The sequence below is a fragment of the Pongo abelii genome, chromosome 17 (genome assembly GCF_028885655.2).
Source record: "Pongo abelii isolate AG06213 chromosome 17, NHGRI_mPonAbe1-v2.0_pri, whole genome shotgun sequence".
Taxonomy (NCBI): domain Eukaryota; kingdom Metazoa; phylum Chordata; class Mammalia; order Primates; family Hominidae; genus Pongo; species Pongo abelii.
Genome location: NC_072002.2, coordinates 36,513,188 through 36,585,276, shown reverse-complemented (window position 1 = coordinate 36,585,276; position 72,089 = coordinate 36,513,188).

The following is a 72,089-nucleotide window of genomic DNA, read 5'->3' as shown; positions in this document are numbered from 1 at the left end:
TGTTGCCAATCTGCCAGTAAATTCCCACAGATAACAAGAGAGGAATGACCCAGTAAACAAATATTAATAGAAATTCATAAAATGTCAGTCGTATTTGGTTGATGTGTGTGTGCATGTCCATATTAATAATTTCATAATATGGTCATATTTCTTGCAATAACTTTTTCTGTTTATGCCTTGGAATTGAATATATTGGAACTCTGGTGTTCTGTGATGATTGTAGTGTTCTCTGAAAAGAGTATCATTGTTTCCAGAAGCCCCTTTGCTTACTCTGAGAACCAGTCTAAGAGATAACTTACCTTGACTTGAAATGGAATGATAAATATAACATTCAAACTTAACTTTAAAGCTTATTGTTATAGATGTGTTTACCATGCCAAAACATTTTGCCACGTAAATTATGCCCTCATATCAGTTAATGGAGAAACAGCTGACAGAGCAACCATGGGGAACACCAGCCAATGCAGACAACATTTGTTACTTAACAACAAAAAAATTATAAGCAAAAACATAACCTATACTTAAAACCTAATTGGAGACCGGGTGTGGTAGCTCACGCCTGTAATCCCAGCACTTTGGAAGGCTAAGGTGGGTGGATCACGTGAACCCAGGGATTTGAGACCAGGCTGGGCAACAAAGAAAGACCCTGTCTCTACTAAAAATACAAAAACTAACCAGGCGTGGTGGCACATGCTTGTAGTCCCAGGTACTTGAGAGGCTGAAGCATGAGAATTGCTTGAACTGGGGAGGCAGAGGTTGCAGTGAGCCAGGATCACACCACTGCACTCCAGCCTGGGTAACAGAGTGAGACTGTCTCAAAAAAAAAAAAAAACCCAATTGGAGATTGCACTTACATAGTTGTACCAGACACTATGTAAGTGTCATGCCTACCCCATGCTCTTTGAAACAGAAATATACTCTACACAGTCCCTCAGAAGGTCCTAGGATTGTGTCCAGTTGCCCACAGAGATATATTTTTATTGCCTTTTTTCTCTCTTCCCTGGTTCACTTCCTCACTGCATTTCCTGGGATCACCTTCCAAACAAACACTCTGCACATAAATCCTTGTCTCAGACTCTGCTTTCGAGAAATTCAAAGCAAGTTATTAGTATACCTAATAAATATCTCACTGATCCCTGGAGTAGTCCAAGGGAAAATAATAATAGTGAATATGTCCTTATTAAAATAATAATGGCCATCATTATTGAGTGCTTACTATGTGCCAGCCATTGTACTAAAACCTCTACTTAGAGTATCTCAGTTGATCCTCATAGTAATCATGTGAATTAGGTAATATTATTCCCATTTTACAAATAATAAAACTAAAGCATGGGGAGGTTTGGTCACTTGCTCAAGGTGACAAGTAAATGCCAGGGCTGGGGTTCAAACCCAAATCCTTTGTGCTTTTTTTTTTTTCACTAGCTCATGCAAGTGTGGTTTTGTCATTTATACCACAATTATGATAATATTTTTTAAATGATCAACCCACAAGAAACACCCATGTAGTAAGTATAGACATAGGAAGAGAAAGAACCCCCTTGTTCTCAACATGTGTCTTTTCAATCTCAGAGAAAATAAATGTAAAGCAGTTATGCAATATATATATATTTTTGAGACAAGATCTTGCTCTGTCACTTAAGCTGGAGTGCAGTGGCATGATCATGGTTCACTGCAGCCTCAACTTCCTAGGTTCAAGTGATCCTCCCTCCTCAGCCTCTCGAGTAGCTGGGACTATAGGCACATGCCACCACTCTCAGCTATGTTTTTGTATGCTTAGTAGAGACAGTTTTGCCATATTGCCTAGGCTGGTCTCAATTACGTGATTTTTTTTAAATCAAAATTAATCTGGTACAGGTTTTGTTTTTAATCCAAGCCATCTCCATTCTTCACTTTGGATCATAAAGATTAATCGTTACAGCATTTGCTTTCTTAAGCTTCCAAGTTCTAAAGAACAGGTCTGGAATCCAAGACATTTCTGCTTTGGCTCAGCCTCTGGGCTCATTGGGCCCCTTGCAGCTTTGCCACTGGTCACACTGGTGCATGTACCCAGCATCCCTAGGACTGAAGTGGAGAAATCAAGAGGGACAAGCGCTGGTCCCCAGCCAGCCATGGGAGCAGGAACACATAACCTGCTGGTGCTCCAGCTGCCTCGTTTCCTCATTCATAAAAAGGGAGTTTTATGAGCTCTAACTGTGCTAAACTTCTCTAGAGGTCCCTGAAGGGTTTTCCTTTTCCTTATTGCACAAGTAAGATAGGAACAAATTTTTGTTTGAAGCAATACACAAGTATACAGAATAAAGTATGACGAGTCCCCAGGCCATCAACCCACCACCTTTCCCACTCCCTTCAGCAGAGGTTTCTACTGTCGCTAGGGTGATGTGTATCATTCTAGTATTTTCCCATGCAAGGTGTCTTGCATGTTTTGGTGGCATGATGACAGAGAGCCCTCAGGACTGGCCGGGTTCCAGAGTATGACCAACATGCATATCTTCTCCACATTCAGGGGAAATGGAGCCTGTAGCAAAAGAGAAAGTGAATTACTAATTGGATTTATGGCCATTACTCCCAGAGCAGCCCTCTGCCCTCAGTCATCTCGATAGCAGTTCAGATATAATCTCTCTCTGCAAAAGATCCAGAAGACTCTGTAAGGAGAAAGCTGGTACATCTCCTGTTCACCCAATAAAAAGTCAGATTGTTATTAAACTGTCCCTGAAGCTACTGTGATTTACATTCATGTTAATGGTTCTCTTTGTAGAGCAGTCCCATTAATGGGGGATGCCCTCCGGTTCCTGTTAGTTGCATTTAAAATAAATATTACACCATCTCCAGCTGTCCAGCTCTCCTTGCATGCTTTGATTTGCCACTGAAAGTATAGAGACCAGATATTTTCCCCTGAGAAATGCTCACACATTCAAGGATCCCAACACATTATTGATGTAGTAAAGAGATAGAGGTTACCCAGTTGTCCATCACTGGGAGAATGTGGATGGATATTATGGAATAGGATATAACAATCGGAAGCAATGAACTAGATGGATATAAATAAATGTATGGAGAACTTAAAAGCACTGAGTAAAAAGCAAGAAATAGAATGAAGTGCATAGAACAACGCTATGTATATAATTCACATATGTATACATATGCAAATATACTCATGCCTATGTAAAATAATGTTATGTACATTTTTCAAGGACATATGTATACCCAAGGACATATACCAAACAGAATGGTGTTATATCTCTGGGGGAGAAAGAAATGAGGATAAAAGAAGAAAGAGAAAAATTATCAATGAACACTGAAGCAGCTCTTACAAGGAATGATGAACTGAAGACGATGATACGAAAACTTAATGCTTTGTTCCTGAAAGGCAGTGAACAAATACCAAATGAATAAAAGTACAAAGTCACCTTTTACTTTTCTTTCCCTTCAACTTAAATTTCATTACCAATAAGCATTTATAGACCGCTTTCTATGCATGTGACACGATCCCACCTTGAACAAGTCGCTTTACCTCGCTGAGACTCAGTTCCTTTAATGGTAAAAATAACAAAGGAAAGGAAACATGAATGACATTATTCCCACATCACAATGTTGTAAGTATAATTTCCAAGACTGAAGCAAGGCAACATCTGAGGCCTGGAACACAATGGGCACTGGGAAAACACATCATTTTATTTTTAAAGTTCTAGGGTACATGTGCAGAATGTGCAGAATGCATAGGTAAACGTATGTCATGGTGGTTTGCAGCACTTATCAACCCATCACCTAGGTGTTAAGCTAAGCATGCATTAGTTATTTATCCTAATGCCCTCCCTCCCTCCACCCCACCCCCCAACAGGCCCCAGTGTGTGTTGTTCCTCTCCCTGTGTCCGTGTGTTCCCATTATTCAGCATCCACTTACAAGCGAGAACATGTGGTGTTTGGCTTTCTGTTCCTGCATTAGTTTGCTGAGGATAATGGCTTCCTGCTCTATCCATGTCCCTGCAGAGGACATGACCTGGTTCCTTTTTATGGCTGCATAGTATTCCATGGTGTACACGTACCACATTTTCTTTATCCAGACTATTATTGATAGGCATTTGGGTTGATTCCACATCTTTGCTATTGTGAATAGTGCTGCAATGAACATATGCATGCATGTATCTTTGTATTAGAATGATTTATATTCCTTTGGGTATATACATAGTAATGGAATTGCTGGATCAAATGGTATTTCTGGTTCTAAAACTTTGAGGAATTGCCACACCATCTTCCACAATGGTTGAAGTAATTTATATTCCCACCAACAGTGTAAAAGGGTTACTATTTCTTTGCAACCAAGCCAGCATTGGTTGTCTCATGACCTTTTAATAATCACCATTGTGACTGGTGTGAGATGGTATCTCATTGTGGTTTTGATTTGCATTTCTCTAATGATCAGTGATGGTGAGCTTTTTTTAATCTTTGTTGGCAGCATGAATGTTTTCTTTTGAGAAGTGCCTGTTCATGTCCTTTGCCCACTTTTTAATGGGGTTGTTTGGTTTTTTCTTGTAAATTTGTTTAAGTTCCTTGTAGATTCTGGATATTAGACCTCTGTCAGATGGATACATTGCAAACATTTTCTCCCACTCCATAGGTTGCCTGTCACTCTGATGATAGTTTCTTTTGCTGAAGCACATCATTTTTTTCATCTATGGAGAATGGGAAAACAATCAGGTCCAAGCAGGGCAAAGTCAATTGCTCCTTGACATTTATTCCTAACTTACCTACAGGGCCACAGGAGGCAAACAACTGTGACTGCCACATGATGTTCAACTATCCTCTGCTCCTGTATGAGAGACGCTGAGATCTGGCTACAACCATCACCCCATTAATGACCAGCATCAATTTGGCATAACTAACACAGGTGCCCCCTTTCTCTTCCTCCCCTGCAAAGCTGACTTGCAGGTGACCTACCCAACCCGATGGGCCCATTCTGCAGACTATGAGATAGACTCTTCTAAGATTTGAGGTCCAAGGTCTAACACGTAAAATCAAAATCAAAGTAGCACTGTCACCCCCAAGGTTCCTGACCACCCCTACACCCAAATTCTCCTTATCCGCCCCATCCAAAGAATCCCTTAAAGCTTTGTTTTATGTGGCTGGAGAGGAAAGCCATGTGCCTCTGCCCTCTCTTTCTTAAACAGTCTATAAAAAGCCTGAGAAAATATTCCTGTTCACAGGCTGAGAAATCCAAGGTTTTCCTTGCAAACAAAAGCCAACCACCATGAAAACAAGCAAAGCAGGAAACTGGACTGGACAAAATGGTGGTCCAATCTCCTTGCTAACTCTGGGCAGATAAAGAGCAAGCGAGGGCTGAGCCTGGCCTCTTCAGAGGACAAGGGATTCTTGGGCAACTTCAGGGAAGGAGCACCTGAATGAAGGATGGAAATGAGCGGAGATCTCCCAGGAGGCTGCTTCCTGACAATGGCATTATCAGCATTAGCGCAAGAAACCCATAGAACTCTCTCCAGCATCAGGGTTGACTTTGTGCTAGTGAGTTTTAGGAATTCTCTTGAGTTGCACTTTAAGTCAAATAAAATTGCTATGGAAAAACTGAGAGGACATCAGAGAGAGAAAGAGAGAGCTCAATCACACTGTTTGATGTTCTTTCCCTCCTTAAAAGGGTAGTAATCCCAGAGTTTCAATGGACCACAAATGGCAAGTCTGCATGAACACAAGGTTTAATTTTTCACCGGAAAAAAAATGTATCACTGTGGCTGTCTGTAATCAGATGGCCTTCCATGACCAGTTTGACCAGTTAAGCCTGTGGTTCAAGCGAAAATCTTTGGTTTTTCATTTTACATATGTAGCGTACCCAGAAAGCATTAAGAGGAAAGCTGCCAATGACATTTAAAGTCAACCCAGGGTGAACAATTTCAAAAGAATAATGTTCCTGGCCTCCTTCCCCATGGGCATTTTGCACATACTTCCTGATTTGCACCCGAGTATGCAGATTTCAAAGTCATAATAAAGGTGCCACTTCTCTACCCTTTAAGAAAAATAAGGTCAAGTGCACTGGCCTAGATAAAGTCATTTTAGTTGGTCAATCCCCACCTGGCCTGGGCACCAATGTAGTTTGGAACCATTTTTTTTCTTTTAATTCATCATGTCCTCATGGTAGCCCCAAGCTTTTTTTTGGAAAATGGTTAACAGATGACGTGAGGCCTTGCTGGTCATACCCTGCCATCCGGAGAGGGAAGCAGAATAGAGGGTGTCAAGTTGAAAGAAACCAACATTTGTCAAGTGCCCATTATGTGCCAAGGAAGGGGGAAGGGAGGCTTTTTTTGAACTAGAAGAAAAGAAACTGGATCTTACGAGGCCCAGGATAGAACCAACTGGGCTCAGCTTTATCTGCTCATCACCTCCCTACCTACCAGGCTCTTGGGGGAATTTAGAATCAGGGGAAGGATAGAGATCATGGAGTGCTCACCATTGGCCAAGAGACACATTATTTCAGGGATATACATAATCCCAACATGCAAAAATGTCAAGAGGAAGGAATTGGAAGGATGAAGCCATTGAAGAATCCATTAGCAAGGGTCCGTAGAGCCTGGAAAGCACAAAGTTGTGTAAATATGAAACTCACGAGGCAACACGGAGGAGCAACAAGGTGGCTGGGCAAGCGGCCGTATCCCAGCACCTGTTACTCCAGCAGAGACACAGGAAAGACACAGCCAGAGAATTCCCATCACACAAGAGTTTTGTGTACCATTAATTAATTCATTAAATGTTTTTTGAGCATTTACTATGTCTTGGTCACTGTGCAAAGGTACAAAAGATATTTAAGATATAGTCCCTGCCCTTAAATGAGCTCATATTCTGATGGGGAACCGCCTATTTTAAAAGATAAAATGCAGTGCCAGCCGGGCACGGTGGCTCACACCTGTAATCCCAGCACTTTGGGAGGCCGAGGCGGGTGGATCACGAGGTCAGGAGATCGAGACCATCCTGGCTAACACGGTGAAACCTCGTCTGTACTAAAAAATACAAAAAATTAGCCGGGCATGGTGGCGGGTGCCTGTAGTCCCAGCTACTCGGGAGGCTGAGACAGGAGGATGGCGTGAACCCGGGAGGAGGAGCTTGCAGTGAGCCGAGTTCGCGCCACTGCACTCCAGCCTGGGCAACAGGGCGAGACTCCGTCTCAGAAAAAAAAAACAAAAAACAAAAAAACACACACACAAACACACGCAGTGCCAGGTGCTCATGTCTGTAATCTCAGCACTTTGGGAGGCCAAGGAGGGAGTATCACTCAAACCCAGAAGTCTGAGAGTGACTTGGACAACATAGTGAGACCCCGTCTCTACCAAAAAGAAAAAAAAATTAGCCAAGTGTTGTGGTGTGCATCTGTAGTCCCAGCTACTTGGGAGGCTGAGGTGGGAGGATTGTTTGAGCCTAGGAGTTTGAGGCTGTAGTCAACTATGATCATGCCACTACACTCTAGCCTGGAAGTCAGAATAAGATCCTGTCTCTAAAAACAAAACAAAACAAAATACAAACTAATTGCAAAAATAGAGTATTGCAATGTGTATTCAGGGTATAATCAGAGGCAGCAAAGCCAGGAAACTCCTCAAGTAGAATCCTTAGGAGTTTTTCTAAACCCAACTCTGATTTTCTTAGAATTTAGACATCTTACTTCCTGCTTCTGAAATTATAGTGACTGTTACCTTAAATTGTTAAATTGCTGAGAGTGTGAAGATTTTTCTGCATCTTCATGGGTATCTGGAACATGAAAATAAAAGGATTAAAAATATCTTCAGAAACAATAAACAAGCTAGAAATCCAAATGATATTTGGAAAGAAAAGTTGAGAGTCTCTTATTAGACATTAAAACCTCCTACAATGTTAATTAAAACATGTGGTATCAATTGAACAATGGATAGAAAATTCAGTGCACAATATATAGCATGCCCAAAAACATTCACAAATACATGTAGTAGTTTAGTATATGGAAAAGTTTTCAACTCAAATTAGTAATGAAAGTCTGGGTTATTCAATAAATAGTGGTAAGTGCCATTTGCAAAGATATCCATTTTATAATATAATGACACATCTTTCCCATCTATATCAAAATTAATTCCAGATGGACCAATAATTTAAATGTTTGTAAAATAAATCTTCAAGTTGCTAAAGTAAAATACGGGTGATGATTTATGAAACCCGAGCACAGAAGGATTTCCTAAGAATGACTAAGAATTAATCAGCATTAAAGGATAATGTTGATAGATTTTACTCCGTGTAAAGAAAGAATGTATGGTGTAACTGCCTCCCATTGACTTGAGGCAAAGGGTGAGAAAATGTCAGGGAGACACTCTGAGCAGACACATTGACATTGGGGGAGGGTGGGTTTGCTGTCTTCATTTTCCAACAATAATCATGTATTATTGTGTAATAAATAAAAGCATGTTATTTTTAACAGTAAATATCTGAGAACTCAATTTTCTTTTTCTTTTTTCTTGTTTTTATTTTTATTTATTTTTTTTTTGAGATGGAGTCTTGCTCTGTTGCCCAGGCTGGAGTGCAGTGATGTGATCTCTGCTCACTGCAACCTCTGGCTCCCGGGTTCAAGCGATTCTCCTGCCTCAGCCTCCTGAGTAGCTGGGATTACAGGCACCCACCACCACACCTAGCTAATTTTTTTATTTTTTATTTTTTATTTTAGTAGAGATAGGGTTTTACCTTGTTGGCCAGGCTGATCTCATACTCCTGACCTCAGGTGATCCACCCACCTTGGCCTCTCAAAGTGCTAGGATTACAGGCGTGAGCCACCAAGCCTGGCCTGAGAACTCAATTTTTGAAGTATTTTTCACTTGACTCACCTAAAAAACAAACAAAAACTAAAGGTGATATGTTCCCAGTTAATTATACTCTTTTTAAAAATTTCATTTATTTATTTATTTAGAGATGGAGTTTTGTTCTTGTTGCCCAGGCTGGAGTGCAGTGGCGCAATCTCGGCTCACTGCAACCTCTACCTCCCGAGTTCAAGCGATGTTCCTCCCTCAGCCTCCCAAGTGCTGGGATTACAGTTGCCTACCATCATGACCAGCTAATTTTTTTGTTTGTAGAGACGGGATTTCACCATGTTGGCCAGGCTGGTCTCAAACTCCTGATCTCAGGCGATCCACCTGCCTTGGCCTCCCAAAGTGCTGGGATTACAGGCATGAGCCACTGCACCCGGCCAATTATACTCTTTTGCATACATTAGGGTGCAATTTTTCAAAGTAACCCAATAAGGTAAATGATTTCATTTTATCTCTACCTTTGGTTAATGAAGATATTAGGACTCGGTAGTGTAGAGAGTTGTCCAACATCACACAGCTAACAAGAAGCAGAACTGTACAGCATCCTCAGGCTTCCTGCTCCATGAGCTGTACTAAGCCCCTACCGCCACTGCTGCTACTACTGCACAAACAATTTCTTCTTGCAGAGCTATCTTTAAAAAAAACACAAAAAACAAACAAACGAAAACCAGTCCTTTCAAAAATCAGTTCTTATTTTAATAGTATTCTTTCTATATATCCATATGCTCAGGCAAAATGTACTACTCCTATCAGTCTTCTCCCCAACATTTCCTAAATGATATGCAAAGAAAACACATAACCTTGAATAAATAATAATTTAAAGGGATAGGTCATTCAAATTCATACATGGAAAATTGTGCATTTCTGTAAGAAGTTACAAAGTCTAGAGCCATAACTCTGTATGCTAAAATACATATATATATTAATATATATTAATCAAAACACTTAATGTCTCAATTCAATATCTCCGCTGTTTCATTTATTTTTCCAAGAACCTGTGGGTGGAAATTAGCTTCACATTTATATAACTAAAGGACCGTGTGTTGGCTTTGCCAAATCTAAAGAACACAAGCTCTTAGGAGCTACATGAGAACTAGGAAAATGTCAGTTTTTCTTTTCTTTTCTTTTCTTTCTTTTTTTTTTTTTTTTTTTTTTGAGACGGAGCTTGCTCTGTTGCCCAAGCTGGAGTGCAATGGCACAATCTCGGCTCACTGCAACCTCCACCTCCCGGGTTCAAGTGATTCTTCTGCCTCAGCCTCCCTAATAGCTGGGATTATAGGTGTAAGCCACCATGCCCAGCTAATTTTTTGTATTTTTAGTAGAGATGGGGTTTCACCATGTTGGCCAGGCTGGTCTCAAACTCCTGGCCTCAAGTGCCAGGACTCTCTATCCGCCCATCTCAGCCTCCCAAAGTGCTGAGATTATAGGCGTAAGCCACTGCACCTGGTCCCTTGTTAGCTTTAAGTTACCGTTCTATCCTGAGCCTGTAGCATGGAAGGGACTCAACAAATATGAATGAAGATCTGGTTCACAGGGAGACAGGCCTCCTGTCCTTAGGAGGCCAAAATGTGCTTACAACTTTTATTTGGCATTATTTTCAGAAAGGGACCCTCTTCACATTACAGTGGCTAAAAATAGAAAACTACCTAAATGTTAAGTCACAGGAGATTCATTAAATATATTACAGTCTAGACATGTTCTACAATTAAAATAACATTACAGAAGTCAAGTTGATGTATCACTTAGAATGTTTTCAGTTTCAAGTAACATAAAACCCTGACTGAAATTGACTTTAAAATAATGACTTTTATTATTACCCATATCAGGAAGTCCAGAGATAGAAGTTTCAGGGTTGCTTGATTCCAAGTCTCAATAATGTCATCAAGGGCCAGGTTCTTTCCATCACCCTTGCTCCGCCACCCTCATGGGTCACATTTGTCCTCATGTGTATCTCTTTCTCAGTTTCAAGATGGCTACAAAGCTCCAGGCACCACATCCAACAAATGCAATGTCCAGAGGCCTCAAGGACTTTTTCTTCGGGTCTCTTGTCTAGGATCAGGGAAGCTTTTCTCAGAAGCCCCAGCAGACCTCTCATTATCTCTCAAAAGAGCCATGTACCCACCCCTAAGCTACTCACTGGAAAGAACAGCAGATGACAATTATTGCTGTAGACCAATTAGGATGAACCCCTATGATCATGGATGCAGTCACCCTCATTTGATGAGGAGGAGGAAGCCTCTGAACTAAAGTGATGAAGAGGTATCAGATGTATCCATCAGGATAGACTAGGCTATGCAGTAACAAACCACCTCGAGGTTCCAATGGTTTAAAATAACCAAAGTTGGGGCTGGGTGCAGTGCTCATGCCTGTAATCCTAGCACTTTGGGAGGCTGAGACAGGAGATCCTTTGAGCTCAGGAGTTTGAGACCAGCCTTGGCAACATAATGAGACCTCGTTTCTACAAAAAAAAATAAACAAAATTAGCCAGGTGTGGTGGTGTGCACCTATGTTCTCAGCTACTTAGGTGGCTGAGGTGGACAGATCACTAAAGCCCTGCTGGTCAAGGCTGCAGTGAGCTGTGATCACACCCTTGCACTCCAGCTTGGGCAACAGCAAGACCCTGTCTCAAAAAACATATATAAATAATAAAACAAATAAAATAACAAAAGTCTACTTCTCGTGTCACATGTACATCATATCAACAAGGTCCTCTTTTCACCATGGTCTCTCAGATATCTGGGCTGATGGAGGAGTTCCACCTCAAACGTTGATAATCACCTTACCATAAGGAAATAGAGAGCCCTGAAAGGGATCAGATCAGTAATTAAAAGGTCTCACCTAGAAGTTACACGTTCCTTACATTGTCAACTAGGCACAGGGCCCCACTCGTCACAGGGATGTCAGGAAGTGCAATCTTACGACATGCCTAGAAATGAGAAGAGCCAGAAATATTTGGCAAATAGCATCATATTAGGTAAGCAATTGAAAAATATTCATGAAACCCAATATTAACTTTAAAAAGCATGTGGAGAAATACTATCCACTGTTTTATCCCAAGTATCACTTGAAGGATGTGGGTATGTAATAAGCTGGAAATAATAATTATCTTAACAAATGGCAATAAAATTTCTCTTAGAGACTGTACTACATTTGCTTAGGAAGACACTTCATTAAACATCTTGGGGTGGAGGTATGAGCCTGAAAGCAAGGTCTACTGGAGGATGAGAACATAAGGAATAGGTAGCTTGCTCTGTATTAGAAATAAAGAGGAATTATGGATGAGGAAAAGCAACGAAGAAGGAACGTAGAAAGGAATTGGAGGGAATTGCCAAGCACCATCAAGTATGGCCCCAGGACTTCCAGATATCTTAAAGCAGAGTTTCTCAACAAAGACACATAGAGAGGATAACTCATTTGGGGATGGCTGTCCTGTGCCTTGCAGCATCCTTGGTCTCTACTAACTTAGATGACAGTAGCACTTGTAACAACCAAAAATGTTGTAACAACCAAAGGTGTCTCTAGTTGTTGCCAAATGTCCTCTGAGTGGCAAAATCACCCTCTGTTGAGAACCCTCCCTCCTCAAATGCCCTAAACTTTAAGTGGAGTCTACCAGATATGCAAACATTTTATATGAGTTGTTTCTCTTGGGATATGCAAGGAAGGGGCAAATTCTACAACTGGGGTCAGTGCAAGTCACAGAGTGGAGAGCAAGAGTCCAGCAGAAGGAGGAAGGAAGAGCCCAAACTGGCCACCTTCCCCTCACCTCCCAAACCCCAGAAACTCATGTAGCTTGCAGTGGGCATTGTGTGCTTATCCTGAATGTGAAAAGGGGAGGGAGGTGAACTAAATTTCCAAGATTTAAAGAGACAGGGAGAATATAAATAGATACATACATAGAGAAAGTAAGAAGGCATAGGATAATACACGTTAAGGCTTCCTCCCCAACGTCCATTCCTTCTCTTAACACCTCCACCATTGGATGAAGACATGGTGTTTGGGTGCATCCTCCCGCCCCTACCTCCCAAGGATCCAAGTTGTTTAAACAGGGTATTCTCGGGTCTCTTGTTTTAGTGATTAGTTCACAAGTGGGCCAATTCAAGTAGAGCTCAGGACTCTTGTGCAAAAGCTATGAGAAGTGGGGCTCTTCCTCCCTGTGAAGATGGATGTGAGAGCCTGAATCCTAGTCTTGTTGCCAGAAGGGAAGCCAGCCCAAGAATAAAGCCAATTAATATACAAGAGTCACTAGAGAACAATGAAGAAACTGAGCAGGAGATCGAATCAAGCCAGGCATGAAACCTACCCTGCCACTGAATGTTTCAAGCATATAAGCCAAAAAAATTCCATGTCTTGTTTAAGCAAGTGTGAACTGGGTTTTCTGTTACAGAAGGCCTTCTCACTGATTAACATACAGATAGATAGGATATATTAAATATATATATTTACACATATATGTAATTTAAAGATCTAGATCAAAAAGCATCAAAAATTAACAGTGATGTAGATTGTAGGAGTGTGGGCAACTTTAATTTCCCCTTTATGCTTATCTGAATTGTCTATAATAAATATTCATTAGTTTCACTAGCAGAAAGAAATCATTCATAATAATGTAGTATTTATGGGTGAAGTGGCATGGTTCTGGGATTTATTTTAAACTACCTTAGCAAAAAGAAAAGGTTGGAGGGAGATAAATTGAACAAATTTGGAAAGATATCAATATTGATATTGATGCTAGGTGACAGGGACATAAGGGTTCATTGTACTGTTCTAGCTTTTATAATTTTGAAAATTCACATAATAAAATGATGAAAGAAGGAAGGAAAGAGGGATGGAGGGAGGGGAGGAGGGAGGGAGAGAGAGAGGGAGGGGGAATCTGCAGAGGTGGTTCTAATTACCATTGCTGGCTTTGCACTGTGCTGCATCTGTCCCAATGGGTCCTGAGTGTGCCCATCCATTGCCTGGAGACTTCCTGTGGGTGAACACATCCTTCATTACTTCTCTGTCCTTCATCTGGATTGCACTGCTTTGGAGGTGGCCGTGAAACCTGTTGGACATCAACGCACTGCTCAGCAACCCCCCCACCCACCCCGCTCCATCACCACCAACAAAATGTGTATATTTATATTTGTATCAACTCTGCAAAAAAAAAAAAAAAAAATATATATATATATATATATATCTTCAATGTTGGACTTGTCTTATTTTACAGTAGCATTTGAAATAATGTCAGATGTCCCCACTGTGACGGGGAGCTTCCATGAATTAGATTAATTCCGTGACTTGGATAAAATAAATCCAGACGTTACTGAAATTAACTAATTTTCTTTATAAAGCATCTGACGACAGTGATGAAAATCTGGCATAATTTAACTGTGTGCAAAGTTATTTTCTTGCAAATGGAGACAATTCATTTAGAGTACAGCTTCATTTTCTTACATACAAAGAAAATTTAGAATGAAAAGGATTAAGTGGATTTAGAAAAACAGATAGGTAGTCAAAGTGAGAAATTATGCTTCACGGGGTAATATGTAACCTTCCCGCTGTAGGTTCATGTGTTGAATCATTGAGGCTACTTGTTATTTGTTTGTTTTCTAAGGTTGCGTAACCAATTGCTACAAACACGGTGGCTTAAAACAACAGAATTTATTCTTACAGTTCTGGAGGCCAGAAGTCCAAGATCAAGGTGTCCACAGGGCCACACTCCCGCTGAAGGCTCTGGGAGACAATCGCTCCTTGCTCCTTCCAGCTTCTGGTGGCTGTCAGCTTTCCCTGTGGCCACAGCACTCCATCTCCATCTTCATCTTCATATGGCCTTCTCCTCCATGTCTCTGTGTCTCCTCTTCTCTGTCTTATAATGCCACTTGTCATAGGATTTAGGGCTCACCTGGATCATCCAGAATGATTTCATCTCGAGATCCTTAATTACATCTGCAAAGACCTTTTTTTAAAAATTAGGTCACTTTCACAGGTTCTGAGTATACATACCTTTTGGGTGGACCACCATTCAACCCACCACACTACTTAACTACTAACTTGGAAGCAGATGTTAACATTTCTTTAGCAGTTTTGACAATGTTACCACTGTAGCACTTTGAATGCCAACCAATAGTTTGTGTCACTTAACCTTTCAACATCAACTTTCTTAAGAAATAGAAACTCAGCACTTAATTTTTTATTAATCATGCACTTAATTTTTGACCTCCTTGCTGCTGAAAGCATTTATTGTAAAATTTTAGGAAAATATTAACAAATAAAAATAAAGCAATGTTTGTGATGCCCCCCATACAGTAAGTAACAAGATTACTCTAACAAGAGCATCTGGACTATGCCCTACAGATTGACTGCTCAGATCCTATTTCCCCCACATTTTTTACACACACATAACCTAAAATCTGCTTTATTTCCATTGGATGGTGCAGACTAAAGGTCTACCAGCTTTGCACATCTCATAAACTGCAGCTGGAGCCATGGCACTAGATGGCACACCAAGTGACCAGCAGGGGCAGTCGCATCAAATACCTCCCTAGATCTGAAGGAATTAGCTGTTCTGAGCTGCTCATACCCCACTGCACTTAGTTTTATCACTGAATGCCCTGCATGCTATCCTTGAAAGGGAGATGCTAGTTATATTCCATCTAGAAAGAATGGGAAAAGAAACCCAGGAGAAGAGAGTGGGATTATTTCTGGTCCTTTTTCAAAATCACTAACATATGAAAGTGAGAATTCCAATCACTGCTATACAGCCTTGGAAGAAGTTCTTCTAATCAGCAGGTTTATCAAATACTTGGCTTCATTTAACTCAATTAATAATAAAAATACTTTATTTAAAATAAAAAATCAGTCTGGGCACAGTGGTGCTCACCTGTAATCCCAGCTACTTGGGAGGCTGAGCTGGAAGGATCACTTGAGGCTGGGAGTTTGAGACCAGCCTGGGCAACATAGTGAGACCCCATCTTTAAACAAACAAATAAATAAATAAAAATAAAAACATTAAAACTCAGGAAAATTGCAAACTACATGTAAAAGCAGGATAGTAGAGACAAGTTAGGACCATCCTAGGCAATCAGAGACTAGAACTCACATAGGTTTTCCATCTCTATAGTTTAACCTTTCCAGAAAGTCATACATGTGGAATCTTCCTTCTGAGTCTGGCTTCTTTAACGTGGCATAATGCATCTGAGATTCATTCATGTTGTTGCATGTATCAATAGTTGATTATTTTTATTGCTGAGTATGGATGTATCAAAACTTGTTTATCCATTCACCTGTTATAAGGCATTTGACTTGTTTTCAGTTTTTGGTGATTAAAGATAGTACTGCTATAAAGATTCATGTACGGGTTTTTGTGAAAACATAAGTTTTCATTTCTCTAGGTTAAACATTTAAGAGTAGAATTGCTGAGTCACATGGAAAATGTATATGTAATTTTATAAGAAATTGCCAAACTGTTTTTCAAAAATGGTGGCTGTTCTTTGGCAGTCCTACCTGCAATATATGAAAATTCCAGTTGCCCTGAATGCTCACCGGCACTTGGTACTGCCAGGCTTATTTGATTGTTTATTTTTTAACCACTCTAATAGGTATGCAGTGGTATCTTTTACGGTTTTCATTTGCATTTACCTAATGAATAATATTGAGCTTTCTTCCACATACTTATTTGTCACATATATGTCTTGTTTGGTGAAGTGTTAACATTTTTTGCCAATTATATAATTGAGTTTCTTTCTTTCTTATTGAGGTTTGAGAGCTCTTCATATATTCTGGACATAAGTTTCTTATCAGATATGTGATTTTCAAATATTTTCACTCAGTCTGCAGCTTGTCTTTTTATTCTTTTAGCAGTTATTTACTCAGAGCAAGAGATCTCAATTTTTATGAAGTTCACTTATCAATTTTTAATTGATCATATTTTTAGTATTATATCTGAGAGAAAGCTTTCAGTGAACTCAAGATCACAAAGATTTTCTTCCATTTTTTCTTTTAAAAATTTTATGTTTTTTTTATGTTTAGTTCTCTGACCCATTTTAATTTTTAAAAGGTATGAGGTTTAGGTCTAGGTTCTTATTTTGTAAATGGACGTCCTATTAGTCCAACACCATTTCTTGAAAAGACAATCCTTTCTCCATTGAATTGCTTTCCATCTTTGTCAAAATCAACTGATCATATTTATGTGGTTCTATTTCTGCACTCTCTATCTGTACCATTTATCTATGTGTTTATCTTTTTGCCCATACCACACTGTCTTGATGATTATGATGTTATAGTAAGTCTTCAGTTCAGGTAGTGTGAGTCCTCTAACTTTGTTCTTTTTCAAAACCATTCGGCTATTGTAACTCCTCTGCCTTTCCATAAAAATGTTAGGATCAGCTCATCATTTTTTATGGCTGCATAGTATTCCATGGTGTATATGTGCCACATTTTCTTAATCCAGTCTATCATTGTTGGACATTTGGGTTGGTTCCAAGCCTTTGCTATTGTGAATAGTGCCCTTTGTAGGGACATGGATGAAACTGGAAACCATCATTCTCAGTAAACTATCGCAAGGACAAAAAACCAAACACCGCATGTTCTCACTTATAGATGGGAATTGAACAGTGAGAACACATGGACACAGGAAGGGGAACATCACACTCTGGGGACTGTTGTGGGGTGGGGGGAGGGGGGAGGGATAGCATTAGGAGATATACCTAATGCTAAATGACGAGTTAATGGGTGCAGCACACCAGCATGGCACATGTATACGTATGTAACTAACCTGCACATTGTTCACATGTACCCTAAAACTTAAAGTATAATTAAAAAAATACAAAAAAAAAATGTTAGGATCAGCTATAAAAATCCTGTTATTTTACTTGGGATTGCAATGAATCTACATCAATATAGGGAGGATGGACATGTTAATAAGACTGAGTTTTTCAACCCATGAGCAGAGTATATTTTTGCATTTATTTCCATCTTTGTTGATTTTTTTCATTAGCATTTTGTCATCTTCAGCATACCAACCTACATGTACTTTGCTAGATTCACAACTATTTCATTTTTTTATTTTTTTGGAGCTATTGTAATTGATCCTTTCTTTGTAATTTCTATTTGATGTTGTTTATTGTTAGTACATACATATATGAGGTTTTTATATTTACCGTGTATCTTGCAACATTGCTAAACTCATTAATTCCAGTTTTCTAGAAGATTCATTGGGATTTTCTATGTAGACAATCATGCCATCTGTGAACGGAGGCAGTTTTATTTTTTTTCTTTCCATTGTAAATGCATTTTTCCCCTTACTATACTATGGCTGGGACTGCCAGCATGATATCGCCTTATTCCTGATCTTAGGGGGAAAGCATTCTGTCTTTCACTATTAAGTATGTTAGTTGCGGGGTTTTTGTTAATGCCATTCGTCAGATTAAAAAAATTCCTCTATTTCTAGTTTGTTGAAAGTTTAAAATACAAATAGGTGTTGAACTTTGTCAAATGCTTTTCTGCATCTATTAACATGATTATGTGTTTTTTCTTCTTTAGTAGGTTAATAGGGTATTTGCACCGATTGACTTTCAAATGTGAACCAGACTTCATTCCTGAAATAAACCCTACTTGGCCAAAAAGTTTTTATATGCATTACTAGATTTAACTTTTTAATATTTTGAGAATTTTTATATTTATGTTTATGAGGGATATTGGTCTGCAGCTGTCTCTCCTGCTGTATCATTGTCTGGTTTTGATATTAGAATAATTCTAGCCTCATAAGATGAGCATCCTCTTTTACTTTTCTGAAGACATTTTGTAGAACTGATATTATTTCTTTTTAAAATAATCAGCAGTGAAACCATAACATTTTCTTTGTTGGAAGGTTTTTAACTACAATTTCTTTAACAGATAAGTACTAGTGAGGTTATCTTTTTCTTCTTGAGTGAGCTTTGGTAGTTTGGGTCTTTCAGGGAATTGGTCCATTTCATCTATGTTGTTAAATTTATTTACATAAAGTTGTTCTTAATATTTTCTTGTAATGTTAACTTCTATAGGGTCAGTAGAAAGGCACCTCTTTCACTCCTGATTTTGGAAACTTGTAGTCTTCTCTTTTTCTTGATCAGTTTAGCTGAAAGTATTTCCTTTTTCGTTTAAAAATTTTTTTTGAGAAACAGCTTTGTTACTTTGGTTCTCTATTGTTTTTCCTTTTTCTGTTTCATTGATTTCGGCTTTAGTCTCTTATTTCCTTTCTTGTGCCTGCATTGGAGCAGTTTGCTCTTTCTTTTCTGGTTTCTTAAGGTGAAAACTCTGAATGGTTACTCTTTCATGGTGTATGTTTCTTCTATCCTCTTATTTTCAACCTATTTGTATCTTAGACCCTAATGTGTGTCTTTTATACACAGCATATAGTTAGATACGACTTTTTATCCAGTTTTTAAATCCACTGATTCTTTCTTCTGCCATCTCAATTCTGCTGTTGACCCCTTCTAATTAATTTTGCTTTCAGTTATTGTACTTCTCAATTCTGAATTTCCATTTAATTCATTTTTACAGTTTCTGTCTCATTGAAAGTCTCTATTTATTGAATCATTTTTGCCATATCTTCTTTTAATTCTTTAGTTTCCTTTAGCTCTTTGAACATATTATAATACCCACCTTGAAGTCTTTGCCCTCTAAATCCAACATTTGATACTAAGAGATAGACAGTTTCTAATGACTGCTTTTTCCCCCACTGAACATGGGCACACTTTTCATTTCTTTGAAGGTCTCATTTTTCATTGAAAACTGAATTTGTGTGTGTGTGAGAGAGACAGGGTCTGGCTCAGTCACCCAGGCTGGAGTGCAGTGGTGCAATCTCGATTCACTGCAGCCTCAGCTTCCCAGGCTCAAGCAATCCTCCCACCTCAGCCTCCTGAGTAGCTGGGACTACAGGCATGCACCACCACACCTGGCTAATTTTTGTGTTTTTTGTAGAGTTGGGGTTTCACCATGTTGCCCAGACTGGCCTCAAACTCCTGAGCTCAAGTGCTCTGCCTGCCTCAGCCTCCCAAGGTGCTGGGATTACAGGAATGAGCCACTGTGCCCAACCAAAAAAAAAAAACTGAATATTTTAGATAATATATCATAACAAAATCCAATATATCATTGGATTTTGCTTTTTCCGTGCTGGAGGTTGTAGTTGTTGTTACATTGGCTGGCTTTTTTGGTTTGCCTATTACTTTGCTGAGTAATTTACCTGTACTAAATCTGGGCAATCTGTTTGCCTTGAAGTGTTCAGCTGTTGATCTCTTTACATTCTTTTTGGTGGTGGTGGTTTTAAGCCTGGCTCCCTATGACATTCATCCCTGTCTGCATAGTGTAATGGTAAGGCAAAGACTAGAGAGAGGCTTTGCTCAACCACCTTGAGCCAGTAACCTTTCCATTCCTTGTCAATGGATCTGTGTGTGGGTAAAGGAGAATATTAAAAGATCAAGTATTCCCAGCCATTACTTTTCACTGAGCCCTTTTCCATCTGCTCTGTGTATGCACACAGCCTCAGTGCTGGCCAAAACGATGGCTGGCTTGAGCACTCTTCTGCCTTTCTGTGCATCCATGCAGCCTCAGCTAGTTTGCCCCAACCACCACTACAACCTCAGACCCAAACAATTGGCATGTTTACTCCACCAACAACATCACCGGGTGTGGGCATTGCCCACTACTCCAAATCCGAACCAAGTGGGCTCCCTTTGACTATGATAGAGAAGCTTCCAGTCCTCATCTGGCAAAACCTATCCCAGGCAGAACCTTAGTGTGAACTGAACTTGTGGAGTGTGGTGAGGTGGAAGAGGAACAGGAGCATCTGCAGGCCAGAACACTACAGATTCTCCTGTTTCTTATCTAATGTTTAGCAGTTTTTCAAGTACAAATGTTTCTCAGATTGTTGTGTGCCTTTGGCCAATTTCCAGGTGGTGAAAGGTTGTTGTTCTTTTTTCCAATTTGCTTATGTTTATAGTTGCTTTAATAAAACAGAATTTGCCACTCTCTTCACTCAGCCACAGCCAGAGTGAGCCACCAACTTACTTTTGAAAGATACAGAAAGAACTTGCAAAACCTTAAGTTCTTAATTATATCTCTATAAGTTATTCTATATTTAATGTCTACATGTATTTTATATGATTGTAAGTAGTGTGTACATACTGTTTTTAATTCTGTTTTTCTTTAATTGTTATTTTATATGTTCATTTTGATGCACTGGCATAAGTCACTCACAGAATGCCATCATGTTCACATTCCATGGACAACAGTGTACTTTTAAAAGTCTTCTAACACATGAGCCTTTCAATTTTGTATGTTGGCTTGGAAACCAACCTTGTTCTTCTCAGGTTGCTCAGAGAGCTATTCATAAGCTTTGTGAAACAAATACTCTCATCACCATCTCAATGGCTTCTTATAGAGTCAACGAGAGTAATCTCTCAAGAAATTCTAACATTCAGAACAGCTTGACAGGCCTTAAAACCCACAGGCTTACTATGCTGATGAGTAATTGCAAAGCTTATAAAGCCACATTATAAAATGTACCTGTGATTTATAATTCAGATACCAGGTATCTTAGTTCATTTTCTGCTGTTTAACAGAATATCACAGACTAGGTAATTTATAAAGAAAATAAGTTTGTTTGGCTCATGGTTCTGGGGACTGGAAAGTCCAAGGGCATGGTGTTGACATCTGACAAGGACCTTCATGCTGTGTCACATCATGGCAGAAGGGCAAGAAAGCACATGAGACAGAGAGAGGAAATTGGGCTGGATACATCTTTTTTATCAGGAACCCATTACCTCCATAAAGGCATTTATCTATTTATGAGGACAGAGACCTCAGGGCCTAATCCCCTCTTAAAGGCCTCATCTCTTAATACTCTTATAATGGCAATTAAATTTCAACAGGATTTTTGGAGGAGACATTCAAACCGTGGTACTAAGTATCTTATTCTGGATACAGATTTTCATAATATATCTCACTCTTTCTATAATTTTTACATGTCATCTATATCTAGCTTTATATCTATTCATCTCTATACAAAGTGAATTGAAGTCATTTATATTCATAGTCTATACTTTATGACAGTCCTAGAAATGGCTGGATACATGCTGGGTAACCAAATGTGGAAAATCAAATGTGATCACTACAGTATAACTGTTAACACTTCAACTTTTCAAGGTATGTTAATCCTATATTGGATAAAAATGCTTTAAACTAAAAAGCACTTTACAACCAGAATTCCGTATTTCCTAAAATTTTATGGAAGAGTGTATTCCAAAAGTATTAGCTCTCCATTACACACTTATTACTGCATATACTAAAGTCATTGTACCTTGCTTTCTATTTTCTACTCTGTTACAGCATAAATCAAATTGATTTGGTGTGGCCTAGTGTTAGCACACAATAATGTGCCAGAAAAAAAGTGTTTCAGGGGAGGCAAAAAGAAACATAAAGAGGTGACAGTTTTTCCTTTAAATCCATATGCAGTAATAAATAAATCAATGCTACCTATGGATTTTACAGAAATTTTTAAAAGTCTTTTTATAAAATGCATGTCTTAGTCCTCTAAACATATTTCATTATTGAACAGCTGTTTATGGTTAACCAAAATAAGTCCTTACTGTATTTTAATACATTGGTTTCCCCAAATCAGCACATTGCAGGCCTCATTTAGGTTTTCTTAAAAAATCAATAACACAAACATTGGATAGGAGACATGACCTATGTGCAGTACCTGTGAAACTGAAGAACTGGTCACAAATTCTGCAAGGGTCAGCCCACAATATTACTGCCACAAAAACCAACAATGTGGATGAAAATGCAGAGTCTGACCATAAAGGAATAGTCCTACTGGCTGCACACCAGCACCAAGCACATTGGGAAGACTGGGCTGAGTTCCAGGCACACGCTAGAGCCACACACAGGAGGCCAACTAAAATAAGAAGGAGAATTAAGTAAAGAAACTGAATGCATTTTAGCACTGAGGAGAGAAAATCAAGGAGATTTGAGAGCAATATTTGAATATCTGAAGTGTGGTTGTAGCAGGTTCTGTCCCCATAGCTCACCACCATCCAGCCTCTCCATCCTACTCACTTCCTCCATGCTAACCAGATTTGTTTAGATGGCCCCAGAGACCCCTGGATCTTAGTAAGAAAAGACCTTACCTAAGTGCCAGGCATAGAATCATGATGGGTCTAAACCAATCACAGTAATCTTCCTCGTGACCTGTAATTGATCTAAGGGTGACCATATCACCAAATTCTGGCTACAGAAGTCAGTTGAATCATGCCCTTGGAAAGATTTTTGCTCACCTTATAAGAAGGAAAGTTGGCGGGCATGCACTTCACTTGTGAGTTCTTTCTCTTTCTTGCTGCCTGAGGATACAGCAGTCAACTCATGACTAAGAGGTGCCAAACATAAGCACCAAAGCCATTACACTAAGAATGTCAATGCACTAAGATAGAGCGCACCTAAATCTTTGAGATCTGTACCAGCTGAACTGTCTGTCTGCAGATATTTTGCTTTATGAGGAAAAACAAGTTTCCATTTGTTTAACCACTATAGTAGGGTATTCTATTCATTGTAGCCAAACACACTCCTAAAAGATACTATCATCATGGGGAAAAAAAACACATTTGGTCCTCAGAGGTTCTAGAAAGCAAAACTGAAACCAAAGAGAGGGAGTTATAAGGAGGAAGATTTTGGGTCAATATCAGAAATCATTTTCTACCAAATAGAATTGGTAGAAAAAGAGGTTGACTTGGAGTCAATGATCCCTCATCACAAGCACATTCAAGAACGGGGCTGCCTGCCTGAAGAAGAAATTTCTGCATGAGTCAAGAGGTTCCAAAATCCCTTTCAACTCTAATTATTGTACCATACCTTTACATTTGAAAAAGCACTATAATATTTGCTAGTCATATACAAGAAAACTGGCTTTAAAAGAGTGACAGATGACCAATTATTCTTCTAGACTGCTCAGGATTAAAAACTATGCCTTCCTGACACCAAGTATCTCAATATTTGGAAATATGCAGATGTTGTTCCAAGTTTCTTTCACTTTGACATTTGTGTTGAACCAATCAGTGTCGGATTGCATTTGAATTAAAGACTGCTTGATTTAAGACTATTCCAGTCAAATTTTCATTTTGAGAACAATGCTTGGCTCTGAATGAGTCACCTCAATTCTGATTGCTGAATGCCAGAAGAGCTCATCTTCTGTTGTGTCAACTTCTCACAGCCCCAGATATACTGTACATTATGTCCTCTAAAGGGTTTATCAATTCTTCTTTTAATCATGCTCAAGGACACGCCATGAGAAGCTACCTCTATATATTATGACCTATTCTACATATGGTCAACAGGGTGGAGACAACATTTTAATCGTCACATTCTGGCTTCTTTCTGGAAATTCGCTAAGATGAACTGAACGTTAAGTTTGACTGACAGGATGTGACACTGAAGAAATTACTCATGAATTGGCACATGTGTACATATGTAACTTACCTGCACGTTGCACACATGTACCATAGAGCCTAAAGTATAATAACAAGAAGAAGAAGAAGAAGAAGAAGAAGAAGAAGAAGAAGAAGAAGAAGAAGAAGAAGAAGAAGAAGAAGAAGAAAGAAGAAAGAAGAAGAAGAAGAAGAAGAAGAAGAAGAAGAAGAAGAAGAAGAAGAAGAAGAAGAAGAAAAGAAAACTCTAACAATATAAAGTTCGAAACAAATCTTCAACAATTAGGGATTGGCTAAATAAATTATGGCAATCTATACATCACATTACACAACCATTAAATGATAGCAAAGATACATAATTGTGGAGAGGAAAATTTATTGACAATAAAGAAAAAAATTGCAATATAAAAAAAAAGAAATTACTCATGAATTTGTCATTTTAACTCCACACTCAGATCCCACAATATTTATTGAACATCAACCATGGAAATGGTAGTTTTTTGTACAGACTCACTGAAAGATGTAGAGACAACTAAAATACAAAGCATACCAGGATAAGCGAGATGACAGAGCAATGGTAATGATGCCTTTTATTTGTTCGCAACACTTTTCAGTTCGTATGTCAGGACAGACAGCATTGTTCCAATTTTAGAGATGAGGAAGCTGAAGCTCAGAAACATCCAGATTAACTATAAGCAGGCAGAATGAAACAGTGCTTTGCAGAGGTAGGAACAGCTCCATGATCCCTTATCTGAAACCCTTGGGAGCACTCGCATGTACAAAGTCTTCAGCCTCTAGGGAGACAATGTACTGCGTAATTGGTTATTAACACCCACATCAGAGCCCAAGCATCCCTCTGTCATTAATATATTTATGCAGCAAAATTATGTAAATATCCACACTTCATGAGATAAATAAAGATTGCAAAGGGCTTTGAGGTCAGGCAAGTGATGTAAATGCTTTCCACTTCCAGAGCTTTTGGGATTTCAGAAGTACAGAGAAGGAACCAGGGGCCCATTACAGCAGTAGAGAACTAGTCTATTTGGATTGGAGAATTGAATCGAGGAAGGTGTCAGAAAAAAAGTGACATCTTAGCTAGACTTTGAAAAACCAATAGGATTTCAAAAACCAGAGAAGTAGTATACATCTTCTGTAAAGGAAATTAAGTTGCTTAATTCCTTCGTGAGATAAAGTATTACTCTATTTCCCAGGCTGGTCCTGAACTCCTGGCCTCAAGTGATCCTTCTGCCTCAGCTTCCCACAGTGCTGGAATTATAGGCATGAGCCACTATGCCTGGCCCTAAAGGAAATTAAACAAAAACAAAACAGGAGACATGGTGCAGGGAAGGCATTTCAGGTTATCACAAATGGGCTCCACATGATGTTTGTCACATCCCCAAAGGCCCAGCAGTCCACTAGGGTGACCAACCATCTTGGCCTGCCCAGGACTCTCCTGGTTTTGGCATTTAAAGTCTTTAGCAGTTAAAGACCCCAGTCCCAGGTAACCTGGGAGAGTTGGTCACCTAATGGCCCCATGATCCATTTTCTTTGTTGATGAGTGTCTCATTCAGCAGATCTCCAAGTTGTGGTTTGGGTTTGTGCTGCCAATGAGAGCCTTCAACTGTGCCCAGCATTTCCCAGACACAGGCCTCATATGAGCTGGACTGAACCAAAGGCCATGGAGCCACTAAAAGGAGTCTACAGCCCAGCCTCTGGGAGTCATCTTGGTTGTGCACCTCTGGAGCCAGACATAGCCACAAATGAGCGTCACAGTGATTTCAGATGTAGAAAGTGGAAAGAGAGCATTTTAGCTCACTTTTTTTTTCTGTACAAATAAATTATTCTTGGTAAAGAGACTCTGAATTTGAACAACACCTTTATGGATTATTTGGGGATCATTTCGTTGATGGCTACTGTTCAAAAGTGTCAAGGAAGGTCAGCAAATCCATCCCAACAAATGAAACTTTCAGCTGAAAAACAGTGTTTGGGAATATCTAGATATTCATTCTACTTTTACTCCTAAATAACTTAGCTGGGTACTCATTGTAGATGAATTATTTTTTGCTTTCCACAATTTTGTCTTGTAGTCTCAGCCTCTATGTTGATCCTTTGGAATTAAGCTTAGAGTATGAGGCAATGTTCATACAGCATGTCACACACAAAAATGTAAAGCTGGATCTAATAGAAATGATAAAAGCGAAATCCAGACAACATTTTCTCCAGAAGAAGCAACATGTCAGAACAACTTGGCTAACACCTATTTTTAGTCATGAGGATTATATTAATTATCACCAAGTGCTGTTGTCCTTTGTTACTGGGACATTGCATAGTGTTTTCCCTGTCTCTGGTTTCCCAAGGATGGAACACAAACTGTCACTACATGTTACACAAACCTGCTTGAAACCTGGATCCGGGCAGCTTCACTGGTTTAAGTCTGGACAGGACAGAGCCCAGCCAGACACCTCCCTAATCTTAATGCCCTCATGGAAAGTGTTGATAGGAACTGTTTTAATTCCAGCGCTCACCAAGTTGTACATAGTCTCTAAGTGACACAACCATTATTTACAAATGAGGGTGTGTCTGCATTGAGATGTTTTTGTAGTTTTCAGAAATAATCATAACCACAATCTTGGGCAACATAAATGAGAAACACTGAAAGAAGATACAATATACACTCACCAAGCAGGCTTTACAAAATCTGATGTATTTGGCATCATTTTGTTTTCAAGAAGAGAACTAGAGTCACGGAGCCAATTGAATGAGAAGGGGAGGAAATTAGGAAATAAAGACCTAACATATTACAAAATAACCAAGGTATTCATAATAGCTGGAATAAGAAATAAAATAAAATTGATACCTAAATATGGTCCAAATTCAAGGAAAGAACACACTCCCCCCAGCTCCCACCACACACACAGACACACACTGGTAAAATAGTAAATGTCAAAGGGTAACTTGTTATCTTGTCCATTCATTTATATATTTATTCATGTTCATTTAACAAATATTTATTCAGAACCTAATAGGTGTCAGACATTAGGGGAGACTGTTAAAAAGATATGATTCTTGCCCCTAAAAAGTTGACACTCTACCAGAAAAAACAATCAGATAAAGATATTCAAGGAATAACATGGTGAGGAATGTGACTTCAATAAATAACAGTCCTTCCCATTCAGAAAGAATTTTATACTTTACAAGATTCTTTCACATCTTGTGGTGTCCTTCTGAGTCATTGTGTCTAAGGTACGTCTCTTAAAAACAGAATATGGTTGAGTATATTCTCCAACACAATCTGAGATTTCCTGTCTTTTAAATGAATAATTTGCTTACTGATATTTCAACTTATTTCTACCTTCTAATTTTGTGGGTATTTTATTGCTACATTGCTTGTTTCTTCTTCTCCACATTCTTTCCTCCATGGGATCAAGCTTTCTTTAATCTATTTGTTTCCTTCTCCTGACTTGAAGTTATACATTATATTTCTATTCTTCTAGTACATTACCACTTAAACGTTTAACATGAGCAAATAATAAAGTCAAAAATTACCAATGGCTCTCTCCTCCTATTGGACAAGAACAAGGTGGGGGCCATTCATGCTTTCTTGCTTCCCTATTATTAGATAGTGTTTTAATTTCACTTCATTTTTCCCCTTTCCCCTTACTCAATATTATTGTTACCTTTTTTGTTTTCTTTAAATATCAGTGCTTATTTGTTTTACTAATATGTTTAGCAATTTCTTTGTTCTCCATTGGTTTCGATTCCCTTCTTACTGAAAGACAGCCATACCCTGATAACCGATACTTAGATTAACATTTCCCTGTTTTTAATTCCCAAACTTCATAAAACTTACGTACTTCTAAGCACAATGTTTTGTGACTGATACATTTATAGAAAAAGTTCATGTACATCTCCACATTTCATCAATATTTTAAACAAAACAAGATGCAAGAAGAGTCATGGGTTTTATTTCAAATACAATTGGTACGATGTCAGAATCATGGGAAGCCATGTTGAAAAGCCTGCTGAGAGTCAGCAAAGTGTGTATCTCATATGTTGGTGATGCTAAAGAGAAGCATCATGACATTACTCCAGACAAGTGTTTAATAGCCATGTTCACTGTGTTCTGCTCAGGAAGTGATGCGTTAAGCATTTATTTATTTAAACATTTGATGGTTGTTGCTTATTGTGTTAATATTTTACTGTATTGGTTTGCATTTTAGGAAATGGTTAGTGGTTTGGGGTTATCATGTAATGAATTATAATTTTTCCTATTTGAAATAATAAAAAATAGGCTTGGTAATATTTTCATTTAGAATGTCTGATTTTGGGGGAGGAATTACTGGAGTTAAATGGGCAATACACGTACATTTTTAAGTAACTCTTTCATGGATTCCAATTTATTATTGGCAATTACTTCATTCTACTTTTACTCCTAAATAACTTAGCTGGGTACTCATTGTAGGTGAATTATTTTTTGCTTTCTACAATTTAATGATATCCCACCATCTTTTGGTACTGTTTTTGAGAATTCTATTCTCAATCTAATCATCATTCCTTTTTCTATAATCTGTCTTTCTTCTCTGGATTCTTTTAGTATTTTAGTTCTCAATATTTGCAAACTATCCGTCTGACAAAGGATTAATAATCTATATACATAAGGAACTCAAACAACTCAATAGCAAAAAACAAAACAAAACAAATAATCCAGTTTTAAAATGAGCAAAAGACCCGAATAGAAATTTCTCAAAAGAAGACATACAAATGGCCAACAGGTACATGAAAAAATGCTCAACATCACTAATCATCAAGGAAATGCAAATCAAAACCACAATGAGATATCATCTCACCCCAGTTAGAATGGCTATAATCAAAAAGACAAAAAATAACAAATGCTGGCAAGGATGCAGAGACAGAGGAACACTTGTACACCATTAGTAGAAATGTAAAGTAGTACAGCCATTATGAAAGATTCCTCAAAAAACTAAAAATAGAACTACCATACGATCCAGCAATCCCACTACTAGGTATATATCCAAAAGAAAGGAAGTCAGTACATCTAAGAGATATCTGAACTATCACATTTATTGCAGCACTATTAATAATAGTCAAGGTGATGAATGGATAAAGAAAATGTGATATATATACATACATTTCTTTATATATGTATAGGAATTTCTTTATATATATATAGGAATATTATTCAGTCATTAAAAAATGAAATCCTGGCATTTGCAGCAACATGTATGAAACTGGAGGTTATTATATTCAGTGAGATAAGCCAGGCACAGAAAGGCAAATATTGCATGTTCTCATGCCTATGTGGGAACTGAAAAAGTGGATCTCTTGGAGGTAGAGAGTAGAATGATGGGCCGGGTGTAGTGGCTCATGCCTGTAATCCCAACACTTTGAGAAGCCAAGGTGGGCAGATGGCTTGAACCTAGGAGTTCGATACCAGCCGAGCAACATGGCAAAAAAAAAAAAATCTCTACAAAAAAATAAAAAAATTAACCAGGCAAAGTGGCGCACATCTGTAATCCCAGCTACTTAGGAAGCTGAGGTGGGAGGATCGTTTGAACCCAGGGTGCCAAGGCTACAGTGAGCTATGATCATACCACTGCACTCCAACCTGGGTGACCGAGTAAGTCTTTGTCAAAAAAAAAAAAAAAAAAGAGAGAGTAGAATGGTGGTTACCAGAGGAAAGCGGGTAGAGAGGATGAAGAGAAATTGGTTAATGCATGCAAAAATACAGTTCAATAGAAGCAATAAGTTCTAGTATTCAATGGTGCAGTTGAGAAATTATAGTGAATAATACCTTATTGCATATTTATAAATTGATAGAAGAATTGTAATGTTTCCAACATAAAAAGAAGAGAAATATTTGAGGTGATTGATATCCCAATCACCCTCATTTTATCACTGCATGCTATATACATGTATCAAAATATCACATGTATCCCCCAAATAAGTACAACTATGATATATCAATAAAAATACATATAAATAAAATATAGTTCTGCATGTTCTGCAGTTTTCATTCTGATGTGGCGAGGTGTGGATTTGGATTTATATTTACAGTAAGCCCTTGAATAATGTGGGGGTTGGGACACTGGCTCCCCAACCCCCTGCAGTTGAAAATATGCCTATGACTTTTGACTCCTCAAAAACGTAACTACTAATAGCCTACTGTTGACCAGAAGCCTTACCAATAACATATACAGCTGAACACATGTTTTGTATATGTGTTACATACTGTATTCTTACAATAAAGTAAGCTACAGAAAAAAGTTATTAAAAATCATAAGGAAGAGAAAATATATTTACTATTCATTAAGTGGAAGTGGATCTCATAAAGGTCTTCATTTTTATCATCTTTATTTTGAGTAGCAGAAGAGGAGGAAGAGGACGGGTTGGTCTTGCTGTATCGGGGTGGCAGAGGCGGAAGAGGAGGAGGAGGTGGAAGGGGAGGCAGGCACACTTAGTGTAAGTTTTATTGAGAGAAATCTGCATGTAAGTGGACCTACACAGTTCAAACCTATGTTGTTCAAGGGTCAACTGTATATTCTGCTTGAAACTCATTCATTCACTCGATATATACTTATTGTGCCCCTACTACTTGCTAGATCCAGGCACTAGGGATCAGCAGAGAGCAAATCAGACAAAGTCCCTGTGTTCATGCAGCTTACCTTCTGGTGGGAGGAAATGGAAATTAACTAACAGTCTCATGCAAACACATTATGTCTGATAATGATAAGAGCTACGGAAAAAAATAATTTAGGACATGAGGGTAGTGGGTGCTGGGAGAGTACTATGTATAAGGTGGTCAGGAGGTCTTTTTTGATAAGCTGATATTTGAGCAGATACCTGAAGAAAATGAGGACACCAACTATCTAAATACCTGGGGAAAGAGCATTGCGGCAGAGGATACAGCACAAGCACAAGCCTGGAGGTCAGAGAATGCCTGCTGTGCTCAAGGAAGAGCACAGAAGCCAATGTGTCTGGACAGGAGTAGTGAGAGGGAGAATGGATCAGGTCAGACACGTGGAGGGGTGAGTAATGCACATGGATCCTCCAGTCCATTGCAAAGACTTTGGAAAGGCTCTGGGAAGCCACTAAACAGTCTTAAATAATAGAGTATGACATTTGTCTAAAAGGCTCACTGTGACTGTTGTGCAGAGAACAGATATTTTATTGTGTAGGGATGCAAGTAAGACAGCAGAATGACCAGTTGTAGACTACTGCAGTGGTCCAGAGGAAAGATGATGGAGAAAAGATGACGGACCACGGCAGTAGTGATGGAGGCATTGAGAAATGGTCAAATTCTGGGTATCTTTTCAGGATAGAACTCGTGACTTTTGCTGAATTGGATGTGGGGTATGAGATAGAGAAGATACAAGCATCATATGAAATTCTTTGAACCAAATAACTGAAAGAATGAAAAAATCTTTTTGTGACATGGGCAATTGTTAAGAACAGTTTAGGTGGAGGGAGAGATGCAATGTCAGGGGTTTTCCTTTGAAAACAGTGAGTTTGAGATGTCTGTCAGATGGTAAAATGGAGCTGTGGTATAGGAGGCTGGATATGGGTATTTGAATTTCAGAGAAGAGGTCCAGGCTGGAGAGAGCAATGTGGGAGTTGTTAGCAGTAGGACTCACAGCCACAGGACTGGGAGGAGATTGCCTTAGAGAGTAAGGAAGGAGCCTACATCCTCAAAAACTTCATGTTTAAGGTGCAGAGGTGAAAAGGAACCAACAAGGAAACTGAAAAGGAACAACCAGAACAGTATGAGGAGAACCCAGAGAAAGTGGTCCCTAGAAGCCAAGTGAAGAAAATGTTTCCAAGAGGAGAAAGCACACAACTCTGTCCAATGCTGCTGGTTGCGCATCATGAAGATGGAGAATCAGCCACTGGATTTGGCAATGTGGGCATCCTCAGTAACCTTAATAACTGTTCCTGTGCGGTGACCAGGACAGAATCCTGATTACAGGGGTTTTGAGAAAGAATAAGAGCAGAGAAAGAATATATGGGGACTTTAGGCAACTCTGAATGAGTGTTGCTGTAAAAGGGAGCAGAGGAATGGAGTAGTATCTGGAGCAGAGTAACAGACAAGGGAAGCTTGTTTTATTTTACTATGATAAGTTGTTGCAATATCTTTTCTTGCTGATGGTAATAACATAATTGAGAGGAAAAAACTGATTGAGAGAAGGAGAGAGGCTGCAATTGCTGGCGTGTGCTTCTTTATTCTGGGGACTCAAATTTTTCTTCGTTTCTAGGAAATTATCAGCCTCCTAGTCTTCCAATATTACATTTCCCCAATTCTCTGAATATCTTCATTCCAGAACTCTCATTTAGATTTGTATTGGGTCTCTTTAGAATATCAGGCAAATCACAAAAACTCCCTTCAAATTTCCATTTCCTTATCTCTCTGTACTATATTCTGGGTGATTTCTTCGGCTCTACCTTTTGATTCAATAATTCTGCCTTCGACTATGACTAGTTTGTTCTTTGACCCATCTATTGAATTCTAAATGTCAACATTTTTCCTTTTCACAGTTTCTATTTTGTTCTTTTTCAAATCTGCTTATTCTTTTATTAGAAGGTCATTTGCTTGTCATATAATTTCTATCATTTATTTCTATTCATTTTCAGCATTTCTATTTTATGTCTCTTTTGGATCGTTCTGTTTTCTCACAGTCTTTGTTACCATGTTCCCATTTATTGCATCTGCTGACTCTACACCACAGTGGGCTTGTCCCTCATGTAGTTTACAATTTATTTTAGCTCATCTTCAGCAAAAGGTGTTTTTCAGTAGGAGTCCCATGTACCCTTAGTTGTGGAAAGATCTCTTCAGATACATTTTTATCTTTGCTTCTATTAAATCCCAAGTTTTTGGTCTGACCCAAAGATACTTGTTTGTATAGTTCCTTTACAAAGACCGGTAGCCCTTTGAGTATCTTGAATTGAGGGTCTGAGTCCCAGCCCTCAAGCCATGCCTTGTCATGATTAAGCATTAAACTCCCAGCCCGCAGCTCCTGAGACCTAAGCCCACGGCATACCTCAGCATCAACTGTAGCTCTCCCTTCTAAGTTGCAGTTTTCTTTTTGTTTGTGAAACCCACAACTTTCCCTTTCTTGCTTGCTTGAGTATATACTTTAAAATGTTTTCTTGACACTCTTTACATTTAACATGTTTACGTATTTGCAATAGGAAAAATGTCCACATAAGGTCAGTCTATCAAATATGGTAATCTCCAAAGTTCAGCATGATGTACTAGTCCCAGAACACTTTGACCGAACTCAAAATTGAAGCTGGCCTCAAAATCCTTCTCAACCTAAGAAACAAATACCATTGTGTCAGAGTTGGCATGGGAAATGAAAACTTTTCCCATCCCTGTGATGCTACACCAAAAACAGTTACTATTTTGTCTTTGGGCAATTAAGAAAAGATTCATTAGCAGATCTCCATCAATTCATAGAGAGAATTCCTGATATCCAACCCTTGGGTATATTTCCTAAAACTAGAGGAGTCTCTAAAAGAGGATCAAAATAACAGTGGAGTGACATTCCCTGAGTGCAGACAGATGCCCCATCAACCAAGCTGCTTGCTTCCTCCAGTGAGCTTGCACTTTGTGGAAATGCAAACCTAATCTTGTCTTCAGAGTATCAGTAAGGAAGATGTTTGAGTTTTGCCTTGGAAGAAGCTCTGCAGTTTTTGTTTGTTTGTTTTTGTTTCTGTTTTGAGACGGAGTCTCACTCTGTAGCCCAGGCTGGAGTGCAGTGGCGCGATCTCGGCTCACAGCAACCTCCGCCTCCCGGGTTCCCAAGTCTGCAGTTTTTAAACATTGGAGCATAAGAAGTTATTGATGTTTTTGTGGATTTTATTACTTTTTTAATTTTTTGTTTCTAATCTGAACACTTTTTTCTACCCCTGAATACTTTTAATTTTGAATAGATGGCCCTTTATGTACTGAAAATTTTTATTTTAGGTTAAGAGATTATAATACAGAAACATTTTAATATATGCCTAATATATTTTTACCATCCCTAGTAAAATAGAGAACTCACAATTATCCCACGAATCCTCTGTTTATAGAGTTGATTTTTAAAAATCCAGAACAGAAATTCTACTTTACAATATGGATAATCTCATTCTATTACTTTTATTATATTTCCAAGTCTACTTACAACTTGGATTTTACTGAAAGTGAAAATATCATTAGGAGATAAATTATGTTGAATTGGGCAATAATCGACATGCAAAACAGAAACATTATTTAATGTTTTAAATATAATTACCTCAAACTCCTCCTGTTCATGGATTTTCCAGGTTCCTTCATCTTATAGCTGCATCTACCACTTCCAGTCTTTCTTGGGGCATTGACTTAACCGAAGTATCTGAAAATCCTCAAAGCAATACAAAAACCCATAGGATGAGCAGCACAGAGCTCATCTTCCCTCCTGCCATCTAGAACCCAAACAAGAGAAAAGTGAAACCACTGCCCAGACACAGAATAAAATACAAAGCTTCTCCATCCCACTCACACCACTCCACTCTCTATACACACATGCGTGTGTATATCAAAGATAATAGTATTTATAATATATATAATAATATATAATGTTCTATATATACATACATTATATTCTATATGGACATATGTAAATATATAGAGAGACATATATATACACATATATAACTTTATGTCATTTGACCAACAGTTAGGCCTTAGGGACATGTATCTAATTTTAAAAAATAAGTCGGTTGTAAATTATTATTTAATTCAAGAAAATTAACTCTATCCATGATATTTCAAGAAAGCATTAATTTCATGTATGGAAAATTGTTCATTTCATAGAAAGACACTAAAAGATCATTTAGAAAGGTGAGTGAGCACACAGGCTTTGGTGTCAGCCACTCTGATTCCAAATCTGACTTTACCACTCACAAGCTGTATAACCTTAGATAAATATTAATCTTTCTGGGTTTTCCTGTAAAATGGAGCAAATAATAATACCTCTCAGAACTGCGACAATTAAGATAATATATGTAAAGCAATCAGCCATATATCCTGGAATGTAGTAAAAACTAGGAAAGTTAGTCATCATCCTTATCATTTTTAGGAGAGACACACTCTTTAACAAACTATTTTATTTTACTCCAGGCACAAATATCATAATGCTTTTAAAGCAGTACTGAAAATGTAAAGCAAAATCATTGACTAATAATAACATTACTTGTGTACATTCAAAATAAATGTCTCCTTTAACCCTTTTTTGTTTTGTTTTGCTCTGTTTTGTTTTTCTGAGACAGGATCTCTCTCTGTTGCCCAGGCTGGAGTGCAGTGGTACGATCTTGACTCTGCCTCCCAGACTCACACACCCTCTCAGCTCAGCCTCCTGAGTAGCTGGGACTACAGGTGTGTGCCACCACACAAAGTTTTTTTTTGTATTTTTTGGTAGAGATGGGGTTTCTACCAAAAATACAAAATTGTATGTATTGCCATATTGTCCAGGCAGGTCTCGAACTCCTGCGCTCAAGGGATCCACCCACCCTGGCCTCCTAAAGTGCTGGGATTACAGGCAAGAGCTACCACGCCTGGCCAAACCTTTGTATTCTAAAGGAATGTCTTTGGACCACATATTTACAATGCTTGTTATCATGAGGTATTAGAGGTGGGTAATGATTTCTGCTCCAAAGAAACAGGTAAGTATCATTCGAATATCACTATCCCAGTTACGTGAAAAAATAAAATTTGTGACTAGGATGTGAATATATCTGTGCTTTCATTTGGGTCATCTATATTTTACAGTTTTGTTTTTGTTTTAGTTTGTTTTTATCTTGTCTATTTTCCAGAAATGGAATTATACTATACATTCTGCACAATGGCTTGCATTTTGTCTCACTTACCAATACTTTATGGAAATCCCTTCAATTCAACTGGTATAACTCCATTTCATTCTCATTAATGGCTACATAATATTCTATTACTGGACAACCACTTTGTCACCAGGTTTTTATTATTTTGCTCTGGGGTTTTGTTTTTCTGTTTGCTACTATGAATAATTTCTCAATATGTTTTCCAGCTATCCAATCTCTGGAAATAAAAATTTTTAAAAAGGAGACTTCTTGGTCAAAGAGCATATACATTTTAAATTTTAATACATTCTACCAGCTAGCCTTCCAAAAGAATCTAAAATTATTCACATTTCTATCAACAGAAAAATGCTGAAAAGATTTGGAAAGGATCTAGAAGGAACACCAACCTTGACCACTGTTGGGAGGTGGGGAGAAAATTAAAATTAAAAAAAATAATAATTAAGCTTGCTATGGTTATTCAACTAACAAAACATGAATTGCATTAAAGGTTGTAAATATGAAGACTACACAAATACATGAAAAAGAGAAAAATCTGAAATAAGATCATAAAAACATCCAAAAATGTCTTTTGCATGTAGCAATGTGCTATGCTAGTGTAAAGCATTATTACAGAATGAAAGAGTAGTGCTTAAAATTACATTTCCTCACCATTGCAATCACATAAAACCTATGTTTGGCCTGGCACGGTGGCTCACGCCTGTAATCCAGCACTTTGGGAGGCCGAGGCAGGTAGATCACCCGAGGTCGAGAGTTCGAGACCAGACTGACCGACATGGAGAAACCCCATCTTTACTAAAAATACAAAATTAGCCGGGCATGGTGGCACATACTTGAAATCCCAGCTACTCTGGAGGCTGAAGTAGGAGAATCACTTGAACCTGGAGGTTGCGGTGAGCCGAGATCACGCCATTGCACTCCAGCCTGGGCAATAAGAGCAAAACTCCGTCTCAAAAAAACAAACAAAGAAACAAACAAACAAAACTCTAAGTATAAATAGAAATATAGTTTATTTGGTGATGGGATTATAAAACATTTTAAATAAAATTATTTTAATAATTAAAATTCTTATATAAGAAATAGATCAAAATGGTATGGTGGTTCTCAATGGGTTTTAATTTTTGACTTACCTGCTTTTTGTGTATTTTCTTTCAAGAGCTGTAGTATTTGAAAAATTTTTTTCAATTTAAAATTGCCTACTTGCAGTAGAGGACATCTGTACCATTTGGGGGCTTATTCAAAGCAAGTGGTTCATCTTTACATATTGTTGTTGTCCTGTGTGTCCTGATATTGCTTCTGTGACTCATGGCCAAACACAGCTCTGTTAGAAAGAGACTTCATCTACCTGCTAGCTAGCAAGCACACCGCCAGCTCTTCTCCAAACCTGGCTCCTGCTTTCCTGGTGCACAGATAGATGCTTCCCAGTGCCCACCACAGGAGGTGTGAATCTTGACTAAATTCTAGTACATGGGATGTGAGCAGGAGTCACCCATGCCATTCCCAGAGAAGTCCACAGTAGCCTCTCCATGTGCAATGCTGCAGGCTCTTTTCACTTCTGCCGGCTTAGTGAAGGTGAGCACCGTGATCCAGGAAGCCTCCCTCATGTTGATGGGGAGCCCAGATGCTACAGAGCCCAAGTATGGACAGCCTGTGCCCTATTGCTGCTTGGAGGAGAGCCACCTGCTGATCAGAAATACTCATCTTTGATCTGATGTCAGCAAGACATTACCTCTGAAGCTATTGATACTTGGGTATTTGCAAAAAGGAAGGAAGGAAAGAAAGAAGAAAGGAAGGAAGGAGGGAGGGAGGGAGGGAAGGAGGGAGGGAGGGAGGGAGAGAAGGAAAGAAAGAACTCAAAGAAAGGGAAAGAATGGAGATATGGAATGACAGCAAATTTGGTTTCAAAGTACTATAAAAGTCAACTTTGAATAATTGGTTTTCTACAGCTATTCAGCATCAGTGGTGTTTATATAAGAGTAGTTTCCTCCACAGACTTTAGCAACTCATGAATCACCGACCTTACCCTCGCTTAGAGACAGCTATGGGGACAAAAAAAATGAACATGCCATGGGAGTGAACAGACCTGAACTCCCCTCCTGACTTGTTCAAGGACTCCTGCGGGCCAAGTGCTCACGGTTCGACCTTTACCTCGCCATGAGAGCTTCTGGGAGCCAGCAGAATATCATTTCCAGGTGTGAGGGTGCTACTCACTATCTTTACTTCCCCCCAATATTCAGATATTACCAAGATCCCCATCATTCTCAGACACATTTTACATTAACTGTACTGACAAATTTGAACAGAATGCGTAGCGCATGTTGGAGAATGTTGTGCATGTTGGAGACGTATGAACCAGGCAGTGGGAAGGCCTGGGTTCCAGGCCCAGCTCTCTAAATAAACAACTCTGAAGCCTGAACAGAGCTCCTCAATCTCCCTATGACTATTTTTCATCTCTAAAATAAACATTAAGGATATTACAGGCTACCTACCTCATGGGGTTGTTATGAAAGGTGAAGTGAAATCACAGGATTAAAGTAAGATGCAAGGTATTGTATTTATTTCTAGAACTGGCAGAAATACAACACTTACTGACTTCCCAGCATTGAGGAAGTTGCTTGAATACTGTTTCAGATGACTTTTATCTCAAGGATTTAGGAGATCCCTCGAACTGTTCCTTGCTTTGCCTAAATGAGCCTGCCTATGGTCCATCTCTTCAGCTAATGAGGCGTTGATATAAATCTGGGACCACAACTCTAAACCGCTATAAATTCCTATTCTCATCTTGACTACTAATCCACCAACACATTGGATCAGAATACTCAATAGTTACTATGTGAATAGGTCTTCTGCAAACCATTTCCTATTCTTGTTGAATGTCCAGGAAACTTCACGCACTTATCAGAGGACATTTTCAACATTAGAATGGCACATCCCTTTCCCTGGATCATCTTGTAGCTGCTTAATGTCATTTTTCTCTATCATGTTTTTTTGGCCTCTACTCTAACACAATGTCCCTAAATCCTAAAAATGTTCAACTCACCAACGTCACTGAGAGGCCAGATTTGGAAGGATGCTTGCAAGGGAATGCAGGAAGTTCAAATTTGGCTGTGCTATTAAGTGTATTTAGAGGAACACCGGTTCATGGTCACATTCCGTACATCTGCTTGATGTATTAACTTGCATTTGGGAGTCCAAAATTTCATCTGTAGCTGCTTCCTGTTTCCATTTTTTAAGGAACCACTCAGATCTCTCTACAACTGCACTATCAGCTTGAGGTGGTGAAACTGGCTGGTAACTCTCTCCATTTCTTGAAAATTAGAAGAGGGCACTTATTCACCCTAAGCTTCTGCAAGATTCTGACTGATGGACAGGAAAGCAGACGAGTTCCGAGTGTGGCAAAGCTCCCCTTACGGTTTCATGTCCCGGATAGGACGCTTAGAACACTGAATGTGGGGCTCATTCTCACAAACACTTTGTCAGTAAAAATAGCTTCATAACGGTCAGGCCTGGAGTTGCATGATGCTCTCTATGGGAATTTCAAAAGGACATAGTTGGATGCCTGAACTTGGTGCTATTCCATGATGATTAAGAGTAAGAAGAATTAAAAATTCTAAGAAAGCTGAAAGACAAGAGATAGGGAGTGGGAGAGAGATAGAAAAAGGGCAGCAGGGAGAGTCAGCACATCTTAAAACTCCTTGAGGCTAGAAGTTTTGACGTTTCCTTGTCTGATCTGAAGGTCTGAATTACACACATCAAAGAGGTGTCGTGTGAGGCTTGGATGCAGTTGGAGCAACGTGCAGCTACTTTTTAAAAGTGGTAAGTAAATGGTGAAGAGCACAGGCACTGAAGCCAGACTGCCTGAGTTTCAGTCAAACTCAGTCCCAAATTCACAGAGTGACTTTAGCAGATTACTTAAGTTCTGTGCCTCAGTTTTCTTCCCTGTAAGGTGAGGATCATCAGCATGCTTATTTTGTAGAAGTTTAAACTAATTAATGCATATAAAATGCTTAGAACAGTGGCTGACACACACAAAGAGAGCTATGCGCATGTTTACACCTCTTTCCATCATCACTTTAATACCACACTGAGATGCCATCTTACATCAGTCAGGATGGCTCTTATTAAAAAGTTGAAAAAATAACAGATGTTGGTGAGGATGTGGTGAAAAGGGAATGCTTACACATTATTGGTGCAAATATAAATTAGTAAACCTCTAAGGAAAAGAATATGGAGATTTCTCAAAGAGATAAAAATAGAACTACCATTCAATCCAGCAGTCCCACTATTCGGTATCTACCCAAAGGAATAGAAGTCATTCTACGAAAAAGACACCTGCACCCGTATGATTATTCACAATAGCAAAGATATAGAATCAACCTAAGTACTGAACAATAGATGATTAAAGAAAATGTGGTATATATATACCATGGAATACTACTTAGCTATAAAAAAAGAATGAAATAATGTATTTTACAGTAACATGGATGGAACTGGAGGCCATCATCTTAAATGAAATGACTCAGAAACAGAAGGTCAAAAACTGCATCTTCTCACTTATAAGTGGGAACTAAACAATGGCTACACACAGACATAGAGTGAGAAAACAATAAACACTGAAGACTCAGAAAGGTAGGAGGGTGGGAGGGGGTTAAAGATGAGACGTGACCTAATTGACACAATGTACACTATTCAGGTGATGGTTACATTAAAAGCCTAGGCTTAGCCACTATGCAATATAACCATGTAGCAAAACTGCACTTGTTTTAAATCTATAAAAATTAAACTAAACTAAAATAAAAATGTCTGCTACCTAAAGCAATCAACAGATTCAATGAAATCCCTATCAAAATACCAATGACGTTCTTCACAGAAATAGAAAAAACAATTCTAAAATTTGTATGGAATCACAAAAGACACTGAATATACAAAGCAATCTTAAGCAAAAAAGAACAAAGCTGAAGGCATCACACTACCTGACTTCAAAATATACAAAGCTATAATAACCAAAACAGCAAGATCCTGACATACAGACAAATAGACCACTGGAACAGAATAGAGAGCCCCAAAATAAATCCACACGTCTACAGACAACTGATTTTTGACAAAGGGGCCAAGAACACACATTGGGGAAAGGGCAACCTCTTCAATCAATGGTGCTGGGGAAAATGAATATCCACCTGCAGAAGAATTAAACTAGAACCCTATCTCCCACCATACAAAAGAAACAACTCAAAATGAGTAAAGGCTTAAATGTAAGACCCAAAACTATAAAACTTCTAGAAGAAAACTCAGGGGAATCACTCTATGACATTGGTCTAGGCAAGGATTTTTTTGGATAAGACCTCAAAAGCACAGGCAACAAAAGCAAAAATAGACAAATGGGGTTACATCAAACTACGAAGCCTCCTGACAGCAAAGAAAACAATCGACAGAGTGAAGAGAAACCTACAGAATGGGAGAAAATATTTGCAAACCAGACATCTGACAAGGAGTCAATAACCAGAATATAAAAGGAACAAGAACAATTCAATAGCAAAAATAATAATAATAATCCATTTTAAAAGTGGGAAAAAGATCTGAATAGACATTTTTCAAAAGCAGACATACAAATGTCAAGGAGGTATATAAAAAAATGTTCAACATTAATCATCAGAGAAATGCAAACAGAAAAACCTCAGTAAGATAGTATCTCATTCCAGTTAGAATAGCTATGATCAAAAAGACAAAAAAATAACAAGTGTTGGCAATGATATGGAGAAAAGTGAACCCCTGCACGCTTTTGGTGGGAATGTAAATTAGTACAGCCATTATGGAAAACTGTATGGAGGTTCCTCAAAAAATTAAAAATAGAACTATCATGTGATTCAGCAATCCCGTTACTGGATACACATCCAGAGGAAATTGAATCAGTATGTGGAAGAGGTGACTACATTCCCATGTTTACTGTGGCACTATTCACAATAGCAGAGATATATAATCAGCCTAAGTGTTCATTACCAGACAGATGAAGGAATAAAGAAAATGTGGTATATATACACACATGGAATACTATTTAGCCATAAAAAAGAATAAAATCCTGTCATTTGAGACAACATGTATGAGCCTGAAGATACTATGTTCAGTGAAATAAGCCAGGCACAGAAAGACCAATACTGCATGATCTCACTCAGACGTGGACTCTAAGATAGTTGGTCTCATAGAAGAAGAGAGCAGAAAAGTGGTTACCAGAGGCTGGGAAAGGTAGAGGGGAGGAGGAGGTGGAAAGAGGCTGGTACAAAGTTATAGTTAGATAAGAGGAGTAAGTTCTGGTATCCTATTGCACAGTAGAGTAACTACAGTTAACAATAATGTACTGTACATTTCAAAATAGCTAGAAGAGAGGATTCTGAATGTTCTTACCACAAAGAAATGATAAATGTTGGAGGTGATGAATTTGCTAATTACCCTGATTTGATCATTACACAATGTATACATCTATCGAAACATCACATTTTACCCCACAAATACATACAATTATTATGTGTCAGTTAAAATAAAACCTTTTTTAAAAAAAGTCTTGTTTGTGGCAAGGAACTGATGAATCCAAGACAAGCAGGCAAAGAAGAGTGAAGGAGGCTAGGCTCAGAGCAGTGATGCGAGAGGAGTGAGGGAGGCAGTGGGGGTCGTCTCAGGCTGTGTGCAGAGGTTCAGCTGATTTATCTCAGTTCTCTTCACCTTGACATTTACTCAGCATTAACTTGCCACACATTGTGCTAGACACAAGTTAGGAGTCAATAATGAAGAGGATGTGATGCCAGGCTCAGCTATAAGCCTTGAACCAAATCCCAGGTCAGCCAAACTCTTCTGTCACTGCCCTGCCCGTTTCTACCTCGAGCTCTTTGCAAAGCTGGTGCCCCTTCATCTCCCACCACCCAAACCTGACTTGCCCTTTAAGGGCAATCCCCAGAGCTCCTGTCTCCTGAAACTTTTCCCAAACACATGAAGGTTCTTTAAGCCTCACTTTGTTTGGTGCCGTTGCTTTTGCTCAACCATAAAAATAATGATAGTGATGGCAGGGCGTGGTGGCTCACGCCTGTAATCCAGCACTTTGGGAGGCTGAGGCGGGCAGATCACAAGGTCAGGAGATCGACACCATCGTGGCTAACACGGTGAAACCCCATCTCTACTAAAAATACAAAAATTTAGCCAGGGGTGGTGGCGGGCACCTGTTGTCTCAGCTACTCAGGAGGCTGAGGCAGGAGAATCGCTTGAACCTGGGAGGCGGAGGTTGCAGTGAGCCGAGATCGTGCCACTGCACTCCAGCCTGCGCAACAGAGGAGACTGTCTCAAAATAAATAAATAATAAAATAAAATAAATCATAGAGATAATAATAGTAACTACTAACATTTGCCAAATGTTTACAATGTGCCAAGCCCTGTGCTACAGTCACTGTGCCCTTCCTAATTTCTCTATTGTCAGGGCCACCAGAGCAATTACAGTCACTTGATAGGATTTGAAGGAGGGCTACAGATTATTGGAGAAAAAGGCTTCTTTCTTGCTGCTCAGCCTAGGTGGACTTCTCCATCTCCCTTCCCCCAACACGCACGCGCGCGCACACACACACACACACACACACACACAGAGCGAATGAGCCAGGGAGCAGAGGATACCATATACGGCAGCAAGGTTAAAAGTCCAGGCTCAGGAGTGAAGAGATCTGGGTTCAAACACCAGCTCTGCCACCACATGACCTTCAGAAAGTCATTCAGCTTGTTCAAGCCTTTGGTGTGCCCTCCTCAAACTGGGGATGACACTACAAAACTACCTTGAGGAGCAGCTCATACTAAGTGCCCCATTAATGGTTAATAGTAACTATTTTCAGAATCCAACGTTTAATAGAGCTGATTTCATTTCTTGATTGATTTTGCCAATGGCTTTTCAGCACGAAATCACGTAGGAGGCAGAAGAGTACAGGGGCTAAAAGTAGTACTTTAAGTTCACTTCTGTTTCCTTGCAGTGTGACCTTCGGCAAGTTACATAAGCTCTTTCTGACTTCATTTCCTTACCTATAAAATTGGGATAAAAGGGACCCACCTCACTGAAGTTCTGTGAGAATTAAATAAGATCATGTATGCAAGGGCTTAGCACAGGGCTCAGTACATCATAAATATTTGGCAAATGTTAGCAGTTACCATTATTATCACTATCATTATTATTATGGTTGAGCAAAAGCAAAAGCACTAAACAGAGTGAGGCTTAAAGAACCTTCGTGTGTTTGGGAAAATCCTCATTTTCTTTTTATTTCTTACCTTGTATAATCCCCACCACTGTCAGGTAGGCAGGCAGAATCATCTGCTTACTTCTACCTTGTGGACCATTTATTCCATGGAGCACTTATTCCGCGTGTAACTTGATCTCCTTCCTTTTGTAGAACATCAAGAGGAAAATAATGTATGGTGTATGTAATAATATTATTTCTTTCTAAATCTGACAGAGCAGGAAGATAACACAACGTTTAATGCAGGCTTGTTGTGTAGCTGTCTGAGTAGAGGGTTCCAGGCCATAAAACCAACACCATTTACCCATTTCCTTTGAAGCAAAGTAACTGTTCAACGTAAAACGGAAAGAATCTTTGGGACAAGTTTATCGCTATGATCAGCCTATTAGTCTAACATGCTGTCATCCTTCCCGCACTATTTACTCAGGCACACTAAGTGCTTCTTGGTTAACCCTGCCCAGTACTGATCATGTCCAGTGGCGGGGGGCTACATGTTTTTTGTAGGTTGTTCTTATATAGAATGTGAAGGATACACGATCACCTTGTGCAAGGGACAAAAAGAACATAGCGGTGTCGGTTCCAACAGCTTTTCCCATGTTTTCATTCCCAGCAAATACCATGTTCTTCCATCTTTCAGCAGCTCATGTAGGGGAATGAACAAAATGTTCTGCCACGAACTTGTTTCAAAATTTCTACTAGGGCAGCAGTTTGAGGGATTTACCAGGAGAAGCGAGGGGTGTGTTATTCTGGTCATGCGTAAGAAACTTGGAAAACAGAATCAGAAAATGAGGGCGGTGGGGAGTGGTGGCAGAGATAACTTGGCAGTAAAACAAAAGTGAACCAACAAAAACAACACAACCTAAAAGGGAGTTGAGGAGACCAGTAGAGAAAGAGGGCATCACATTGACAACTTGGCCAGAAATCTGGACACTGTAAGGGAGGATTTAGTGCTGGGTCGTGCCCTGGGCTGAATTTATCGCTGCTTGCCTTGTTAACTCGCCTCATGTTTAAAGTCAAAACTGCCATAGGCTCTGAGGGATTTCCATCTTTGTCATTTGTATGATCTGCCTCAAAATACAACCTCCCAAGTAAGGAGAATGATTCCCCTCCTGCCAGGAAGAAGAAAGCAGAGAACTGAGGGATGCCGAAATCGATTTTTAAAGGGTTTGGGTTTGGGTTTGGGGCGGTTCCGGATGAGGCTCCGTGCTTAAGTGAGCGAGACGGGAAGGTGGGAAAGGACTGAGCGCTATGGAAAGGTGGTGGGGACGCAGGTGAGGGCGACGCGGGGAAGCGCATGGTCCTGGGGCCCGCAGACTGGACGGAGCAGCCAGCGCCGCTTATCCGGGCTTGTGGTTGCGAACATGGAGTGGAAAGAGGATTCTGCGCTCTGCTCCCTCCCCGGGAGATTAAGAGTCAACCCTACCATGCAGCCACGTTTTGCCAGTTCCAGGTAAGTAGGAAAGACTGACTCCCAAGCACAGATAGTGTTACAAATGAGGTGCGCTGCGAAGCCAGGAAGCACAGCACCCTTTCGTGTCTAGGCAGCCGGGAGCCCAGGAATGCACCCGAAAGGCGGGGAGTCAAGGTCCCCCACCGCTTCTCCAGCGCCAGGAGGCCGCAATTTGTAAGGCGAAATTAAAAATGCACCACGTGTCGGCCCGGAGGCTAACGATGTTTATACAGACATACCACACCGAGGGAACCGGCCCAACATTCCGCACTGGGCGCGGAGAAGAGGGGGTGAGGGCGCGGCCGGCCCGCCCCTCCCCCGCCGCCTTCCTGCGCCGCAACCTGGACTTGACCCCCGCGAGCCTGGCTCTGCGCGGCCGGGGCCGCCCAGCCGGAGCCGGGCGCTGAGACCGGCGGCCCGGGCCGGCGTCGCCGCGCGCCTGCAGACCCGGGCGGCCAGACGCGCCCACCGCCCCGCCGCGCGCGCAGACCCGACCCCGCAGCGCGGCCGGACGCGGGCGCTCCCGGCGGGGAAACGTTTCCAATGCCTGGAGCTTTTGTTTGATAGCGAGGGAGGTGGGTACGGCGCTTGGTGGGGGTGAAGGGAGCAGAGAGAGAGAGAGTTTGGTCCCCGAGTATTGAGGTGTGAAAGAGCAGGGGCAACTCCAGGGCCAGCACTCAGAGTGGAGAATTAGAGCTGCGCACGCCCCAGGTCGGATGCGACTCCGAGGTCCCCGGGCCTCAGCAGCTGGGTGACACTGGGCAAGTCTCAGCAGCTCTGGGGGCCTCAACGTCTCAACTGTAAACTCTGGGCACGCGGCTAGCGCCAGGTCCTCTCCAGCCCTAACATTCTGTGATTCTAAACTTGTCTGATTTGTCTCATATGTTGCAAGGCTCGTAGCAAAAAGAAAAAATACTCCATAACTATTTAATAGGAATTAGCTAAAGCACAGCTCTAGAGAGACACACACACACACACGTTTCAAATAACCCGGAACACTAGAACCTAGTGAATTTTACCTTTACTAAACTTTAGCGATTATTTGTTTATTTCTTTCGTAACAAAGGTTATTGATTAGATTTAGTGCTGAAAAAAAACAACAACGTGGGCTTCGGTCATTTGTCTTATGGAGGAAACATAAATCTATAAATCTTCCTCCTGTCTCTAAGAAATAAAACTCTTCATTTCCAAAGTATGCAGATCTTCCAAAGGCGTATTCTTTCTTCTTTCTAAATCTTTGCTCTTAGCCTCCTAAAACCAGTGGCTTTCTTTTCTTAAAATTTATGTGATCTTTAAATAAAGGGAGATAGAAAAAAGCCCCATTCTGCAGTTGCAGTCTGAAAAAAGCTATGTCCAGGAAGAGATATTTAGATTTTATTTTGAGAGAGTTTTTAATCTGAAACAAAATGATTTCTCATCTCCTAAAAATGTATGCAAAATAATTTATAAAATGTTACACAAATTTACAGTATGATTCTTCAAGTATCTCTGGAAAGAGGAACATACAGTCTTCTAATTACCCCAAGGAATGTACCACATGTGGGTGGGTGATTCAGAGGCTGGCTAATCTCACTTCCCCGCATCCCCCAAAACAGTAAAAACAAGGATTAGATTTCTGACATCTGTCGTTTCAAAAATAATGAGTGGAAAGGTGATTGATTTGAACTCTTAATTATTACCAAAACAAGGTAACAAGGTGTTCTCTGATTATGTAATGTTCCAAGTGCAAAAGCTCATTTCAGTGAACGGCCTCCTAGGTGATCTGCCTAGCTCAGGGTCACCTCCTCCACCTCACTCCTGCCCTCCAGAATTGCTCCCTCTCTAATCAGCGCAGTCCCATTCTGGCCTCGGACAGGCAGGAGTCAAGGGAGACACGGAAGCATGCAGGCTCCTCCCCCAGCTTCCCAGGGACAATCCTTGCAGCGGGAGAGTTTGTTGTGCTGACCTTGTGCGCGAGTGACCCACAGAGAAGGACACTGTGTGCGGTCACTGAAGTTTTCTGACCTCATTTGTCCACGTCGGTATCAATAAGTTGGCCAGGGGGAGGGGAGAGAGGAAATGGAAAAAGACGATTATGAGGACATACAGGACAAGGGACTGTGTGCAGCTGCTCTGCTGACAAGGAATAGTTGGAGCTGTGTTTCCTTGAAGGAATTGTTTTAAATTGAAGGTTGGCCTGGTGTTCACAGCACTCCCACCAGCCTTTCTGCTCACTTTCCCACCATGATCTCAGCCTCCTATCTCCTCGGAAAGTTCCTATGCCAGGACAGTGTGTTATGCCCAGGACACAGACTCCAGGGCCAGATGACTTGGGTTTGAATCCAGTTTCATCACCTGCAAAATGGAAATGATAGTAGTTCCAGCTCATAAGAGTGTGTGAAGTTGAACTAAGTTATCACATCCTTAGAAGTGTGCCTAGCACTGCATAAAGCCTTCTAGATACTTCCTTCCATGGTTTTGTTCAGGTTTCCTCTCTCAGCTGGAGGGCTGCCAGCTTTACTCACTCACTGCTGCTTCAAGCTGCTCTGAGCAAGGATCAAACCTTGGCTTCTCCAGGAAGCAAAGATGTGTTATCAGATTTGCCTTTGAAAAGATCTCATGGGGAATCTAAGGTGTAGAAGACTCCCAAATGATCCTTACTGGGAAGGCTATCACTTATTGAACCCAACTCAATAAATGCCAATTTGTACACTATTCCATTTAAACTTTACAACAGCCCCAAAGGAAGTATTTTTATTCCGTTTTATAAGGAAGAAACAAGGACAAAAGGAGGTTAATGGCATTCCCCTGATTGCACAACTAGGATCAGAGCACAACAATAATAAATAACATTAACTAAATAGCTGACATGTGCAAGGTATTGAACACCTTGCCACGTCTTCATTCATTTAACCCTCACAGCAACCCTGGGAGCCAAATACTATTGTTGTCCCTACTTTGCAGCTGAGGAACTGAGGCAGAGAGGCCTTATTAGCAAACCCCACAAGTAGAAAGTGGTAGAACTGCATTTGAGTGCAGGCCTGCTGGCTCCCAGCCCATAGATCCAGCCCCAGTACATGCTCCCTGTGCTCCTCTGCCCACCAGTGACCGGAAAGCCCCAGCCACGCCGACCTCATTGCCCCTGGCTGTAGTCACCATCCAGAAAGTCCTTGAGAACTGCAGATCTCAGTTCTGTGAGAAACAAAAACTACCATATGTCATTGCCTTGTGCCTACTTGAATTTTTGAGACAGAGTGAATGTTGTTCTGTTTTTTGTTGTGGTTTCCGGGAATCATAATATCATGTCTATGTATTGAGAAAGGATGGCTTTTTCCTGTCATTTGCAAGGGATTTTTTTTTTTCTCCTCCTGAATATTTAGGAATAGGTGGCCCTCAAAACTTTCCACCCAGCCGGAGCTGGCTCAGATGTGTAAGTGCTGGGACCACGATGAATCTTCTACAAGGCTCCAGAAAAAGAAGTTCCTGTGACCAGCTGGCCAGGGGGAAGGGAGAGGCAGAGCCCCTCCTGAGCAGGCAGAAATCTAGCACCCACCCCTTAAGCTACAAGCTCAGCCTCAGCTCCAGTTCCTCACTAGCCCTTCTGCACCTTGACCTTAAACTCTCTGAAGTGCATGTAAAACCTTGCCAACCAGAGCTTCCTGTTGTTCTTTTGCAAAGTGAGACATTCACATGTTTTTTCCCTTTTCACCAAACAGGCTTGTGTTTAGAAGTTATTTGAAGCATAAAAAGTAAAAGTTCAACCCTTTCACCCTCCCAAAGGTATTTTTCCAGAGTTGAAATAATTTTGGTAACAGTTTGGTGAAGTAAAATGCATTTCCTTTGGAATTGGTCAATAAGTGTGATTTTCTGTCTTTTCATTTTATTATTAATATGTTGGAAAGTTGAGAAGCCCTTGGTTTATGCATGCAGCCACTCTCTGTACCCACAGGAAACACTGCTGCATGAGATGACAGTAACCCCTGTTAGAGGCTGTCCTGTCAACAGTGAGTGACACTGTCAACCACTAGATAAAGAGATCAGGATCTGACCCTAGAGCTTAACCTAATTCAGTTAACATATAATGAGATTCGTTGGTGCTAGTTCAGCTGCGGATAGGTGAGATGAAATAATAATAATAATAATAGTTAACACAGACATGTGCTGGGTTACCTTACATATATTAACTCATCCTCAAGCAACCCTAAGAATTATTATTATTATACTTATGTTACAGATGAAGCACTGAGAAGTTAAGTAACGTGCCCAAAGTGACACAGCTGCTAAGTGATGGAGCTGAGATGTAAACTCAGGCATTCTATAACCATAGTCCATATTCTTAACCACGACAGAATGCTGTGTTTCTCATGGTATTTTGAGTTTCAGTAGGTAATTAATATCTCAGTAGGAGTGAAACAGAAAACACAGGCAGTGCAAAGGAGTCTTAAGAGAAAAGTTTCTGATGCCAGGCTGCCTGGTCCGGTCCTGACTCTGTGCTTGTTAAATGTGCAGCCTGTCTTGGTTTCTTTATCTTTCTGTGTGTCACCCACTGTCAAATGGAAAAGCTAAAGGAACCTTCCCATAGGGCTATGTGGGGATTAAATGGCCTAAAACATGAGTGTGCGTCATGAAGACTAGCCATTGTTATGGGTACATGGTCACTTTCTGAAATGCAAGGGTCAGAGTGTGTTTGGAATTCAGACTCTTTCCAATTTTAGAACAATAGATCAGTGCATACCTTGTTTCATCTAACACCCCAGTAGGGTCTGGGAGTCTTAGGTGTCATCCTATAAACAAACATATTAATAATCCTGCAGCAACATGTTTGGCTCTTTAAGTGGGCAAATGAAGGTTATAATAGCTTCATGGGAGTTCAGGTTTGGGCACCAAATGTGTTATTTAAAAAAAAAAAAAAAGAACAAAAACAAACAACAACAACAAAAACCTTGCAGTGTTCAGGGCTTCGTGGGTTTCAGATGTGGAAAGGGACTGAGGGCTGTATCTGTATTGTATCAACTGTGAGGTCCAGAGCATTTGGGGCCACAGCTGATTTGAGTGGAGACAGTGGTGCTAAGGAAGGAAAGCACAGCAGGTGCTTTATATCCCCCTCATGGGGGATCTCTAATGAAAAAAAATATGTTTAATTTTTCACATTCAAGAAGGAGCCCGCCACCAACCCCATGAATTCAAACCCTGGTGCTTGTGTTTGTCATCTTGTGGCCTCACTGCACACTGGGAGGAAGAAAACCACACGCAGGCAAGACCTAAGAGGCGGCCATGGGGGAGAACAAACATCAGGGGCCCCGGGAGGGAGACTCTTATCATTATGGGGGCAGAACTGACTCTAAAAAGCCAGAGTGAAGGGCAGCAATGTCAGCTCAGCCCAAAAACAACAGCGATGAGTTGGGGGAGCTAGACCAGCGCTCCACCTGCAACACCCCTTGTAATCCTGGAGCAAATGAACACTTATTGGGGGGTTAATGGCAAAGGCACCTACCAAAAGGTGGATGGGGAAAGCAGAGGGGCTTCCCTTTCCCAGCAAAGCACTCTTGCCTTCCCCGCTCAGAAAAGAGGGATTTTGTGAACCTTTTCACATATATCACTGGTTGGTCTGTTAAGCCCTTGAGGAATACCTGGCATCAGCTGGTGCTGCGTGAGCAACATTTGATCCTCAAATAACCTGAAAAGTAAGTATTATCATCATTCCCACTCTATGGATTTAGGACTATTCCATAGGTTTTTTGCCCATGATCTTGAAGCTAATAAGGGAGAGAGCTGGGTTTCAAGCTCAAGTCTCCTGACTCCTAGCTGGAGCTCTAGCTCTGCGTTTTACCCAGAATGATGGCCAATGCCTCAGGCGCACAGATGGGAAGAAGTGACAGTATTAGGGATTCAGAGCTGCCATCAGTAACTCATTTCCATTCCTATTACTGTAATTCAGCTCTCAAAAGATCAGCCTGCACTTCTAGTAAAGGAAGAAAAAAAAGCACCAACACACGCAACTTAGATTTTCAGCTCAGAAACGTTGTGCCCAACAGCTACAATAGGCCATTTTGATTTGGAAAGTGAAGCACACAGAAGCCCTGGTTATTATAGTTAATTTAATTTAATTAAAACCGTAAAAGCAAACCGCAGTTCTGCAGTGGGTTCTGACCATCCTGATTGCTTGAAGGAGCCACAGGAGTCATGCTCTTAACTGATGGGCAGAGGCCCAAGTTGCCACCATTACTCAGCCCTCCACTAAAGGGCCTCTTACCTTGGCTCAGCCTCTGGTTCTTTTATGCACTGACTTATCTTCTGTATCCTTTTGTTTTGAAGGTGATTTGCTGTGGTTCATTTCTGGCTGTAGTAAGAATGGCACTTTTGAGCTGGGTGCAGTGGCTCAGCCTCTAATCCCAGCACTCAGGAGGCTGAGGCAGGAGGATCACTTGAGCCCAGGAGTTCCAGCCCAGCATGGGCAACATAGTGAGATCCAGTTGAATGGAAGAAAGAGAGAGGTGGCGGGGGGAGGGGGGGGGGGAAGAGATGATTGGGAAGAGAGAGAAAGAAAGGATTATACTTTTATTCTCTTCCTTTAAGAAGCCCAAAATGCTGAGGGCAATTTTCCATTTCCTTTCCTTTTCCCACTTTCTCACTATCTCTCAATATTCTGTCCATCTCTACTTCTCCACTCTCTGCCTATTGCTTTCCTTGTCAGCCAGTCTGCAGCTGCCCCCAAACCCCAGTCTCCCAAGAAGGCCAGTGGCCTCCTTGGCAAGGCCAAGCCAGGCCCTGTGCTCGATGCTGGGCATGAAAGTTAGCCCTGCCCTCAATTTACCCACTGAACAGATGGGAGAGACAAGCAAGCAAACAGGCATTCAGAGTGAGGTGTGACACACACTATAGCATGTGGATCACCTGCCATTTCAAGGGCACTGGAACTGGAGGGACCCCTATCCCTGTATAAGGCTCAGAGGTTAGGAAGCCTGTGGGCCTACGAAGTTCTGCTAGTGTCCCCGCAGCCTTGCTGAGCCGGCTTCCAAGGCCCTGTAGGGTCCAGCCTCAGCCTATGCCCCCAGCCCCCTCTCTACCTCTTCACAGCACATCTTCTGTCTTCCTTTCATGTGGAACTCTTCCTTTCATGCCTCAGCCTTGGCATATGCTGTCTGGAACACTCTGCCCACCCTCCCCCCCTCATCTGGCTCATGTCAACCCACTTTCCAGGTCTCTGAGGAAATGTCTCTTCCTCTGGGAAGCATCCCTGGCCCACCAAGTCCAGGTGGAATTCCATTTACTGGTTCCCATAGCACCCTGTACATGGGTACCTGACACTTATCACACTACCTTGTCACCACCTGTTTGTTTGTTTGTATTCCACCCTGGCCCCCAAGCTCTGTGGAAGCAGGAATAGTATTCACATTGCTTGTCTCTGTATCTCTGTGCCAGAAGCAGTGGCAGGCACAAAGCAGGTGCTTATACAGGTATGCTGCATTCATCAAATGCGCCTAGAGTGGTGTGGGATGAAAGCAGAGGGGTAAGCAGGAACGGATCAGGAAGAGCCTGGAATGCCACGCTTACAGAGGAGGAAGCGCAGAGGAGAAGACTGTGAGAGAGCAAGGGAAGAGATAATGGCCGTGAGAGAGAACCCTTGGTGACAGGCAGTGAGCGCTGCCAGAAACATCTACAAGCCACTCCCTGGAACCAGGGCAAAGTCAGTGCATCCCAATTTGGTTGAACTTCCTTGAAGAAGGGGAGAGGAAACCCAGCCAGCCCAAGCCATCTTGAACTCTCTTTATTTTTTATTTTTTAAAATTTTATTTTATTTATTTATTTGAGACAAAGTCTTGCTCTGTTGCCCAGGCTGGAGTGCAGTGGCACACACCTCCACCTCCTGGGTTCAAGCCATTCTCCTGCCTCAGCCTCCCAAGTAGCTGGGATTACAGGTGCCTGCCACCACGCCCGGCTAATTTTTGTATTTTTAGCAGAGATGGTGTTTCACCATGATGGCCAGGCTGGTCTTGAACTCCTGACCTCAAGTGATCCGCCTACCTCGGCCTCCCAAAGTGCTGGGTTTACAGACGTGAGCCACTGTGCCCGGCCTTGAACGTTCTTTTAACAACAAGATAGCAGATTCCAGTGGAGCTGGCTACTACTTGGTGTCAGCAATTTCTTCTTCTGTCTGTAAGTTGAAGTAGTGTTTGCTCATATCTTGAAACAAATGAGACACTTCTGGAGACATGAAGAGACATGAGAGTCACACAGAGGCCCAGCTGTCTCCCTTTTGGGAAGGGGTGGCCGTCACTGAGCACCTGCTTCCAGTGGCCATTTCCCGGTGCCGTCTGTCCCCACAGCTGGCAGGGCTGTCTCAGTAGGAGGCTGCCCCCAGGTGCCAGAGCCCACTGTATCTGCACACAGGATGGGCCTGGGAATTTGCAGCCCCCCAGGGGAGGATTAAATTCTCCATTCCCTACCCAAGAGCTGATGACAGGGATGCATGACCTGCCCTGTTCTCGGAGCTCTGCTGCAGGACTTTGCTTCGTGTCACCCCCTTGCTGGGCCCCTTCCCTGGCCTGTCTCATGTTGCTCATGCCTGCTGGTCTTTCATGGGAGCACTCATAGAAAAATAATCTGCATGACTGTCCCTATGTCAGAGTCTCCATCTGGGGAAGCCCACCTATGCCAGACAGGGTTCCCAAAGCTCATGACAACAATAAGCATTGCTCTGGAAGCAGTAACACCTGTCACACTTCAGCCCAGCCATTCACACACACACTATTTCCATCATAGCCGGGCTCCTCAGAGTTAAGGGCATACACTCGGAAAAGTTCCAACCCTGACGGGAGATTTCTAATGAAAAAGATATGTTTAATTTTTCACATTCAAGAAGGAGCCCATCGCCAATGCCATGAATTCAAAGCCTGATGCTTGTGACTGTCATCCTGTGGCCTCACTGCGTGCTGGGAGGAAGATAACCTCACTCAGGGACAGAACGTGTCAGGGAAACAACAGCATGGGATACAGTTCCAGCTTTCACAAGAACGCAGCAGGCTCTCCAAATGCACTTGGAGGGAGAGAATTATGTTTGGGGTGTGTCTATTTACATTTTTAAAAAGATAAAATTGTAAAAGATCAGTAAGTCTAATTTCCTGTGGCAGGTATTTATCAAAGGAAAAAGTTTCCAAAGTTTCCAAGTGGAGAGGAGAAACCCCAGCCTGCTGCAGGGTGGCTTTCTGCAGTTAATTGTACTGGGAATCGTATGAAATCATTTGCACATTATTCTTTGTGACCTTCAACCTTAGGTTTACATTTCAATATTTCACATTGCTACATTGCCCCATTAAAAGAAATGAGAAAGTTAATTAAAAATTGAAAATAAGGGCTTTAAATAAACCAAAAGGAAAAATAAAACTTTGCCCCGGTGTCCCTCCAATGAGAAACAACTAGAAATTTCTGAGGGATTAAATGTCTATTTAATCCCATAGGTTTGATTTTAATACGTGAACATTTAAATCATTTTCAGGTAGTTATAATTTTTTTCCCAATCCGGCATCCAATAAAGTATTCATCATTTTTTTTCCTAATCTGGCATCAAATTCAAGAAAGATTAGAAGCAGCATATGTGACCACATGCTGTTGCAGGTGGCAAAGCCATGCCCCTCGCCCTACACACAGCCTGGTCCTGGGCTGGGGTTGGTCAGATTCAGCATGGGGTGGTCCTGGAACTGACTCACCCCACCTAGCCCTAGGTTCCTATGTGGGCTTCCACTTCATTCTAGTGCCCAGAGCTCCTCCTAGAAGCCAGACAGTGGATTTCCCTCTAACTCCTGTGGGTCAGCTTCCATGGCTACTGAGTAACTCTGATTTACTTAGTGCCAGCGTCATGCCAGGTACTTGACTGAGGGCACTAGGCCCACCTCTCCTCACAGATGCTCCTCGAAGAGGCTGCTATCATTCATCCCTTTGTTGCCTGTAACTTGGAAGCCGGATGTGCCCTGCCTCCGTTCATGTGTAGCTACTGCCTCTTTGTCCAATGTCAATCCTGACACAGCCCTGAGCCCTTCCTCTGGTGATCACAAAAGATTCCTTCACACCAAATCGTTTAGGAGCCTTGAATATTGACACAATGCACCCTGCACAGACCCTACCATCCCCTGCCACCAGTGTCTTGGGGTGTCAGCACAGGACAACACAGCTTTCCCACAAAGCACAACACTCTCCCTAAGTCTAATTCTGGTAAAGCCATTTGAAGACAACTGCCCTCATCCTGCAAGATATGGATGGGCAAGCTGAGGTAGAGAGGGGCTCAGCAATTTACTCAAGCTCACTCGGCTAATAAGAATCATAATAGGAATCTGATCTCAGGTCTGCCTAAAAGCTCACACTCTAATAAGTCATGCTGCCTCTCCAAGACCAAATCAATAGCCTGGCACGTGATTTCTTCTGGCAGTACCTACCCTGCTTTACCCTTTCCTCCAAGCCTTAAAGTTGCCCCCTATTTCATCCCAATAGCTGGAGACAGTTCCTACCTGCAGGCTCCGGGACCCCCACTACCTAACACACAGAGCACCTCCTTGGCTCTCCTCTTCCCATCCCCACCCTGTCTCCGTGCCTGTCTCTGGGCTCTACCTACTCCCCTTGCTCTTTGATGGGGACAGATTGCTTGGCCTGCCTCTAGTCCCCTGTCCCCAAACCTTCTATCTGCCTGATCAGGCTTCTTTTCATCACCTGTAGCTGGACCCCTCCCCTGGGCCACCTCCCATCCTCCCTGGAGCCCATTTACAGGCCACCCATCTCTAAACCCCTTGCTGATTGGATTCACTGTTTTCGGAGAACAACACATCTCTCATCTCTGCCTTTCTTGTCCTTCCTCATTGCCTATAGCAGGCAAAGAATGTCTGCCTTACCAAGAATGATTCAGTTCCACACTTTCCCTAATGACCAGGGTGTTCTAGGGAGGGCCTTGCAGTGTTTAATGGAGTGACTGAGACATCTCTACCTCCCTTCTCTCCTCTTTTGCTCCATATCAGCTGAGATGGCAGCTGCCCCAGAAAAGATTTTTGGCTGATCCATTTTCTCCATGCTCCCTTGGATTTTCCCATGCAAAGCTAAAAATAGCAACCCATTTCTGTTCTTAAACTAAAAGACAGAAGCAGACTCCCTTTCATCTGGGCAAGGAAGTGACACTTGTGCTGATGCTGTGGGCAGGTACTGGTGCCCCGGCCTCAGGGAGGAAACAGAAACCGCAGGAAGGAGCAGGGAAGGAACTCTTAGGAAGGGGTTGGTATGCACTTAACATCAAAAGGGATATGCCATTATCATCACGAGTAGCAGCTCTGAATATTAGAGTAGGAGTTGGAATTCTCAGGCGATCTGGCAACCAGTTGGGGCTTTCCAAAGGGTCTCATGTGGTCCACCAACGCACGTGTCCCTGGATGGCCAGCTGAGGGGTAGAGTTCACCACTTATGTAGCTGCATCCCCTGGGAGGTGCCCCCAAGCTCTGGAGGCTGCAGATCAATTTCAAAGTTGTCCCTGGAGGTTTGAGTCCTGTGTTGAAGAGCTGTGATATACACATCTCCATGGCACCAGCCAAATTATGCAATTGCTCCAGTTTCATCACTGTTTTCTCTCTGCCTTCTCCATGATGTCCTTCCTCCCAGGCTGACTCCACTAGTAGCATCTCTTCCTCCTCTCAATTTCTGTCTGCACCAACCATTGGGCATTTAATCATGCAGGACCTTGTGACATTCTCTGTGTTGCTAAATGAAACTTTTATCAGTTGCAGTTTTCTTTGAAGAGGGGTGTGGGGTGTATGTGTGTGTGTGTATGTGTGTGTGTCCCCTGGTTCAGGAGCAGTGGGTGAGCACTGCAGAATGTTGAGGAAATGCATGTTCATAGATGCATAAGAGCCGAGAGACTCGGCTCCTCATTCTAGATCTGACATTTGTGAACAACCCTGGAGAAGTGATAAGTTTCTCTGAGACTCCCTGGAAGATGTGCTCAAGAACCCTGGGGTGGAAAGAAATGGTCCCTTCCCAAATTTGTCTGTAGTAAGGGAATTCATATCTTCTGAGTCAGGGAAAATTGGCAAAAATTGAAACAGACTTTAGAAATTTTAGACTTTTAGAAATTTAGAATTTAGATTTTTAGAAATTTTAGAGATTCCTAGGAAGCAAGTAAGCTCAGAAAATGGGATCAGGTAAGGGCCTGAGTGGTGGTAAAATAAATCAATGTTAGATAATGGATGGATGGATACACAGATCGAAGATAGATAGATAGATAGATAGATAGATAGATAGATAGATAGATAGATCGATAGGTGATGGATAGATACCGTTTATGAACATAGAATTAAGAAAGATCCGTGGATGGATAGATAGATCAATGATTGATTGATTGATAAGAGATAAATAGATAGAGGATGGATAGATACTGTTTATGAGCACAGAATTAAGAAGGATCCCTGGATGGATAGATAGATTGATGATTGATTGATAATAGATACATGATAGATAGATAGATAGATAGATAGATAGATGGATAGATACTGTTCATGAACATAGAATTAAGAAAGATCCCTGACTGGATAGGTAGATTGATAGATAGATAGATAGATAGATAGATAGATAGATGATAGATAGATAGATAGATGATACTGTTTATGAACATAGAATTAAGAAAGATCCCTGTTTGGAGGGGCAGGAGGAGCGGGCAATCCAGGAGAGTTTCCTGATGTGATCCCAGAAAATCTGCAGTTAGCAGAGACAATCGAGAAGTCCACCCGATTTCAAAATGGTGCTCACCAAGATCTGAGAGTCATCCCACCAGACCACAGCTCCTCAGGCTGAAAACCGAAAGATGTTGCCTGGAGCCCGTGAAGAGCTCCACGAGTGAGGTGACACTAAGAGTGGCTAAGTAAAGGTCTTTTACATCCGTTTAAATTGGGAAGTGAACATCTGTATCCTATCTTCCTGCCCTGCACTATCCGCTCACTCTCTTTAAAAAGCATTATGGTCAAAAATGGCCAACAGACCTGGTGGGTCCTTCTTTCCTCTGTCTGCCCCACTGCCTCCTCACAGCCTAAAGTGGCCTCTGTCTCTTCTAAACTGCCATGGTTCTTTATTTGAACACCTCATAATACTGAACAACAGTAATGCACATACCCTTTGTTTCAGAATAATGACCCCCAAAGATTCTAAACCCCAGAGAGACTGTGAAGACGAGTTGAAGGGCCTTGAGATGAGGACTCTCCTGAGGTACCTGGGTGGGCCTGATCTAACCGTGGAGACACCTGTCCCCACTTCCACAGACCACAGGGACATGGTGCTGCAGGCCAGCGAGGGTCAATGGGGCAGCAGTGAGCAGGTGAGTTATCTATGATTAGAGCAAGTTGGTTGCCCTTCAAGAACTTCCTTTCACCCCACCCAGGGAGGCTCAGTGCTCAAGAATCCCAGGGCAACTCTGGCTGGGCCCTGGCCTCAAGCCTACAGCTTGCTTTTTATGGGGCTGACATCCCAGCCCACTCTGGAACGAGGCACTCAGTCCATTGTGTCTAGCGCAATAATGGATATGAGGGCTCATCTCTCCCTGGGACTGAGATGACCTCACACGAGGACACAAGCAGCACAACGGGCATTCCGCACAGCAGGCACTGAGCAGGGCCAGTCGCTTCCCATGACAAGCATCATGTCATCAGTGGCAGGGCCAGGCTCCCCTCGACTCTGAAAGGCCAACGCTTTGAAATGTCCTTTAGCACCCCGGGCATTAAGTCGTTTCAGGTCCAGAGCCAGAGTGCCCAGTGCCCACTCAGAACCCTGAGGAGCCCTGGCCTGGGAGCAGGTGAAGTTTGAGCCTGTCTCTGGACTGGGTGCACAGCCAGTCCTGTCTCAGGCCGGGACATGAAATGCTCCCCTTCGACCTGCTCACAGGCCCCAAAGAGAAGCCTCCCCCGTCTCCCCCCGTTCCTCCACAGCCCAGTCCCTCAGCTCAGGCCCTCCTCCCTTTGCACCTGAAGCCCCTGCAGGTTGCTCCACGTTCTTTCCAGCCCCAGGCTCAGCAAAGTGCCCGCCACTGTTCTTCCTTGCCAGAGTCCCCACCAAGACAGGGGAGCTAGGCTTGATCTGTCCTGCTGACTGCCTGCGCCCAGCCCTTGGGGACCCCGCGGGCCTCCTTTGCTGCTTCCGCTCCCCAGTCCTCCCCACTCCCTCTCTAGCTCCTCTTTGTTCCTCAGGCCTGACCCCGGGGCCAACTTCTCCAGGAAGTTTTCCCTGACAACGCCCTGCAGCCCAAGTTGGCAGCTTGGCACGGCCCCCTCTAAAGCACAGATGGAGCCAACCCGGAATTGTCTATCTGACCCTGCTTTCTGCGGGCATCGGGCCTCCTCACCCTCCCACTCTCCTGCTGAGCAGACTGTGAGCTCCTGAGGGTCAGGAAGCTCATAGTGCCCTGTCCTAGTATCCCCGTTTCAGTGAAAGGCTTGATGCTTATCAGATGATTGTCAGAGCTTGTGGAATGCACAGGAAAGCAAGGCGTTCCTGCCAGGGAGTTCTGCCGTCCCAGGACAAAAAAAAAAAATGGATTGGGGGTACGCTCCCCCAGAAAGGGCCCCTCAGGGCCAGGCTGCACTTTATTTTCTCTTTTCCAGCGCTACCTCCACCCAATGCTCTCAATACAAGAGCACTTGAGTTTAGTTTTCACTTTTTAAATTTATTTGTCTTTTAATTGACAAACAAAAATTATATAATTTATTGCATCCAACATGTTTTGAAATATATATACATTGTATAATGGCTATGCTAAGCTAATTAACATATCCACTACCTCAAATACTTACGTTTTTGTGGTAAGAACACTTAAAATCTACTCTCTTGGCAATTTTCAAGTATATAATTCATTAACTATAATCATCATGTTGCACAATAGACCTCTTGAACTCACTCCTCCTGTCTAACTGAAATTGTATGACCTTTGACCAACATCTCCCTCCCACAGTCCCTAGTAGCCATCATTTTACCCATTTTACCCTCTGTTTCTATGAATTCAATTTTTTTAGTTTCCGCATGTAAGTGAGATCACATGGTATTTGTCTTTCTGTGCCTGGCTTATTTCACTTAATATGATGTCTCCCAGGTTCACTCACATTGTCACAAATGACAGAATGTCTTTCTTTTTTTATGGCTGAAGAGTACTCTATTGTGTATTATATATTCTTCTTTATCCATTCATCTGTTGATGGAACTTAGATTGCTTCCACGCCTCGACTGTGGTGAACAGTGCTGCCATGAGCGTGGGGTGCAGACATCCCTCCAAACAGGGATTCCCTTTCCTTTGGGTGTAGACCAAGCAGTGGGCCCCCGTGCTGCTGAACACTCAGGCTGCAATGTTAAACCAGACAGATGTTGTAGGAACAGCGAGCCGTAAACAAACAAATAAGTTCTAGCACATAGAATCACAAAGAATGTAAAGCCGGGGGCACACAATAGCTTTACAAAGTGTAAGGAAAGCTCAAGGTGCTGAGCTGTGTCCCAAGACCATCATCCTGCATTATCTAATGGGCGGGGCCCACCTGTGTGTACCGAATCTCCTTCCAGATGCCCCTGCCGTCTCTCCTCTTCCTCTCTCTGTCTGGTTCTCTCCAAAAGACTGTGGGGCTGGGGTACCTCCCTTGTCTGTCTGCCTCCCTCCCAGCCCCCATTGCCACTCACCTCCAGCCTTGGCTAGGCCTTTTCCATTGCTTCTTAACCCCTTATCCTCCCTGTACCCCAGGAACTCCTGCATGGGCCTTACCCTGGAATTGCCCACATCAATCCCTGACCAGCTCTAAAGATATGCCTTGAGTCTGGGCTACAGGAAATCTGCAATACCCTTCCTCCCGCCTCCCAGCACCAAGAAGCCCCAAATTGAGCCACATGTCTTTTTTCATTATACATTCATTCAATCATTTCCTTCATTTGTTCATGCCTTCATCGCTAATTAGCATTTACTAATGACTGTACTATGTGCTAAACATAGGGTGCCAGGTTTCTAGAGATGAGTGCCACTCTTGTCAAGGTGCATGCTCAGTGCTCAGTACCCAATAGGGAGCTGAGCATAGGAGTAAACTCACCAAAATTCACCAGGCACAGTGGCTCACACCTGTAATCCTAGTGCTTTGGGTGGCTGAAGCAGGAGGGTTGCTTGAGGCCAGGAGTTTGAGACAGGCCTGGGCAACATAGTAAGACCCCACCTCTAAAAAAAAAAAAATTAAATTAGCCAGGCATGGTGGCACATGCCTGTAGTCCCAGCTACTCAGGAGACTGAGGTGGGAGGATCGCTTGAGCTCAGAAGGTTGAGGCTGCAGTGAACCATGGTGGTCCACTACACTCCAGCCTGGGTGACAGAGTGAAACTTTGACTCTAAAAAATAAAAATAAATGAAAAATAAAAACACTAACCAAAATGCAGGGAGCAAGGAGTGCTGAGATGGCTACAGGAGTGCTGAGCATTTCATTGCTTTCCCGATGAAAACATGCCATCTTTACCCTGTCACAGAACAAATGGAATATCTGTCTCTTTCATGATTAGCAAAGCTGATTTCATGTGTTTCTGAAAAGTCTATCACAGTGAAAACATTTTTACCTTCCAGGAAACTGGGGAGCTATTTGCTTCCAATGTTTATGGAGATTGATAGGAAAAGAGAAAATTGCATTATAGGTTTATATGCTGTGACAAAAGTCTATGCAAGATCCAGTTGGGACAAAGAAAGGATAATTCAAGTCCAGGTAAAGGCAGGTTATGGGGAAAGTAGGGCTGACCTCTCTGAAGACATCATGCTTGAACCACATCCTAATGAGTAGAGGTTGACCAAGCTGGCAAGGAGAAGGAGGGAAAGGGCTTTCCAAAGCATCAGAAAGACCATAGCAAAGGCATGGACCCATGAAATTTCAAGAACTCTTCATTAATACCTATTACTATCTAACAAATTACTCACAAATGGAGTGGCTTAAAACAACACACAGTTATGATCCCACAGTGTCTTGGGGCAGCTACCTGGTCATGGCTTAGCTGGATCCATCCTTCAGAATCTCTCACAAGGTGGCAACTGAGGCGCTGGCCAGGGCTGGGGTCGCACCTGAAGGGTGAAGGCGGGGATCCATTTCCAAGCTCATGTGGTTGTTAGAAGATTTCGGTTCTTCAAGGGTTGTTGGATAAAGGGCCTTAGTTCCTTGCTGGCTGTTGGCCAAAGGCCACTTTCATCCCCTTGCCAAGTGGACCTCTCCAACACAGCCACTTGCTTCATCAAAGCACACAAACCAGGAAGGCAACAGAGAGCATCCACTAGCAAGACAGAAGCTACAGTCTCCCGTAAGTTAACTATGGAAGTGACATCCCATCACTTGTCATTCTCCTTCAGTTAGAAGCAAGTTGCTGGGCCAGCCCACACTCAGGAGAGGGGATTCTACAGTGATGTGGCTACTGGGAAGTGGAGATCACTGGGGCCAGATTAAACCCTGCCTCCCATCGTCCATTTGGGGAACTACAGATTGTCTTGTACTAAGGGGATGATGCAGCAACACTAGAGGCAGCAGGCAGGCAAATGCAGACCAAGAAGGCCTTATACACCATGCTAAATAACTAGGGTATTTGCCCTGTAGAAGATGGGACTTCCTTCTTTTCTTTTTACTCACCTTTTCTTTGGGCTTTGTTTCTCAAATCACTTTTGCTGTTATTGTTTCCTGAATTCCCACCTTACACATTCTATACCATCACTTCCCCTTACTCTTTGCCATGTTTCTGTCCTCCAGTAGGCACCAGCACAGCTGTTATTTAGACACACCTAAGATTTTAACAATGCAACTGAAATCAGTTTAACTTCCCTAACCCAAACAGGTGACACCCAGAAATCCATTACTTAGATTTCAGGAACAAGTTGTTTAGGGATGCTCAAAAAACCAGAGAAGAGGTTAGACAAGTGTTGAAATGCCTTTTTGGGAACCCAGCCCTTCCCACAGATTCCCGTGTTGTTCCCTAATTGAGGGGCTGCCACCAGGCATTAGTTGTTCCAAATCCATCATCAGCTCCAAAGCCCAAACTTCCCAAACCACAACCAACTTTCCCTGAGGAAATGGCCTCATGTCATAATCCTTCATTGCCAAAAATGTCTCCTGATTATGGTTGTCTGTTCTTTCCTTTCATCTCAGTTGAAAAATGTTCACAGTTCTGGCTTCTAAAGATTTCTACTGGCTTCTTTACCTTGATCACTTTTTCTGCACATGTGAGAGTATATCCTTGCCAAAGCTCATTTTTCCATGCTTAATAAAGCATTTGATGGACTACTTTTTTGGCATGAACCCCCTATCTTCCATCCTTTGGTCTGTGAGCTCTACATGGAGAGAACTGTATTAGTAAGAACTACCTTTCCAAATACTGTAGCCATGTCCAAAAATATAACACTCTAGGGTTCCATTGGAAAGCCCTGGGGACTCATTTCCTAAGATCCTTAGATCCTCTTGGCTTCAATCCTTGCCCCATCCATTATTGATCTCCCAGGGAAAAGAATAATTGCTGCAATACATTCATGGATTTTGATTATTTCCACCCAAGTCCTTTTTGCAACTCACTGGTTACTGCATATCATTTGGAGGATGGCTGCCTTTTACAAATGGATCATGACAACATTCCAAATGCAGCAGCTTTGATCTCTTGGCCAGAAGACACCCGCTTGCCTCTTATGTCATTTTTACCTTAGGTTCAGGCCAAAATAGTCCCAGAGCATGTCTCCCTGCTGGAGTATCACTCCTTGTCTCTTTTGTTTCCTTGGCTTAACGTTATCACCTTCTCCTTCCCACACTTTTGCCTCACCATTCCATGCAATATTTTACCTTGGACCAGGAGAAATTCTGCAGCTGACAGGCGATTGTATTGTCTTTGAAGTGTGCTGGCTCTAGGCTCATCTCTGGCTGGAGAAACATCTTACTGGAATTGCTGACAAGAAACCTTTCTGCTTTTGTTTCCTTTTCTGTGTTTACCCATGAATGAGAATGTCAGTAATCAGGAGGGAAGACAGTTGGTCTTCTCTGTGGATCAGCTGAGGATGCATTTTCCCCCACTTACTCCTTTCCCACAAAAAGTGACAATATTGAACAAAGTTCCTCTCTCTCTAACTACCTCCATTTCCCAATCTCATCTCCTCCTATCACCAACCCCCAGTGTTAGTCCTGCTTGGGATATGAGCTGAAGTTTGAATCATGTGTGATTGAGCTGAAGTTTAAATCCACCTGGCAAGGAAAGCCTGACCAGAATCCACCCTGCACCCCTGCCAAAAAAAAAAAAAAAAAACAGGAACAAAACAAAAAACATTTTCCTTTAGGATTTACCTGGGCCCTTGCTCTGTTTGTGGAGACAGGCATGGGCCTCCATGGGTTGCAAGGAGATTTGTTTAACTGCTTCAAAGCTATGATTTGCATGAGAAGGCCCTGAAACCAAAGCCCCTGTGTGTGTAAAAATGCTACAGGATTAGGCCTATGTTTGGGTCTCTTCTAAAAAGAAGTGTGATTACACAAAAAGCAAGGGCACCCAAGAGCTAAGTGTGCTATCAAATGACCTAACAGACCCGGCTAAGAAACTTAATCTGGCACACGGCACCCTTCCGGCAGTACCCTGGTCAGTTACACACTTCATGACTTCCCTCATTTCTCTACAAGTTGTGCCTTTGTCTCTAATAGGGGGTCTGCAACCAGGCCTGCTAGGGGGACAGGAATGATGGGCAAGAGTGTGGGACAATGTAAAAATGGAAACCACAGAGTGCCTGATGCCTACAGATACCCAGGGAATGATACTGAATGCATCCTTTGACCTAATGAGACCACAACCCACCTGTTACCAAGCCAGAATGAATAAATGGAGTTGGAGTCTTCCCTAAGATTCCTGAATATCTGATGGCAAACCCTGCCACTCATTCTATCTCCACCACCTGAGAAAGCGGCTGTGAGGCATGAAATCTTACTAATGAACAAAATCTGACAGGGTAGTTCCTGTAGTCCCACCTTCTCCTGGACATGGACTTCTGGGAGGTTAAAGAGAATGACTGAGGTCACACAGCAGTCTGTTCCAAATGGATTGAAAGTCTAAATTTTAGTGTGTGACTTTCATTCCTTCAGATGCAAGCTCTAATGATGGCATCCTTGAAAGGTTTCCCAATGAAAACTAAGTCATAATTGTGAAGTCCTCATTATCAAAGAGCTTTCACGAAAGCTCATATGCACAGGCTCTGCCTGAGAGCAATGCAGCAGAGTAGCTACCATCTGCCTACTGGGTGACCCTGTGTTTCCCATGGAGACCCAAAACTCAGCACATCCATAGCTATCTTTTCAGCGTCCTCTCCAATCTCCTCATCTCCATCAAAGTCCACCACTTCGATTGATAACACCTCATACGCATCCTGGTAGCCTCAGCTCTCACCCTGGTTACTGCATGCAACAGCCATCGGGTACTCTCCCTGCCTCAGCCTCCACCCCTTCCAGCCCATCCTCCACACTGCAGCAGACAGTGAACTGGTGTGGGGTAAACTCAGCTAATAGCAATAATTTAGGCACACTTTTAGAATGACCCTGGATGACAGATGCACCTGAATGTGTGTCCCAAGCCAGGGAATCTGGGAGGGGCAAACCTGAGATTTGTTCCTTGTCTATGAGGAACATCTGAGCACCTTGCCTGTGCAATGGATTGGGATTGGGATCCTGAGTTTTGGGTTAAATGAAGGTTGCCAGGTTGTTAGGGGGATGGTGTTAAGTGAAAATGCTATGTAAACTGCACGCCGTTTGCAGGGGCTGCCATTTTCCTGCCAGCCTGCCACCATTGGACTGTAGGAAAGTGGGTATGTGGTCCAGCCCTCTGCCACTGGACTGTTTCTGTATGTCAGGTGGTTCTCCTGTCCAGCTTGCCACCACTGGACCTGCTCCCCTCTATGTAAGCCCCTAATGAAACCCCATGTCTCATGTGCTGGCTCTGGGTCTCCTCTTTAGTCTCTTGAACATGGTGCCTCCCCTACTGGGGTTAATAGAGGTTCACCACAGCAACTGTCCAAAATGCAGTCTTAGTCCTGCTATTCCTCTACTTGCATGTCCCCCAATGCTTTCCCAGGTCTAAGCAGGAGAATGTTCATACTACACAGTGCTGCAACCCCAGCCTTGCCTGATCTGGCCTCTGCCTTCCTCTCCAGCCTCATTTCTCTCCTCTCTCATACATGCCATCCTCATACTCTCCATCACCTCTATGTCTTTGCCCATGTTTATTCTCTCTTCCTACAAGGCTACCTCTTACTTATGTCTCCTGGACTTCAGTCTACGCATCCACTGAGGCTCAGTTCAAATGGCATCTCCCGCAAGACCTCCTTCACCACCATAACTCTTCGAGCAACTTATGCATACCCAGGTCACGCTGCTGAATTATTGCTTACATTTCAGTGTTTTCACTACAAATACCTGAAGAGTGAAGATAGGTCTGTAACTAGCTTTGTATCCTAGCACATTCCCTGACATACAGGAGCTACATGAGAGATGCTGGTTTATTGGAAGAGATGAGTTGATTTATTGGGCACCTATTATATGTCTGGCACATATGGAGGCTGGTGTGCAGTGAACGAGGGAGAATCATAAAAGTCAAGTTGAAGAAAGGGCCAGACTTATAGACTGCATGGACATTGTGGACACGCATATGCACATCTCACAGAAGAAATGAAAACAAATTTCAAAAAGGTGGTTATTTATATATCAGGAGGGAGGGCGTACAGGCAGGGGAATAGAGGTTGCTCTGGGTTATTGTCAGTATCTTAGTTTTGGGGTTGATTGGTGGCTTCGTGGGTCTCATAATATGCATTTCTGTATAGGGACTAGCTAGCAAAGCCATACAAAGATGATAATGTGTTATGAGCCAAAAATCATCACTAGTCTGATTCTGCACACTGGAGAGATATAAACTAAAGTAATTTGCCTGGGGCTAAAATGTTCATTATTCTGAAATAATTGTCTATATTGCTTGTACTTAAAGAAAACCTCCCAAGTTAATACCTGCTTGAATGAGGAATTCTCTTCAAAGGTTTTGGTGGATTCCTTTTCCCAGTTGCTGCCGTTTTAAATACTTTCCAACAGGATGCATGGAGCAGCATGTGGCCCGTGGTCTGTGGACCACAGCATCCCATTGCAGGAAGGCACTGGGACCAGACAGTGCTGGGCAGGGTACACAATCTGACAGTGCAGGGTAAACGCACCTTGTAGCAAGAACTTAAGCAAACCCTTACAGTGACCCTGTATGGCAGATGCACCTGAACATGTGTTCTGAGCTAAGAAATTGTGGTGTGGACAACCCGGAAAGTCATTCCTGTCTATAATAAACATCTGAAACCTCAGCCCGTTCCATGTAACAGGGGCCATACAGGGGATTGAAGCCCTGAGTTTTGGGTTAAATCAGAGTGGCCAGGTGGAGATCATTACGGAGAGGGTGTTAAGTGACATGCTATATAAACGGCATGCAGTTTGCAAGCGGTTGCAGTTTTCCTGCCCAGCTTGCCACCACTGGACTGTAGGTAAGATGGTTATCTTGTCCAGCCCACTGCCCCTGGACTCTCTCCTGTATGCAAGCCTCCAATAGAACCCCAGGTTTCTCATTTGCTAATGCTGGGTCTCCTGCCTCTTGAACCTGGTGCCATTCCTATTGAGGTTAATAGGGGTTTGGCAAGACAGCCAGCCTAAAAGCTGACCCAGACACTTTGACGACTCCAACACTCACTAGAGGATGTCAGAGCACAACACTGGAAGTCAGACAGACCCAAGTTCAAGTCCCAGGTCTGCCGCCACTAACTATCTGAGTTTAGGCAAATTCTTTCATCTCCCTGAGCCTCAATTTCTCAGCTGTATACTGGTCTATTTTAGCTCCTCAGTGCTGCCATAACAAAGTACCATAAACTTACCATATAAGCCCCTAATAAAACCCCATGTGTCATGCTTCAAATAACAGGAATTTATTCTCTTACAGCTCTAGAGACTAGATGTCCAAAATCCAGCTGCCTGCAGGGCCACGTGCCTTCTGAAGACTCTAGGAACGAATGGCCACCTCGCCTCTCCCTAGCTTCTGGTGGTTGCTGGCCACCTTCAGCATTCTTTGGCTTGCAGCTGCCTCACACCAGTCTCTGTCTCCATCATCACCTGTCATTCTGTCGTCCTTCCTGAGTGTCCCTGTGTCTTCACGTGGCCTTCCTATAAGGACACCAGTCGTTCGATGTAGAACCCATTCCAATCCCATATGACCTCATCTCAACTAATTACATCTGTGAAGATCCTGTTTCCAAATCAGGTCACATTCTGAGGTTCTAGGTGGACATGAATTTTGGAGATATACTATTCAACTCAGTACGTGGAGATAATAGTATATAACTGAAGGGGCTACAGAAGAATTAAACCCAATAATGTAAATAAGGCACCTAGCGAAATATAAGCAATCGATACATTTTAGCTGCTAATATATTTATCATCATCACCATCATCATTACCATCATCCATCATGTCAGGGAATGGATTATATTTCCAAACCATAATATTCCACCCCACTTGCTAAGGTGACCACAAGTGAAATTGTCAAACAGGCCAAGTTCAAATCTTGGCTCTGACAGCAAACACCTGTGAAACGTCTGGCAAGTTACTTAACCTCTTCTCTAAGCTTCAGTTTCTTTATCTATGCTTATGGGATTATCTGTCTGTCTGCCTGTCTATCTGTCTGTCCATCTTGTACTTACATGGCATTTACTATGCGTCAGGCACTGTTCTAAGAGACTTACAAATACTGTCTCAGTCAATCTTTGGAACAACCGTGTGAGTTGGGTACCATTATCATCTCCATTTTACAGTTGAAGAAACTGAATCATCAGGTATTTAAGACAGTTGTCTACGGTCCATAGGAAGTAAGTGATGGAACTAGAATTCAAACCCAGGCAGTCTGGCTCCAGAATTCCTCAAGGATTGAAAGACAAGGATTAAATAAAGCATGTAGCCCACTCTAGTACATAGGAAGCAGTCAGTCTGTGCTAGCAAAGTCACTGTGGCTCCCTGTGCTAGCTTTCCCCTGTGCCGCAATGGGACTGCCTTCCGTCTCTCCTCTTCTCTCAGTTCAGAAGCTCCTGTTGTTTCCCATGTTGACACTAAGCCAGAGCCAAGTCCCACATTTAAATGTTAGGCTGCTCAGGTTTCATTCCATTTCCTGGGGTGTCTTGCTCTCTTTTTATATTTTGTTCTTATTCTCTCAAGTGTTCCATGACCCTGGTGGCTGGCAGGGTAAGAGAAGGAGAGCGAGTGGTAGCTCTCTCTGGCAACTGGTGAACTGTGGGTGCCTCTTTTGTGGGGTGGGGACAGAGTTAAGCAATAGATTGTCAGATGTATCTTGGGGACATCCACCCATGGGGCCACTCACGCTAAGCCCAGGGACTTGTGTGCCGGGCCTTTATACAAGATCCTTGAAAGATCCATCATGAAACAAAAGCTCTCTTAGAATTACAAATGCCACTGCAAGAGGAGGAAAAGAGAAATCCTCCTCCCACTGAAAACGCTGGTGCCTGAGGGTGTCAGAATGTAGGGGCCTCAAGCTCACTCTGGAGCCTCCATCTTTGGGTTCATAGCTGGGCCACCCCTCCTTTCACCCTGCAAGGCCTCAACCTCAGCAGGAGGTGTTAACACAGCTCTAGTCCAATATCCTGGGACTTGGCATCAACTCCCACCTGCTGCGAGTCGGCCTCCATTGTGGTGCCCAGGTCCTGATATCTGGTGCAGAAGAAAGAAGGGGAATCCCAATCCTCTCCCACCCCTAGTTCTCCTCCTGCCTTTCTGGCTATTGCCAGGGTCTCAGCACAGACATGGCAGCCACCCAAGGAATTCACTCCCTAAGACCATGTGTGCATACAGGCAGGGTGAAAGACTGGACAGATCCAACTGTAACCGAAGCTGCACCAGCGGCACCAGGACAGAGGTCTCCAAGAGGGAAAGGAAGGGGCAGCCCTTCAACTGTGAAGCAAGCAGTCGCGGTTGGGCTCCACCCTTCCTCTTTTGGGTCCCTCGCTCCTCCCTCCCAGGGGTCCCTCGCTCCTCCCTCCCAGGGGCCCTCTGTCCACGTGGAAGCGCCCACCCACTCAAACCACCGCCTGTCTTCCTTGCTTCCTCAGGAGACATAACCTTCCCATGCCCCAGACTTTCCAGGGCTCGCATTTTGGTAACAATGAAAGTGTTTAAAGAAACAAATCCCTGCTTAATTTGTCGACCTCCTATTGGGCTGCACCTCCCAGAGGCCATTAGGCCTCATCCCAGGTAAAATGTGCAAAGGGCGCGGCGGGTGGATTCCGAAACTTTAGGTAATTCCTAAATTCCTAACCGGCTCCCCTGCAGGCTGGCAAGATTTATGCTGAGTTTACACTTCCTGCTGTGAAGTGAGGGGCTTTTCTGTGAACTGGTTACTAAATCCTTGAGCGCACACTAACAGAAAGTAATGGAATCCTCGTGCTGGGAGCCTTGGGGAAGCTGAAGTAGCCAGCGCATCCCACACGTGCCTGAGCTCCAAGCTGGAGTCAGGACCTAGGGCACTCGCCCTCCACGGGCTCGCTGTGTGCCCGCCGCAAGCTGCGCGCCCCTCCCCTTTCCTCCCAGCTCAACCAAGCCCAGACCTGGCCGGAGCTCTCAAGACTGCTCTGCTGGCCACAGGACCCAGACACTTCAAGAGCAATTCGGAGCTCCTGGGGATTTAAATGGACTGCAACCTCTGGGAAGCATAAATTATTGTCGGATTCTGTCCCTATCTGTACTCACTTTGTTTATCGTTCAATTCTGTCTGAAAGGCATGAAAAACCTCAGAACTTTTCTTACCTAATACCCCCTTGTGCTTGTTGCTATGAATTTAAAGTTAAAATATATATGTATATTATTTGACTATTCCATGTACCTCATACAAATTGAATAATATTATATACTGTATATCATATATGTAATATATATTATATAATATGACTACATAGATGTAATATATTACTATATATGTATATTTGACTATTCTATGTACCTGATATCAATGGAATCATGTAATATTATATTAATATATTACTTTATATATTTTATATAATTATATTAATAATATAATATATAATACAATAATATATTCATGATATAACTTCATTTATATGAGGTACATGGAATAGTCAAATAATATACATATATTTTAACTTTATTACATTATATTTACATTATATTATATATAATATATACACACATAAAATTTCAGTCTTGCATATATA